Source organism: Gossypium arboreum, chromosome 10 (genome assembly GCF_025698485.1).
Source record: "Gossypium arboreum isolate Shixiya-1 chromosome 10, ASM2569848v2, whole genome shotgun sequence".
NCBI lineage: Eukaryota > Viridiplantae > Streptophyta > Magnoliopsida > Malvales > Malvaceae > Gossypium > Gossypium arboreum.
The window spans coordinates 91358950-91431038 of NC_069079.1; the positions used below are offsets into that span (position 1 = coordinate 91358950).

The 72089-nt window shown below is 37.7% G+C and overlaps 1 protein-coding gene across 5 annotated transcripts; it reads left to right on the forward strand.

Moving 5' to 3' along the window:
• The first annotated feature begins 42028 nt into the window (after positions 1-42028).
• On the forward strand, positions 42029-49439 carry LOC108488723 (protein LIGHT-DEPENDENT SHORT HYPOCOTYLS 4-like). 5 transcript variants are annotated; one of them, XR_008271920.1, is made up of 3 exons: positions 42029-43020; positions 43392-43442; positions 49136-49439. XR_008271920.1 is itself a non-coding variant. In XM_053019825.1 (2 exons), exon 1 carries the CDS (start codon positions 42399-42401, stop codon positions 43002-43004), a length of 606 nt encoding a protein of 201 aa, XP_052875785.1. In that variant the 5' UTR covers positions 42029-42398; the 3' UTR covers positions 43005-43020; positions 49136-49439. The 5 variants fall into 5 exon arrangements, 3 of the variants coding, with proteins under 3 accessions (XP_052875785.1, XP_052875784.1, XP_017648501.1); XM_053019825.1 differs by lacking the exon at positions 43392-43442; XM_053019824.1 differs by lacking the exon at positions 49136-49439 and having other exon boundaries at positions 43392-43861.
• The last annotated feature ends 22650 nt before the right edge of the window (positions 49440-72089 follow it).

The following is a 72089-nucleotide window of genomic DNA, read 5'->3' on the forward strand; positions in this document are numbered from 1 at the left end:
GAAACTGTAGCTAGACGTCGATTCTACGAAAACCCATTTCTGAATTACTGTCTGAATCATAAAACATCTGTAATAAACATTGGAATGATATTAATGCATAAAATTCATAATCAGATAATACGATATGAGTACGCGAGCAGCTCGAGGTAGAGGCCGTGGACGAGGCCGAGGAAGAGCCCGAGCGGGATCTTCATCTTCGGGACATATGCCAGCGGCAGAAGCACCGGTACCATCAGCAACGGAGGTAGAATCACATGATCATGGTGCCGGGGATGACGCCCTATCGCAGGCTATGCTTCAAGTTCTGGAAAGGGTTTCCGGGGCAAGTTCGGGCAACGGAATTCGAGGATCGATTTCTGAACGACTCCGAGCTAACGGAGCGGAGATCTTTAGGGGTGTATCTGGTGTAGCTCTGAATGTGGCAGAATATTGGTTGGAGGCTACGGAACGAATTATGGATGACTTGGACTATTCTGTGGAGCAGAAGCTGAAGAGGGTCATATCGTTGCTGCGAGATGAGGCTTATCAGTGGTGGCTCACTGTGAGGGATGGAACCCCAGCTGATAGGGTCACTTGGGAGCTGTTTAAGACGGCCTTTAAGGTGAGGTATGTTGGGGCGAGTTATGTGGACGCCCGTAGGAAAGAATTCCTGAATCTGGTCCAAGGAGGCAAAACTGTTGCTGAGTACGAGGCTGAATTTCTGAGGCTGAGTAGGTATGCTGTGGGAATAGTTGCTACGGAGTATGAGCGTAGCGTTCGCTTTGAGGATGGACTCAGAGATGACCTTACGGTGCTGATTGCTCCGCAGAGGGAGCATGACTTCGCGGTTCTGGTGGAAAAAACTAAGATCACTGAGGAGGTAAAGCGTACTGAAAGGCAGAATCGTGAGAAAGATCGAAACCATTTCCGGAGGGATTCTGGACCTTCGGGTGGAGCAAACAAGAATGCCAAAAGGGCGAGAGTGGAGGAGCCAGTTCGAGCCATTCCGATGAATGTGGTTAGACCGCCAATCTGTGGGGACTGTGGTAAGGTACACCTGGGTGAGTGTAGGAAAGCGTTCGGTGCTTGTTTCGGCGCGGATCTATGGAGCCTGAGTTAAGGATTGTCCACGAGAGTGATCAAGCTCGAGTTCTTTGTCTGAGGGTTGTTCAACCCATGAGAGGTGGACCACAATCATCGAGAGGACGTGGACAAGGTAGGGGCGAAAATGGGAATGGAAATGGTCGAGGTCGAGGAGCGCCTGGCAGGGGAGCCGGAAATACTGAGGCTCGACAGCCAGCGTTGGTGTATGCAGCTCGTTGTCGAGAGGAGGGCGACGCACCTGATGTCATAACTGGTACGTTCTTAGTTTCTAATATGCCGTATACTGCCTTGGTGGATATTGGATGTGACAGCCCAAAATTGACCCTAGTCGGGAGGTGGTTTTGGGACCACAAAACCGAGGCATAAAAATAATTTATAATTTATTTTGATGCCTATAATATGTGTTAATTCATGTGTGACATTTTGATGTTTCGATTTAGAGTTATAAATGTGAATTTCATTAGAAAGGACCTAGTAGTAAACTTTGAAAGTATGATGGGGAAAGGTGTGATGACTAGTTGAACATGCATGCAAAAATAAGGGATTTGCATGTCAATTTCCCCCAACATGAAGTGGCCGGCCATGGCAAGAGTGGATGGGCAAAACATGTCATGAAACATGTTTTGTTGGTGCATTAGGGTGAAATAATAAAATAAAGAGCATGGGCAAAGAAAGAAAAAAAATGGTCTCATCCATGCTTCCCCCTTGGCCGTGAGTTGAGAGAAAGGAAAAGAAAAAATTTGGTTCATCCATTCTCATTTTCTTTGGGCTGAAAATTCTAAGAAGGAAGGAAATTTTGCTCCATTTTTAGTTTAGAAGAGATCTAGAAGGAGATTTGGCTATACTTGCATCAAGATTAAGGTATGTTGAGGTTGTGTCATGAGATTCATGCTTGTTTTGGTTGCTAACTTGATGTGCATGTTAGCCATGGTTCAAATCCTTGCTATGCCATGAAAAATGGTATTTGGCCAAGGTTGATATTGTGTTAAAGCCATTGCATGCTAAATGTGAAGCTTGTTGATGATGCATGTAATGATGGATTGACTACTCTTGAAATTTCTTTTTAGTATTCTTGAGTAGGACATTGAATTCTTTGTTTAACCATGACCGAAGTTGAAAGAGTATGGTTGTGATGTATTCGACCATGGTGCATTCATGAGCATGATTTATGCTTGTTACTTGATTGGTAAAATTTGTGTTTGGATGGGTATGAACCCCTTGAGATTGACCTTGCACCTATATGTGTATACATGTTTGCACATGATGTATTGGCATGACATATATACTATTTCAAGGTATATATTTGCTTGTGATGATGTTTGGTTATGAAGTACATGAGAGATGTGTATTGAGCTACAATATGTAATGCGTTAGTTAGTAAAATGCATGCTGTTTTGTGTGGTATTAAGTGCATAATTGGCCTCAACATGGACATGCATATTCGGCCACATGAGGGGAAATTGGTGTGCATGCATTCGGTTAGAGGCAAGCATATTGATGCCTATTCTTGGCTTAGAAAATTCGGCTAAGAGGATTATTAACTAATGTGTTGAGTTCGACTCGTGATTTCGTACATATGCGACTTTGATGCCTAATGAGCATATATATTGGCTAGGTATCTTGAATTCCTCTTTCAATGCTCAAATGATAAAACCAATTTATTTGTTAAATTAAGCTCAAGAGCAAAGGGGAGCTAAATCCGATAAGGGGAAGGAAAAAGTCGTCGAATAGCCGTCGAAATCGTTCGACCACGTCCGAGGTAAGTTTTCGAGTATCGAAACTTAGATTTTGATTCGATTGAATGAAGTAATAAGCAATCGAAATGGTGCCTTTGTATGTGGCCATTGAGCCGAAATGATATTTTTGCTAAGTGAATTGTGCATAAAAGTTGTGTTATGAAATTGAAACAAAGATGTGTATGAATGTTCGAGTGATATCGGGCTAAGCCCAAGGCAATTGTGCGAGTTATGATATCGGGCTAAGCCCAAGGCAATTAGGCGAGTTATGATATCGGGCTAAGCCCAAGGCAATTGTGCAAATTGTGATATCCGGTTAAGTCCGAAGGCCTTTGTGCGGGTTACCATAAGCGGGCTATGTCCCGAAGGCGTTTGAACGAGTAGCTATATCCGGATAAACTCAGAAGGTATGTGATTCGAGAACTTTGAACTTGCTGGAGAATTTTCAGTTAATGCACTTGTGAAATTCCCAACAACAAGGTATGTTTTGTGTGCTTCAGCACACTATGAGTAAGTGCGTATGAATATTCGCTAATGATAAATGAGCTATCGGCATTAACTAGGCCGTTATTTGTGTATGAATATAAGAGTTGGGATTGTGAAGTAAGCATGTCTTTGAGAAATTGTGCATATGAATTATTGTTTAGCTACTTGAATGCTATGCTTTGGTTGTGTGTATATTATGGCTCAAACTTACAAAGCATAAATTGCTTACTCCGTTTTTTTTTCTCTGTTTATAGATTTTGCTCGTTAGCGATCGGATTCGGGATCATAGAAGTTGAAGACAACCACACTATCAAAGCCCTTTTTGGTACTCCTTTAGTTGAGTTTTGGATATGGCATGTATAGGACCACCCTCGGTTGTTTTTAAGTACTTTGTGATGTATATGTGTGCGGCCATGCGAAAATGGTTCGTAAAAGTGGAGTATGGAATTTGACCATATGTGGTTTGTAATTATATTTGGTTTCATGATGTGATTATGGTTTGGAATGAGAGTGTTGGTCACATGATCAGCCATTGGAATGGCTAAATATGATCATATGTGGACCTAAGTATGACTAGACTATAGTTGGTCCATGGGAACTACAATATAGGTAAAGCCTACCTTAAAAACAGAGGCTGCCAGCTGCAGTGATGTAGATGTGAAAAATCACCAAAATTTGTAGGAATGGTATTAAATAGTGAATAAATTATGTGATCGAACCTTGACGAGTCTATTTTCATATGAAAGTAACGAAACGATCATATGAACAGTATACTGAGAGATATTAAAGTTCTCGTGAGACAGGTCTAGAACGATTTCTGGGTCCCCTATCGCGACTTTGAAAATTTACCATAAATTACCCAGAATGAATTAGACGTCATGCCTTATATTTCCAGATTCCTTTTTCAGTCTAGTTTCATTAGAAACAAACGGCATCAGTATTGAACCCTGTACAGAGAGATATTCAAGTTGTAACGCGCGAAGGTCAGTGTAGTCGACCCCTGTAACATGGGTGAATTTAACTAATAAACTGTACCAATTGGCTCGACCAAAAATTCTAGAAAAAAATCCAGGGATGGATATATGAGTCTAAATTCAGGGAAAATTTACAGAATCAGTTTCCGAGTTCTGTAACTCGAGATATGCTTTTTAAGGCAACAGTGACGCAGTTTTCCAGCTTGCCTGGGAATGTCAAGTTGGTCGGTGCTATAAGTGGTTTTGGCTTGTTAACCTCGTGTCCGACACCGCAACGGTCTCGGGTTTGGGGTGTTACAATTTTATTGGTATCATAGCTACGGTTTAGTCGATCCTAGGACTACCGTGATATGTTTGGGGTCTAGCTATACATGCCATTAAGTGATAATTGATAGTGTGGTGATTTCTGACATTTTGAAATTTGTGTTTGTTTATAGCCATGGATCCCGATCCCAACCGAGCAATAGCTGATGATGTGGAGAGTGTGGCGCCTGCTCCCGCGCAAGGGACAGCGCCGGCGGACTCTCAACCTATTGCTAGCAATCCGAATGATGAGGCTAAGCAAGCCTTCTATAGCGTGATGAATGATTGGTTCAACCAATACATTTGAACTAACACTACATTCCACAACCTTCATTCCCGACTAATGCAACCCCGCACCTACAATACCTCCGAATCGACCAAATAAGGTCAAGTAAGCCCCAATCGATGAATTCGAAAACATGGGGCTCTGAATTTAAAGCTACGGATAGCGACGATGCCGAGCAAGCTGAATTTTGGTTGGACAACACTATCCGGTGCTCGATGAGCTATCATGTACACCGATGAATGCTTAAAGTGTACTATCTCCTTGCTACGCGATTCCGCCTACTATTGGTGGAGTACTCGACTTCTGTTGTGCCTAGGGAGCACGTAACTTGGGAGTTCTTTCTAACCGAGTTCAAAGAAGTATATCACGAGATTTATGGATCAAAACGGAAGGAATTTCTTGAACTTAAACAAGGTTCCATGTCGGTTACCGACTATGAACGAAAATTTGTGAGGCTTAGCGAGACGCTGCTGAATGCATTTCTTCGTAAGTCGTGATGTGTAAACGCTCAAGATGGGTGAATGATGATATAAAGTTGTATGTTGGCATTTTGGAAATCGAGAGTTTGTGGCTCTTGTCGGCGAGGGTGCAAAGCCGAGGAGCTCAAGATGGAGAAAAGAAAAGTGAAGTGGGAGCAAGGGAGTTTCAGAAGAGGTCTTTGGGAAGCCCTTCCCACAGTCATCAAAGAAATTTAGAGATGGCTTAGGCGGTCTAGAGACACCGGGCTTTTCTAGACGAGACCGCGATCGACCCCCTATGGGCACGCTGAGTCACTTGATCGCCAGTGTTGGCAATGATCGTCGAGATGTAACGGAGTGCCAATATTGTGGCAAATGGCATTCGGGAGTTGTAGACTCGTGACCGCCTCTGTTACAAGTGCGGATCATCGATCATTTCATTAAGGATTGCCCGAGTTTATCCGAACAAAACGTAAATCAAAGTGGGAACCCGGTGCTACCACAACTCAAGGTAGGCCACCTAGAAATATGGGCAATGCTAGTGGTTTGTGAATACCGGATGTTTTCCACAAGAATTGCCGGATTACCACTGTTCGGGAAATAGAGTTTGGCATCGAATTGGTACTGGTACCACCCCAATTTCGATAGCTCCGTGATCGTATGGCACCAACGGAATTAAAGGAGTTGAAAGCTCGGTTGCAAGAATTGGTGGATAAAGGTTTTGCTCACCCGAATTTTTCACCTTGGGGTGCACCAAAGTGTTGTTTGTGAAAAGAAGGATGGAACCATGAGTTTGTGTAACCGACTATCGCCGCCTTAATAAAGCGACGATAAAGAACAAATATCCGTTATCACAGATCGACGATTTGTTCGATCAAGCGAAGGGAGCTTTAGTGTTCTCGAAAATAGATTTGAGATCGGGCTATTATCGATTCATGAATTCGAGATTGACGTACCCAAGATTGCCTTGAGCGAGATATGGTCACTACGAGTTCCTAGTGATGCCGTTTGGGCTTACTAATGCCCTGCGGTATTTATGGATTTAATGAATTGGATCTTGAGACCATATTTGGATCGGTTTGTAGTCGTGTTCATTGATGACATCTTGGTCTATTCAAGAAATGAGACCGAACATCTTTGAACACCGAGGTTAGTTTGCAAATTTTACGGAATAAGCAATTATATGCTAAGTTCAGCAAGTGTGAGTTCTGGTTAAGAGAGGTTAGCTTCTTGGGGCATGTGATATCTGCATCGGGTATTCGAGTCGACCCGAATAAAATTTCAGCCATACTTAACTGGAAGCCTCCGAGAAATATTACCGAGGTTCGGAGCTTTTGGGGGCTTGCCGGTTATTACCGACGATTTGTAAGAGGTTTCTCGACGATAGCCACGCCAATGACGAAGCTACTCCAAAAGGATGTTAAGTTCAAATGGACGGAGAAATGTCAAAAAAAAAAAGTTTCGATCAACTGAAAACTTATTTGACTGAAGCCCCAATTCTAGTGCAACCTGAATTGGGCAAAGAGTTTGTTATTTATAGTGACGCATCCCTACTCGGGTTAGGTTGCGTATTGATGCAAGAAGGTCGAGTTGTGGCCTATGCGTCGAGGCAATTAAACCCACACGAGAAAAATTATCCGACCCATGATCTCGAATTGGCTGCCATCGTATTCGCCTTAAAGATATGGCGACATTACTTATTTGGTGAGAAGTGCCATGTGTATCCGGATCACAAAAGTCTCAAATATTTGATGACTCAAAGAGACTTAAATCTGCGACAAAGACGTTGGCTCGAGTGTTAAAGGATTATGAGCTGGTCATTGACTATCACCGGGAAAGGCGAATGTGGTTGCGGATGCCTTAAGTCGTAAATCATTATTCGCTTTTTTAGTGATGAATGTACACTTGTATGCATTCTACTCGACAATGTGTTAGTAGCTGAATTGAAAGCCAAACCATTATTGATACGTCAAATTCGTGAAGCTCGAGAAAGTCGACGATGAGTTGGTTGCAAACGGGTGAGTGTGTTCGAACAAGGACTCGAATTTCAAATCAATGATGACGATTGTTTGAGGTTCAAAAGTCGTCTGTGTGTTCCAAAGAATTCGGAACTTGTTTCGATAATTCTGAATGAAGCCCATTGTAGCCGAATGGCAATCCACCCGGGGAGTACGAAGATGTACAACGATTTGAAACATCGGTTTTGGTGACATGGTATGAAACGAGACATCTCCGACTTTGTTTTGAGATGTTTAATATGTCAACAAGTGAAAGCGGAACATCAAGTGCCTTCAGATTACTTCACCACCACGATACCCGAGTGGAAATGGGATCGAGTCACAATAGACTTTGTATCCGGACCGCCATTGTCGCAAGTAAGAAGGATGCGATTTGGGTCGTGGTAGATAGATTGACTAAGTTGGCTCACTTTATCCCTCAGACGCACGGATTTTTCAATGGACAAACTAGCCGAATTGTACGTTTCGATTGTGAGATTACACGGGTGCCTATTTCCATCGATCGGATAGAGATCCGAGATTTACCTCGCGATTTTGGAAGAAGTTGCAAGAAGCTTTGGGTACCAAGCTACATTTCAGCACCGCCTTTCACCCCAAACCGATGGTCAATCCGGCGGATAATTCAGATACTTGAGGATATGTTAAGATGTTGCATCCTCGAGTTCAAGTGGTTCATGGGAACGATATTTGCCTTTGATTGAATTCGCACAACAATAGTTTTCAATCAAGTATTAAGATGGCACCCTACGAGGCTTTGTACGATCGTAAATGCCGTACACCATTGTTTTGACCGAGCTCGGTGAAAGCAAAATTTTCGGGTGGATTTAATTAGAGATCTTGAATGAAAGTGAAAGTAATCCGTGAAAGTCGAAGATAGCCTCCGATCGTCGAAGTCGACGCTGGTCTCAAACGAAAAGACATCGAGTATCGTGGGAGATAAAGTGTTTCTCAAGGTTTCGCCTTGGAAAAAGATACTCGATTCTACCGTAAGGGCAAGTTGAGCCCGAGGTTCATTGGGCCATATGAGATATCCGAAGCGAGTCGGTCCAGTGGCATATCATTTGATTTTGCCCCCTCAACTCGAAAAGATTCACGATGTCTTTCATGTTTCGATGCTTCAACGCTATAGATCTGATTCATCGCACGTGATTAGTCCATCAGAGGTTGAAATTCAAACCAATATGAGTTATGAGGAAGAACCGATTCGTATCCTATCACGTGAAGTGAAAGAGTTGCGAAACAAGCGGGTTCCGCTAGTGAAAGTGTTATGGCTCAAACACGGGATAGAAGAAGCTACTTGGGAAACCGAGAACTCTATGAAAGAGCGATACCCAACCCTATTTACGGTAAGATTTTCGGGACGAAAATTTCTTAAGTGGGGGAGAGTTGTGACAGCCCAAAATTGACCCTAGTCGGGAGGTGGTTTCGGGACCACAAAACCGAGGCATAAAAATAATTTATAATTTATTTTGATGCCTATAATATGTGTTAATTCATGTGTGACATTTTGATGTTTCGATTTAGAGTTATAAATGTGAATTTCATTAGAAAGGACCTAGTAGTAAACTTTGAAAGTATGATGGGGAAAGGTGTGATGACTAGTTGAACATGCATGCAAAAATAAGGATTTGCATGTCAATTCCCCCAACATGAAGTGGCCGGCCATGGCAAGAGTGGATGGGCAAAACATGTCATGAAACATGTTTTGTTGGTGCATTAGGGTGAAATAATAAAATAAAGAGCATGGGCAAAGAAAGAAAAAAATGGTCTCATCCATGCTTCCCCCCTTGGCCGTGAGTTGAGAGAAAGGAAAAGAAAAAATTTGGTTCATCCATTCTCATTTTCTTTGGGCTGAAAATTCTAAGAAGGAAGGAAATTTTGCTCCATTTTTAGTTTAGAAGAGATCTAGAAGGAGATTTGGCTATACTTGCATCAAGATTAAGGTATGTTGAGGTTGTGTCATGAGATTCATGCTTGTTTTGGTTGCTAACTTGATGTGCATGTTAGCCATGGTTCAAATCCTTGCTATGCCATGAAAAATGGTATTTGGCCAAGGTTGATATTATGTTAAAGCCCTTGCATGCTAAATGTGAAGCTTGTTGATGATGCATGTAATGATGGATTGACTACTCTTGAAATTTCTTTTTAGTATTCTTGAGTAGGACATTGAATTCTTTGTTTAACCATGACCGAAGTTGAAAGAGTATGGTTGTGATGTATTCGACCATGGTGCATTCATGAGCATGATTTATGCTTGTTACTTGATTGGTAAAATTTGTGTTTGGATGGGTATGAACCCCTTGAGATTGACCTTGCACCTATATGTGTATACATGTTTGTACATGATGTATTGGCATGACATATATACTATTTCAAGGTATATATTTGCTTGTGATGATGTTTCGGTTATGAAGTACATGAGAGATGTGTATTGAGCTACAATATGTAATCGTTAGTTAGTAAAATGCATGCTGTTTTGTGTGGTATTAAGTGCATAATTGGCCTCAACATGGACATGCATATTCGGCCACATGAGGGAAATTGGTGTGCATGCATTCGGTTAGAGGCAAGCATATTGATGCCTATTCTTGGCTTAGAAAATTCGCTAAGAGGATTATTAACTAATGTGTTGAGTTCGACTCGTGATTTCGTACATATGCGACTTTGATGCCTAATGAGCATATATATTGGCTAGGTATCTTGAATTCCTCTTTCAATGCTCAAATGATAAAACCAATTTATTTGTTAAATTAAGCTCAAGAGCAAAGGGAGCTAAATCGATAAGGGAAGGAAAAAGTCGTCGAATAGCCGTCGAAATCGTTCGACCACGCCCGAGGTAAGTTTTCGAGTATCGAAACTTAGATTTTGATTCGATTGAATGAAGTAATAAGCAATCGAAATGGTGCCTTTGTATGTGGCCATTGAGCCGAAATGATATTTTTGCTAAGTGAATTGTGCATAAAAGTTGTGTTATGAAATTGAAACAAAGATGTGTATGAATGTTCGAGTGATATCCGGGCTAAGCCTGAAGGCAATTGTGCGAGTTATGATATCGGGCTAAGCCCAAGGCAATTGGGCGAGTTATGATATCCGGCTAAGCCCAAGGCAATTGTGCAAATTGTGATATCCGGGTTAAGTCCCAAGGCCTTTGTGCGGGTTACCATAACCGGGCTATGTCCCAAGGCGTTTGAACGAGTAGCTATATCCGGATAAACTCCGAAGGTATGTGATTCGAGAACTTTGAACTTGCTGGAGAATTTTCAGTTAATGCACTTGTGAAATTCCCAACAACAAGGTATGTTTTGTGTGTGCTTCGCACACTATGAGTAAGTGCGTATGAATATTCGCTTAATGATAAATGAGCTATCGGCATTAACTAGGCCGTTATTTGTGTATGAATATAAGAGTTGGGATTGTGAAGTAAGCATGTCTTTGAGAAATTGTGCATATGAATTATTGTTTAGCTACTTGAATGCTATGCTTTGGTTGTGTGTATATTATGGTTCGAAACTTACAAAGCATAAATTGCTTACTCCGTTTCTTTTTTTCTCTGTTTATAGATTTTGCTCGTTAGTGATCGGATTCGGGATCATAGAAGTTGAAGTCAACCACACTATAAAAGCCCTTTTTGGTACTCCTTTAGTTGAGTTTTGGATATGGCATGTATAGGACCACCCTCGGTTGTTTTTAAGTACTTTGTGATGTATATGTGTGCGGCCATGCGAAAATGGTTCGTAAAAGTGGAGTATGGAATTTGACCATATGTGGTTTGTAATTATATTTGGTTTCATGATGTGATTATGGTTTGGAATGAGAGTGTTGGTCACATGATCAGCCATTGGAATGGCTAAATATGATCATATGTGGACCTAAGTGTGACTAGACTATAGTTGGTCCATGGGAACTACAATATAGGTAAAGCCTACCTTAAAAACAGAGGCTGCCAGCTGCAGTAACGTGGATGTGAAAAATCACCAAAATTTGTAAGAATGGTTTTAAATAGTGAATAAATTATGTGATCGAACCTTGACGAGTCTATTTTCATATGAAAGTAACGAAACGATCATATGAACAGTATACTGAGAGATATTAAAGTTCTCGTGAGACAGGGCCAGAACGGTTTCTGGGTCCCCTGTCGCGACTTTTAAAATTTACCATAAATTATCCAGAATGAATTAGAAGTCATTCCTTATATGTCCAGATTCCTTTTTCAGTCTAGTTTCATTAGAAACAAACGGCATCAGTATTGAAACCCTGTACAGAGAGATATTCAAGTTGTAACGCGCGAAGGTCAGTGTAGTCGACCCCTGTAACATGGGTGACTTTAACTAATAAACGGTACCAATTGGCCCGACCAAAAATTCTAGAAAAAAATCCAGGGATGGATATATGAGTCTAAATTCAGGGAAAATTTACGGAATCAGTTTCCGAGTTCTGTAACTCGAGATATGCTTTTTAAGGCAACAGTGACGCAGTTTTCCAGCTTGCCTGGGAATGTCAAGTTGGTCGGTGCTATAAGTGGTTTTGGCTTGTTAACCCCTCGTGTCCGACACTGGCAACAGTCTCGGGTTCGGGGTGTTACATTGGATCTACTCATTCTTATGTTGCGTGTGCCATATCTGGGTCTTTGGGAGTGCATTCTGAGAAGATAGTGAGTGGGGTATCTGTGCTAAGTCCCTTGGGTCAATCGGTTAGGGTAGACAAGCTGTATAAGGATGTACCCTTAGAAACTCAAGGTAGGATCTTTCCTGGCGATCTAATGGAGTTGCCGTTTGGAGAGTTTGATCTCATTCTGGGAATGGACTGGCTTGTTAAGCATAAGGCGACTCTGGATTGTGCTGATAAGCGAATGGTGCTAAGGACCACGGAAGGGGATGAGGTTATGGTGATAGGTGAGCGAAGGGACTATTTGTCTAATGTAATATCGGCATGGAGGGCAGAAAAGTGGATTCGAAAAGGGTGTGAGGCCTATTTGGCATTTGTAAGTCAAACAGATGTAGAGGGGCTGACAGTGGATAAGGTTAGAACTATAAAAGAGTTCCAAGATGTCTTTCCGGAGGAGCTTCTGGGATTGCCTCCAAATCGGGAAGTCGAATTTGGAATCGACCTGTTGCCTGGGACAGCACCAGTGTCCATTGCACCATATAGGATGGCACCTTATGAAGCACTGTATGGGCGAAGGTGTCGAACACCTAGTTGTTGGACTGAACTGGGGGAGCGACAAGTTCTTGGACCTGAGTTGGTGGAAGATACTGAGGATAAGGTCAAGTTAATTAGAGATCGGTTAAAGGAAGCATCTGATAGGCAAAAGTCGTATGCAGATCTGAAGCGTAAGGAGATTGAGTACTTAGTGGGCGATATGGTCTTCTTAAAGGTTTCACCTTGGAAGAAGATACTAAGGTTTGGCAAGAAGGGCAAGTTGAGTCTGCGGTTCATTGGGCCTTATCGGGTTTTGAAGCGAGTAGGCCCAGTGGCTTATCAGTTGGAATTGCCTCTAGAGCTAGACAGGATTCACGATGTTTTTCACGTCTCCATGTTAAGGCGTTATCGTTCTGACCCTACTCATGTCGTGCCGGTTGCAGAAATTGAGGTGCGAACTAATTTGACCTTTGAGGAGGAGCCTGTACAAATATTGGATCGAGACGTTAAGGTTCTGAGGAGGAAATCGGTACCATTAGTGAAAGTGCTTTGGCGTAACCATGGCAGAGAAGAAGCTACTTGGGAGCCAGAGGAGGAAATGCAACAACAATAACCTCATCTGTTCGGATCAGGTAAATTTCGAGGACAAAATTTCTTTAAGGAGGGTAGAGTTGTAACGCCCCAATTTTCGGGAATTCGTAAAAGTTGTAAAATTTAAAATTACGTGTTCATTTGTTATGTGTAGGATTAATCATGTTGGTGGGCCTCTAGAAGGCCCAAGCTTAGGATAAAACCGGTAGTTTTAATTAAATTTAATTCTATAAGAGAAAGGGTTCGATAAATTGGGCTTTTAAGAATTATTTGTGAAAAATGGATCACAAGGAAGCAAGTGGTAAGTGGCATGTGACGCCACTGGGAAGGAAGTAGTGGCGTGTGGAAGCTTGGGAGGACCTGTGTTCAAGTCACAATGACAAGAAATTAAGTGACTAATTTTATGTACAGAAAGGGAAGTAGTGGAACCGAAATAAAAGTCATCGGGAAGAGTTTAAGAGGGTAAGGGATCGAATAAGGATAGAGATAAGGGAGGAAATCTAGGAGCTGATTAGGGTGAGCTGTGTTGGCCGAATTTTGGACTCTTGAGGAGCAAGAGGTGGCCGGCCAAGGGTTTCTTTAGGGGGGTAAATTCGGCTAGGTTAAAGTGCCAGTATAAATTCGGCATTTGGAAGTGTTGTGCCGTTTTTTTCTTTTCTGACCATTCTTCCTTCTTTTCCTTTCTTTTCTTTTCTTTTTCTCTCCATCTATCTTCCTTCTTCTTTCCTCCATTGCCGAACCTTCCTACCATCTTGTTCATCTCCATTTTTCCCTTCAACCGTTTCAAAACCTTCATAGCCTTTGGCCATAAAAAGCCGAAATCCCGAAAGCTTGATTCTTTTTGTGCTGATTTCTTATAACCAAAACCACATCTCTTCTCTTCATCATTTGTGGCCGATTCACCAGCCCTCTAAAACCTCAAGTTTTGATGACAAGACCATAGCAAAACCCTCTCGTTTTACCTTTCTAAACACAAGTTGCAAAAAGCCGAAAACCCCACGTTAAAAGGGACTTGGCCGAATACTGAAGTCACTGAAAGATTGACTTTTGTTATCATCTGAGGGCTTAGATCTACATCAGGATCGAGTGGGAAACTCATTGGAATCATTCACTAAGGAATCGGTGGTCAGTCTTCTCCAAAACTTAGTCTTCTTACATATTTTAGGAAAAGCCGAAATCCCTAAAAGTTAGGGAGGTTGTCGATTTGGACTTGTAATCCTGAGGGGTCGTAATAACTATTTTGTTTTGGTAATAACGTGATTTAGAGGTGGTTGATCAAGGGCTTGGATAGGTGGAACGATCGGATCTTTGGAGTTAACCATAGTTCGGCAGTAAGGTAAGAGCAATAAGGGTTTTAGGCATGTTTGGCCGAATGTGGTAAGGGACTATATATTCAATTTTATTTCGATATTTGGAGTAATATTGAGTGATTCGATTGTAGGCAGTTCGTGTGTAGATCTCGTCGAGGAAATCCCAAAAACAGGTGTGTAACTGACACCCTCTCATAGGCTAGATCGGCAAAAGCCGAAAAGTCGAAATGCCAAAAAGCCGGTATTTTGGGCACTTACGAGTGTGCGAATGCTCGTAAGACGTATGGGTAATTATTACTGGTAATCAAAAGTGATAAAACTGCAGTACACTTTATTTCGTGCGTTTTGATATATTTTGGGCTTAATGGGCCAAAACTGGGTTAATGGGCCAACGGGCCCAATTCGGTAAGAACACTCGTTAAATGTTTCTGGCTAAACATAATGGCTACGATATGCATGAAAACCTTAGAAATAGTTAGATGTACTAGAGTACCCTTATGTATGCAAAATTACCATTATACCCCTATGTATACAAAATTACCATTATACCCCTATGTATGCAAAATGACCTCTATACCCCTAGGGTTAATTTTGTCTGAAAAGCATGATGAATTAAATCTGTATGATGTATGCCATGAATGTATATCTGTTGCATGGGGACATGGGTTATATTATGGAGGAAGCGTCCTGGTGGCTATGCCACAAATTATCTGTTCTGGTGGCCCTGCCACAAATTATCTATATCTGGTGACTCTGTCACATTTTCTGTATCTGGTAGCCATGCTGCATATTTCTGTGGTGTGTAGCGGTTGGGTGGGTCGAGTAGTCTCCCCACATGGCGAAAGGATGGTATGGGGGTGTATGTGGTTGGATATGGTTGGGTTTCTGCATAAGCATGATATATCATTACGATCTGCATTCGGGCCTATGGGCTTTATTTTGATATATGTTCGGGTGAGGCCAACTTATTCTCTCTCGTGGTTTGAACCGATTTAGGCTATGGTTGGGTTGAATTACACATCGAGTTTCCCAAAACTCACCCTTATTTTCATCCTCGCAGTAATCCTCAACCATAGTGGGCTTGAAGTGTTAGGGATTGGATCGCCACATGTTTCTCCGAACCTGGTTTCTTTCTGGTGAACTGGACGTCCTTTTAATTTCATTTATGGTTTTGGGTTTTAAGTGTAATAAGGCCTTTTAATTATTTTTATGGTTTTGTTTTACTTTTATTATTTTATTTTACTATGATGAAAAAAACTATGATGACTAAGGAAAATGGGTTAGCTTTAGGACGCGTTTTCAAAAACATTAAGGGATTTCAAAATAACACGATTACAAGTAAGACTTCCGCTAAGCAAACGTTTTCAAACTTAATCATTTTCTTAAGATAGACATAACCAGACGGTTTTCTCAAAATTATACGAGTCATTAAGGTGTGGCAATGGTGGTGTGCATGTCTAGGATTGGATCCGAAGGGAGCTTGGTACTTAAGCAGTCCGACGGACTCACCTCCTCTTCTTCCTAGTTTCCTACCTGGTGCACAGCTTCTATTCACCTTAACCTGCTTTAAAAAAAAGTATCTTTTACAACCCCAACTAAGTTTTCCAAACTAAGTAAAACGGAACGTTTTGAACGCATCGATGTGGCGCACCGGATCTGGTCATAACGTCTAGGCCGGGTTTGGGGTGTTACATCTATACTAATTAATTAAAATATATATTTATTTATACGAACGAAAATCCTCTGCACTCATTTGTGTCTCCACGTTTTTTAATTGTAACTTATTTTTTTTTATAAAACAGTGAGTTTTCCTTTATTCGTAAATCAATCTTCTTATTAAAAAGTTGCAACTCTTTTTTTTTGTTTTTAAATAAGTGTTGTTTTAGTTCCAACTTGTTTTATAGAGTGTTTCTTTATTCTTTTAAGGTTGATGGTTTATGTTTTATGATTTAGGGTTTGGAGACTATAATTAAGGGTTTAAGGTTTAGATTAATTAGTGTTTTTAATTTATATATTAAATAATCTCTTATATATATTTATAAAAGAGATATATTAATTTTAAAATATTGAATTAATTATCATTATAGTTTAGGTATATGGTTTAGGGTTTAAAGTGTATGAGTTACTATTTTAAGGTTTATGGATTATGGGTTTAGGGATTATGGTTTATGGTTATGTAAGAGATAATTTCTTCATTTTCCCTAATCCAAATCCTTAAAATAATCACCCATTTTTCCCCAATTCAAAATCCAAAATCCCCGATAAATGTTTCTTTTTCTAACAATGGTTTAGTGTGCAATTGTATACATGAACTTTAATTTGATCTAGTTCTTGTAAATTATTAACACAATTATTGATATAACATCATTTTATATTTATATATTGCATACATAAATATTTATATTTATCCAATATAAAAATATATTGATGTATTTATTTTTTAAAATGTGTATGATTAAATCAAAATTAAAGTTTCAACTATACATTTAAACCATAATTAGAATTTCACGTTTACAATTACACATTAAACCGAAATTCATATATAATTCGAGATGTATCTCTATCAAAATTTAGGTGTATACATATAATTAAATGCCATTTATATAAAAATCTAAACAACTAATGCGGACCATACTTAAAAGAATAATGCTTGTATTATCGTGTCATTTTGTATTTTTTAATTCATCGATTTCATTTTATTTCATTAAAGTTTCCTTTTGTATTTTATATGATAATTTAAAAATTATAAAATCTTCAAAAAATTTAAAAATTAAAAATTAAAAATAAAAAAAACTTAAAATTTAATATTTAATATTTTAGTCCATATTTCAGTTAAAAGTTCAATATTCAAAATTATAAAAATTCCAAAAATGATAATCTCAACACAAAAATTTTGAAAGAAAATAGAAAAAATATGTTAAAATGAAAAAAATTAAAATTAAGCAATAGTGGCATTTTTATATAAAACGTCGCAAAAGGTGAGCAATTTGCAAAAAATCTTACACAAAACGGCACATTTTTGTTACCCCAAAATGCCTTAGACTTTTTTCCCAAAATCAGTCCCCTCCTTCCCCCCGAAATCCCGAAATCTCTTCTTTTTTCCCTCCTTTCTTTTTCCCAAAATCAGTTCCCTCCCCCTTCCCCAAAGAAATCCTAAAATTTCACTGAAATTAGTAGAAGCAATGATCAAAGAAGCAATGGAGTTTATGTTACCTTCTCTACTTCACTTCTCTAATAGAAAAAGAAAAAACCCTAGCGGCTCCACTCTTCCCTCACTTTCTAAACTAACCGAAGAAAACAATCACGGAAATGGAGTTTTCTCAAGCTGACTTTGATCTCCTTTTAGTTGCCGAACACACTCGTAAAACCTCTGAAGTCAACTACGCCTAGGACCCTCTTGATGCTGAGGTTCCTTCTTTATTTCTTTTCCTTTCAATTTTTTTATAATTCGTTTCTTTGTTTGCAGTTACTTGCCTCTATTAATCGATTTTAATAGCAATGAGGTTTTAATTCTTTTATTCTTATTTTCTTCTTTGGTTTGAGGTTTTTTTTTTAAAGAAATCATTCTAGGTTTCCTATTATCGGTTAAAAATGGGCTATTATCTATGTTTTAGTATTATATCTCTATTTAAGAAAAGACAGGATATAAGTTTTTAAGTTCTAATGCATATCGGCTGTTTTAAAACAGATCTACCAGCAGCAGTCCCCGTGGTGACTGAAAATTTTTAAGTAATGGTTCGTAGTTCAGAATCGAGAAGATGTTCAAAACTTTTGTTTTTTCTTAAAGGTTCCTCTAGGTTTAAATTTTGAAGGTAAAACACAAGGAAAAGTGAAAGTAAACATGCAAGAAAGAAAGAGAAAGTTTTCAGGCTTATTCTGTTAACCAGTAAGGAAAGATAGCAGCTTTAGGATGGTAATCTTATCTAAGTGTTTAATTGTTAATTGTTAATTCCAGTAAGTAAACATAATACTGATATGTTTTGTAAACAATGATAAGTTGATTCTTTGTCGAGAAGTTCAATATATTTAGTATGGGAGAAAACTCTATTTGATCATTGTATGGATTGAAGCTGGTGATTTAATGGTAAAGTTATTTTACAGATTGGTCCTTTGAGATGTTGGCCTAGAGGCTTGTGTCTTTCACGATCCATTGGTGATATGGATGTTGGGGAGTTCATTGTTCCTGTTCCATACGTAAAGCAAGTAAAGGTTTGTCTTACTCTTTCATAATCTACTTGCATAATGTAATTTATATCTTTTAGTTTGCCTGTCCTGATATCTTGATTTAACTTGTGCACTTAATAGCATTGGATATCGATATTTATTTGAAAGGGCCAACTAAAATTATATATTTTTCTATTTTTGTTTCTGGTATTTCTTCAAAATTGTATATATAAAAGATATATGCAAACAATATATCAATTATCAAAAAAAAATCTCATGAAATGCATTAGTTTTAGCGATTCATAAATTTCAAATATGTTATCAATTTATTCTTCATTATAAAATCTCAATAAGCAAAAGTATCTAGTTTTAAGTTTTGTAAAAAGAAAAGTTTTTCATAAGCGGTTAAGATAAGCTGATTTATCTAGCACTAAACAGAGACATCAAAAAGAACATCTAAATATTGAGAAAAAAAAATAGAACTTTTAAGATATTCATATGAAGGCAAGAATATATGTATATATATTTGGAAAAAAGCTTCTTAACAAAAAAGTTGGCTTTTATTTATTAGTTTTTGTGGTTTTTAGTTTACATGATAACATGAGTTCTCCATCACTTGATTTGAGGTGTCACCCCTATATAATTAAGAATGCAGTGAACAGACTCAACATAAAACAATCAATTAGCAAAAATAATACTAAAAAGAAGTAATTAACTGTACAATGAAAGCTAGTGGTTCAATAATCCATCCACATGGAGTTTTTTTTCTTTTTTGGGGAATGATCAATTCACTGGTGTCTTATATATCTACAGGCTTTCTCTTGGGATTTATTTGCAAAACAACAAGGTGAAGAGAGAAGAGGCTAAAAGCTTGGTAAGAGAGAAAGGGAGATTTTAAGATTTGCAAATGTCTTCAACAAAGGGTATCTTCACTTTATGTAGTTTGTAGTGATGCATTTGGGATTGCGGTATTATGTTTTTCTTTTACCATCTCTCAAACTCCTTTTTCAACTCTCATATCGAACGTAACTCTAAATCAGTTGATTTCAATGAGTTCTTTTCTTTTTTTAGGTAACATCTTTACTTTTGTGCTGTTCTTGTAATCTAGATTCCATACTTTTGACGCTTCATCTTGAAGAAACTTGTTGGGCATCTGATAATAATTAGGGAACAGATAAAATGTTGCAGATGGTTGGGCCTCCTATATATCTCGCTTGTTGTATTTTTCGTGTTATTGTTTTTATGTTATAAGTCTGATTCCTTTTATTTTATTTGAGATACTTGGTTGTGCTATGTACTTTGTGTAATTTGTTGAGAAATTCTTATCTTTTTGCGTAAATAAACCATCAGTTATATTCATTGATGAAATTGATGCTTTAGCAACTAGGTATGATAATCTTGTTGCTACTCTTATCCCTTCTTTTTTTAACGCAAGAATTTGTTAAAACCACACCATTTGTTGACATCTGAAGGCAAATGAGGTATAAGCTTTGCAGATATAGTTTGCAACTAAGCATTAATATTTTCCATCTGATTTAAATCAAGTGATTGGAAATGGAAATATAGTTGCCCTAGTTATCTTTTATGGTATTTTATAAGACATTGAGAATGGGCCACACTCGGTACTTTTTACAGGAAAATTATCATTGCAATTATGAGTAAGAAGATAACTATAGATGAATTTAGTGGAGAGGAGAAAAACATAGTTGTCTTTAAGATCATATGTGAATGATTTTCTCTCTTTCTTTCTATCTGATCAGACGCCAGGATTTTCAAGGAAACAACAGACCACCAGATAATGCGACCACTCAGAGCGGAAACTACTTTGAATCAGCTACTAATAGAGGTTGAGCTTTGTATTTGTAGGATCCCAGCACTGAAATTTACCTAAAATCTTTGGAAATGTCTGCTAAGGTAGGTCTCTCTCCATACTTGGTATGATTTATGCTTTAAATAATGCTTATATTTCATTCTTTGTGCCTTAACTCTTAACTCATAACTTATAACTCACAATAGAATTCTTATTTTTTTGTGTTTATCCTTTACCAGCAAAGGCAATAGAAGATATGGTGTTATTGAATGTGATCCACTAGTTCGCAAAGGACTTGAGAAAACTGTAAGTAGTCTTTAATAGATGGCACTTAACAAGCATTCCATTCATAAATATTATATTATTATTTTTATATAAGATTGTTGTTTTAATTATATAATTGAATAAATGTATAAGTTTGAGCTTAAAACTATTGTTAGTTTTGTGTTATAATTTGTTCCAAAGTTAATTTTTTACCCAGAACATGCTCTGTATCTATTATTTTGTTCCTTGAAACAACTCCTTAATCTTTTATACTAATTGTTCCTTGAAATAATTCATCTCGTTATGTGCACAAGTATTTAAATGTTCATGATAGCAGCTGGTATTTTTTTTATTTTTGCAAGAGAAATTATAGCTCTAATTAATTTATATGGAGGACAAAATGAAATGAAAAATGTAGAAAGAAAGGAACTCTAGCTGTCTCAAGTCCCTACTAAATTAAAGTGCTGCAAATTGAAGTGTTTAAATGCTATAAATTGAAGTGCTTAAATGTTGTAAATTGAAGTGTTTTAAGTAATGCAAATTGAAGTGTTTAGTTGCTGGAAAAGAGATCTCTTTTCCTGCAATTTTGTAGTTAACGGATTTAGGTTTCATGTTACATTATTTTGTATGTTGTAGGTACATATTATGCACAGCCTTTTCAACGACTTCTGCATTAACAGACTGGAGTAGTGTACAAAAATCTTTTAGACACTTTCAGACTAGTCAAATCTATAATATTTTTTCCCTCTGTTTGTAGGTTTATTGGCATCTTGTCTTGATGAGAGTGTAGTTGATGAAGCTTTAAACTTTGCATTGTCCTCCGAGGTATTAGAATTCCTAGTTCAAAACTTAGCAATTTGTCTTTTATAAAAGACCTTTGCATTTTTAATGTTGTTTAGGTTAGCAAACAAGATGTTGTATTTGGACTTCTTGTATTTTATTTATATTTAATCTAATTTTTATTATTTATTTTAGTTTTGATTCTATATTTTATTTTTATTTTAATATTTAATAACTTGAGTTCTAACTTTTGGATTTTAATTGTGTTATTAATTTATTATTTTAAATTCTAAATTTGAATTTATCAATTTTATATTTAGTTTTAAAGTTCAATATTTCATAGAAAATTTAATTTGATAATGAATTTTAATAGAAAATTTTTATATTTATATCATGGATATTATTCTTCTCAATATTTTGATAATGAATTTTAATTTTTCATGACCTTTATAAAATTTTATAATAATTTTTTTTTAAATTTCATGACCTTTAGTGGCGTTTTTGGGAAAAGCACCACTAAAGGTCTTGACCTTTAACGGCGTTTGTGGTAAAAGCGCCGCTAAAGATCATGACCTTTAGCAGTGTTTTTTTAAATAAACGCCGCAAACTTTAACGGCGCTATCTATAGCGGCGTTTTTTGTGGTGCTTGGCGCCGCTAATAGTTTTAGCGGTGCTTAAAAGTGCCGCTAAATACCAGAAAAAATGCCGCTAAAAGTCTATTTTCCTGTAGTGTTCGGAACTGATCAGTCGGTTCTAACTGCTAGTAAATGAGTTGATTTCATAAATTGATCAACTATCACCCTTATGACATTTCTTTTACTTGGAGACAACCTTAATCTTGTTACAAAATCCATCATTATGTGCTCACATTTCCATTCAAGAATCGAGATATACTAAAGAAGTTTGGTGGGAACCTGATGTTCTGGCTTAACTCGTTGACAAGTTAAACATTTGGCAATGAACTTGACTATCTCTCTTTTCATTTCGAGCCACCACAGTTCTTGTAAGTCATGATACATCTTTGTTCTGCCTGGATGCATGGAAAAAGGACTATCATTGTGACAGCCGTAAAGTGACCCTAGTCGGAAAGCGGTTTCGGGACAGCTAAACCGAGTCACCAAATTATTTGAATGTGATATTTATTGTCTAAAATATGTGAATATGAATGTGCAAAAATTTTTAAGCTTCAATTTAGTTAATTGCATGTGAATGGAGTACATAGGACTTGTGTGACACTTTTGAAATGTGATAGGCTAATTTATAAGGATCTAATAGTGCATGTAATCAAAAGGGAGGACTTGCATGTCAATTTCCCCCCCCCTAATATGTAGTGGCCGGCCATGAGCATGGGTGGACAAAATGTTATGGCTAAAAACATGTCATAAACATGTTGGGGTAGTGCATTATGTAAGGAGTAATAAAATAAAAAGCATGGGCAATAAAATATTAGTGTTAGTAGGATGAGAAACAAAAAAAAAAAAGAAAGGATGTGTGTGATTGTTTCCCCCATTGCCGTGAGTTGAGGGAAAGAAGAAAAAAAAAAGTGTCCATCATTTTTCACTTCTTTTGGCTGAAAGTTCTAAGGAAGAAGGAAAACAAGTTGTGTTCTTTGGTTCTTCTTGGCCGAATTGAGAGGAGGAAGAAAGGAGTGAAGCAATCGGCCATCTTAGGTCGATATTAAGGTAAGGAAGTTGATTCTAGTTCTTGAAATCCTAGTTGATTTTGAGTGAGATATCAAATTATTGTTGGTAAACCATGTTGAAATTGTGATTTTGGAATAAGTAAGGTTTTCGGCTATGGAGATTAATAAGGGTGATGGTTGTGTTTCATGCTAAATCTAGATGAACAATGGTGGTTTGCTTACATCTTGATGATTATGAGTTCCTTTCTTGGGTCTACCTTAGATCCATGAAGTATATTTTTATTTGGTGTTGTTGGAAGTATCGGCCATGGTATATCCATAAGTATGATTTATGCTTATTGCATGATAGGTAAGATTTGTGTTTTGGATATATGTTTATATTTGGTTATAACCAACTTGTGATTCGGCTCTTGCACATATATATATATATATATATATATATATATATGTTTGCACATGATGTATTGGTATGACTTATATACTATCTCAAGGTATATATATTTACATATGATGATGTTTCGGTTATGGAGTAAATGATAGATGCGTATTGAGTTACAATATGTAATGCATTAGTTAGTAGAATGTATGCCATTTATGTGTGGTATTAAGTATATAATTGGCCTCAACATAGACATGCATATTTGGCCACATGAGATGGATTGGTGTGCATGTATTCGGTTAGAGGCAAGCATATTGATGCCTTGTCTTGGCTTAGATAATCGGCTAAAAGAGAGTGTGGACTATTGTGTTGAGTTAGATTCATGATTTCGTACATATGTGACTTTAATGTCTAATGAATATATATGGGCTAAGTACCTTGAGTTCCTCTTTTTGATACTCAAATGATTAAATCGATTTATTTGTTAAATTAAGCTCAAGAGCAAAGGGGAACTAAATCCGATAAAGGGAAGGAAAAAGTGGTCGAATAGCCATCGAAATCGTTCGACAACATCCGAGGTAAGTTTTCGAGTAATGGAACTTAGGTTATGATTCGATTAGATTATGTCTTAAGTAAATCAAAATCATGCTCTTTGTATGTGGCTATTGAGCCGAAATTTGTAAATGTGATAAGTGTCTTGTGTTTGAGCTTTGGTAATGAAAATGAAATACGGATGTGTCATGATTTATTGATATATGTGCTTGGTTATTCGAATGATATCCGGGCTAAGTCCCGAAGGCTTTTGTGCTAAGTGACTATATCCGGACTAAGATCCGAAGGCATTTGTGCGAGTTACTAATTCCGGGCTAAGCCCGAAGGCATTGGTGCGAGTTACTAAATCCGGGTTAAGTCCCGAAGGCATTTGTGCGAGATACTATAACCGGGCTATGTCCCGAAGGCATTTGAGCGAGTAGCTATATCCGGTTAAATTCTGAAGGTACGTGATTCGGGAATGAGCGATCTTGCTGTATAAATTTCAGTTAATACGCTTGTAAAATCCCAACGATGAGGTACGTTTCGTATATGCATTTGAGTAGGGATTCCGTTAAAGTATCATTCGCTCAGTCGATAAATGAGCTACCGACTTTTGGCTAAGTTGATCCTTTGTGTAGGAATATAAGGATTGGTAATGTGAAGTAAGTATGATATGGAGAATTTGTGCATATGAAATTATCTGTTAGCCATATGAATGCTATACTTTAGTTGTGTCTAATTTCATGGCTCGAAACTTACTAAGCATTAAATGCTTACTCCGTTTCTTTGAATTTCATTTTATAGATTTTGGCTCATCACTATCGACTCGGAATTTTGAAGTCGAAGTCGCCCACACTATCAAAGCTCCTTTTGGTATACTTTTGGTTGAACTTTGAAATGGCATGTATAGGACCACCCTTTTGTTGTTGGTCATGAACCCTTGATTTTGTGTAAATTTGGATAGCCATGCGAAAATGGCTTAAATATACTTTGATCATAGCATTATAATCGTTTTGTATGTTGTCCGTCGAGAGGTATGGAAATGTTGGTAACGGTTAGCCATGGGAATGGTTATTCATGATCACTTTTGGTATATGTATGACAAACTCTAGTTGATCCATGGAGGATCATGAAATAGGTAAAGTTTACCTTAAAAATAGATGCTGGCAGCAGCAGTGATGTAGATGTGAAAAATCACTAAAAATAGTAGGAATGGAATTAAATAGTGAATAAAAATTTTAATCGAACCTTGATGAATCTACTTTCATAGGAAAGTAACGAAATGATCATATGAACAGTATATTATGAGATATTTAAGTTTTCGCGAAACAGGGCCAGAACGGTTTCTGGATTCCCTGTTCCAACTTTGGAAATTCGTTATAAATTAACCAGAGATAATTAGAAGTCATACCATATATGTATAGATTCCTTTTTCAGTCTAGTTTCATTACAAACAAACGTCATAAGTATTGAAGCCCTGTACAAGGAGTTATCCAAGTCGCATTGCAGGAAGGTTAGAGTAGTCGAACCCTGTAACAGGGGAGACTTTAACTAATAAACTATACTAATTGGCCCAACCAAAAATTCTAGAAAAAAATATGTAGATGGACATATGAGTCTATTTTCAGGGAAAAATTACGAAACTGATTTTCGAGTTTTGGAACTCAAGATATGATTTTTAAGGTGACAGTGACGCAGTTAGCCAACTGCCTGGAAATTTTTAAAATGGACTGTGAAAATGAGTGGGTTAAGCCCGTTAACCCCTCGTGTCCAACTCCGGCAACGGTCTCGGGTACGGGGTGTTACAATCATGGGCTTCGTGAAGTATTAACTCTTTTAAGTTAGCCATTTCTGGAACATAGATTTGATTACAAAACCTCAAACAACCCCAATCATCAATACTAAAATTCTCTACCGTGCCACACTAGACCATTTCTTTTTTCCTAGACAATTTGGTATTGACAAGTTGCACCACTCTTATTTGTTCAAACAACACCGGTTTGATTTTCAACTCGGTGAAAAAACTACCATCACTACTAATATTGAGTTGAGTGAATATCGTCTGCAACTCAACTGCTGCTTTTCTGTTCAATGCGTCAACTACTACATTAGCTTTCTCGGAATGATAACAATGACACAATCGTAGTCTTTCAAAAGTTTAACCCAGCGACGCTGTTTCAATTTCAATTCATTTTAGGTTATGAGGTATTTAAGACTTTTGTGATTGGTATAAATATGATACTTCTCACCATAGAAATGGTGCCTTTAGATCTTTAGAGCAAACACCATAGTAGTTAGCTCTAAATCGTGCATCAGATAGTTACGTTCATGTGTTTTCAGTTGACAGGACACATATGTAATCGCCTTACCATCCTACATCAAAATGCAACCTAAACCATTCAACAAGGTGTCACTATAGGCTAGAAAGTCTTTTTCCGTTTCAGGCAAGGTTAAGATTGGTGCTTCAATCAACATTTGTTTCAATTTCTCGAAACTTTCCTGGCACTGATCGCTCCAAATAAACTGGACATTCTTTTACAGTAATTTTTTCATCCGCATAACTATCTTTGAAAATCCATTTACAAATATTCGATAGTAATCGACCAAACCAAGGAAACAAATGACCTTTGACTCATTTCTCGATGCTTTCCACTGTAAAATAGCCTCGATCTTTTTTAGACCAACACGAATCCCATCTACGAAAATGATGTGTCTTATTTTAAGGAGGTCTAATTTGATTACCATGATAAAGTTAAGTGATGACAACTGATGCAATGACCCAAAGGTTTTACAACAAATGGCTACTAAATTTTATAAAACTTTATTTTGAAAGGAAAAGAACTAGGACACAACCTCCTTAGAGAAAGGTTTATTTTATAAAATGAATGAGGCTGAGTTCAATTCTTTGCAGGCTAACATCACCTCTAAGGGATTTAAGAAGGTTGTTTTTTACATGGATCCTTTGAAGGCTCCTAGAGTTGATAGAATCCTCGCAATATTTTATAAAAAGAAATGGGATATAGTTGGACAAAGTGTTTGTGATTTTGTGAAGAATATTTGGAGTGGGGGCAATTTTGAAGATTGGCTCAATCGTACTTGTTTTTATCCCAAAAGTGGAGAATCCTGATAGCTTATCTCAATTCTGTCCTATCAGTCTCTGTACAGTATTGTAAAAAATCGTGACAAAAACCATTATTAATAGATTAAAACTGTTAATGCAAAAATAGGTACTGCTGAACCAAACAAGCTTTGTTCTTGGTAGAAGTATAAAAGATAACATTGTTGTTGCTTAAGAGATCATACACTCAATGCGTAAGAAAGTTGGTAAGAAGAGGTGGATGGCTGTGAAGATCAACTCAGAGAAACGTATGATAGGCTAAACTGGAGGTTTATTGATGAAATATTAGTTGATATCGCTATTCTAGGTAATCTTCATCGTATCATTATGCATTGTCTTAACTCTTCAACATTGCAATTGTTATCAAAATGGGAACCTCTCTGAGATGTCTACACCATCTAGAGGTATTAAGCAAGGAATCCCGATTTCACCCTACATCTTTGTTTCGTGTATGGAACGTTTGACCTAAATTATTAATGTTGAAGTTCTAAATAGGAAGTGGAAGCCTATAAAACTGTTGAGGGATGGCCCTAGTATTTCCTATCTATTTTTTTACAGATGATTATGTGTTGTTTAGTGAGGCATTGTGACATCCCTAAATTGACCCTAGTCGGAAAGTGGTTTCGGGACCACTAAACCGAGTCATAATAATAATTAACCATCATAATTGATGCTCATTATATGTATATATGCATGTGTGAAAATTTCATGTTTGGATTTTGTTAATTGTAAGTGAATTTTTATCAAATAGGACTTATGTGAGAAAAATTAGAAATGTGCTAGGCAAATGTAAGGTGGCCTATTAATACATGTAGGAAAGTGTTGTCCTTGCATGTCAAATTAGCCAAAATGAAGCATGATGGCGGCCATGCTATGGGTGGAAACATGTCTCCAACATGTTAGACTAGTGATGCATGTAGGAAACAATAAAATAAGAAAGTTAGCATTAAAGAAATGGAAAAAGAAAATGATGATAACAAAAAAAAAAAGAGTGTGGATGCTTTCCCCCTTGCCGTACATGAGAGAAACAAAAGCAAAGAAAGAAAGAAAAAAAAAAGGGTGTTCATTCTCTCATTTTCTCCTTGCTTGGCCGAATATACTAAGAAGAAAGGGGGGAAAAAGCTTGAGAAAATCAGCCATGGGAGCTTACTAGACTAAGGTGTTTTGATACAAGAAGGTATGTTTTATGCCACTCTTGAAAATGCATGCATGATTTGGAGGATTGGTTCAAAATTTTCCTTGAATCTCAAATCGAAACTAAGTTGTTAGGTGAGTTAAAATTCGCCATGCATGTTGTTTTCCTTGCTGAGTGTTTTGATGTTGTTGTGATGAAAGCATGGAAATGAGTAAGTTCGAATGTTTAACAAAAGGAAATTTTGTGCCATTGAGTTCTTGTTGTTATGTGTGTGTGCATGAGTATTCGCCATGCTATAGAATTTATGTTGCAACATGATTAATGCTTAATGAGATGTATAATAGTACTTGTGAATGAGCTTGAGAGTATTTAAACAATTAGACATGAAAAGGGTGGTAATGAGGCTGAAAAATTGTTGGATGGTTAATTGGGTAAGGAATGAAGCATTCGCCATATGGGGTACAAATGGGCATAGGTGTTAAATACCTTGTATTGGAAACTTTGATAAATAAGTAGCAATAAATTAAGATGAGATTGAGTAAATTTTCAGCTTAGTTGTGTTAAGTATTCGGCAATAACCATAATAATGCATGTGAATGCCGTATGTTTGTGTTTGATGGAGAGGTAAATTGTTTGATTTAGCTCAAGAGCAAAGGGAACTAGATTGGACAAAGGAAAGGAGAAAGCAAACGAGTAGCCGATTTGGAACCGTTCTACCCCAAACAAGGTAAGTCATTAAGCACGATTTGATATTGCTTAAATGATTGTAAAATTTATACAATTGTGTTTAATGGGATGATATATATATATATGAATGAAAATGTATGTGTATGGAGTGATGACATTTGTTGAATGTAAAAGAAATAGTGAAATGTGTAGAAAGTTTGCTTTCGGCACTAAGTGTCTTGGGCAATACGTGTGTACGGTGATTTGAGATCGGCACTAAGTGTGCGTGCTGGAAATATATGGCACTAAGTGTGCGTGCTGGAAATATATGGCACTAAGTGTGCAAGCTGGAAAAATACTGACCTTGGGTGTGCGAGCTCGGAGGGTATGGCATCGTGTGCGGGCTTAAATTACGTGGCACTAAGTGTGCGAATCGAGTAGTAAGCACTGTGTGTGCGCATTTTAAATATATGGAGGGTGTGTCTCCATTGAATTGAGTATGGACAGCGGATCGGGTAAGTACCTCGAGCTCATGACGAATAGAGAATACGCTCATGCTTGGGGTTGAAATTGGTAAGCCTTAAATCTATGTGATGATTGAAATTGTATGGTTGTGCTGGAAAATGAGTTAATGTGTAAAAATGCTTGATTATCTTGTTGTGTAGAATATGAAATGTGGATGTATGAATTGGTACGAGATTGGACCGAAAGGTCCGAGGTATTATGGTATAGATTCGATATGGACGAGTACCTAGCCTCATTTGTTGTACATGTAGTAGTAACTTTATCGGTGGATTGATGAATGCTTATGACTTCTGAGTTGTAAACTCACTCGGTGTTTTTCTTGTCACCCATTTTAGGTCTCTCGGACTCGTATTGTTTGCGTGATCGGGACCGTCGTTGAAGTCATCACACCGCTGAAATCTTGTGGTATTGTTTTTGTTGTTGAAGAACATTTGGCATGTATAGGCTATTATATTTTGTCGAATTGTGGGTTATAAACTTTAAGCCATGTGAAAATGGCCTATGTGGTCGCCGAGTGGGATGCTAGAACCTATAGCCACGAGTCTTAGAAACTCAAATTTTGATAAGGTGGCCATAATTTGTGTCATGTATGATGGATGATTAAGGCCAAGGAAAAATTCATGAAATTGGCATAGTCTACTGCAGTAACTGTTGCGGACAGCAGCAGTGAGATGAGATTGAAAAATCACTAAAAATAGTAGAAGTAGAATTAAATAGTTAGTAAATTATGGAACTGAACCTTGATGAATCTATTTTTATATGGACGAAACGAAACGACCATATGAGCAGTATACTGAGAAATATTAAGGTTCTCGTGAGACAGGGCCAGAACGGTTTCTGGGTCCCCTGTCGCGACTTTGAAAATTTACCATAAATTATCCAGAAAGAATTAGGAGTCATGCCTTATATATACAGATTCCATTTTGAGTCTAGTTTCATTAGAAACAAACGGTACCAGTATTAAAGCCCTGTACAGAGAGATATTCAAGTTGTAACGCGCGAAGGTCAGAGCAGTCGGTCCCTGTAACATGGGTGACTTTAACTAATAAACTGTACCAATTGGCCCAACCAAAAATTCTAAAAATAAATCCATGGATGGGTATATGAGTCTAAATTCAGGGAAAATTTACGAAACCAGTTTCCGAGTTTTGAAAATCGAGATATGATTTTTAAGGCGACGGTGACGCAGTTTTCCAGCCTGACTGGTAATGTCAAATTGGTTGGTATCTTGAGAGGGTTTGGCGTTAATCCCTCGTGTCCGCTAACCGTGTCGGTCACGAGTTAGGGTGTTACAATTTAATTGGTATCAGAGCTATGGTTTAGTCGGTTCTAGGACTACCATAGCGCTGTGTGAGTCTAGCTATACATGCCAAATTGTTAGCGCTTAATAATGTGATGACTTCGACGGTTGGAATTTTTGTTTTGATTAGCAATGGAACCCGGTAGAGAGACCCTTGGCGGATGACGTTGAAAGTGTAGCGGCTGCTCCTGCGCAAGGACACCGCCCGCTGAGCCTCGGTCATCCGCGAATAATAAAAATGAAGGGCGAAACAAGCCTTCTTCACCATGATGAATGAGTGGGTCGCGCAATATGCCGAACCAACCCTACTGTCCAACCATTCCCGAATTTAAATACTCCACCCCAAGAGCCCGCAATGCCTCCAGCATCGATCCCGTGAGGCTGAGTAAACCACCGTGGACTTGATTAGGAAGCGTAAATGAGGAGTTCAAGGCCATAGTTACCGATGATGCCGAAAAGGCCGAAGTTCGCTCGATAACACCATTAGAGTGTTAGATGAACTGTCATGCACACCGATGAATGTCTTAAGTGTGCTATATCCTTGTTAAGTAGACTCACTTACTATTGGTGGAGGACTTTAATTTCCATAGTCCCAAATGAACGAGTTACTTGGGATTTCTTCCAATCCAATTTCAAAGAAATACATTAGTCAACGGTTCATCGATCGAAGCGTAAGGAATTCTTGGAACTCAAGCAAGGCCGGATGATCAGATCTCGAATACGAACATGAGTTCGTAAGACTTAGTCGGTATGCTCTGGAGTGTGTGGCTGATGAGGTTGCGATGTGAAAAGATTTGAAGAAGGATTGAATGAAGAGTTAAAGTTACTAGTGGGAATTTTAGAGATAAAGGAGTTCGTGACACTAGTCGAACGAGCCCGCAAGGTGGAAGAACTTGGGAAGGAGAAGAAGAAGGCTGAATTTGAAGCAAGAGATTACCGTAAAAGATCGACGAGTAAAGCTCCGTTCTCTACTGTAAAGAGGTTCGTGGAGGACACCAAGAAGTTGAGGACGATCAGGAATTTCCATTAGAGCCCGACCATTGACGGACTCCGAGCTACTTCAAGAGCTAGTGTGGGCAATAATCGTCAAGAGAGACTGAATGCCCCCAATGTGGAAGACGACACCTAGGTGAATGTTGGGGTAAGTCTCATTAATAGGGCTGTTATGGATGCGGTTCAAGGACCACTTCATTAGAGATTGCACGGAGCTAGATGAGAGGAATAAGACGCAAGGTGCAAGACCTAGTGGAACGACGGTGGAGGTAGGCCCCGAGAATCTCCGGAGGTTGGGGTGGTAATCGAGAGGAGCCTCTAATACGGCTGTCCGATCCGAGACCCGTGCTCTCGCTAGAGCATATGCCATCCGCGCACGAGAGGAGGCATCCTCCCCGACGTTATCACCGGTACTTTTACTCTCTTTGATACTATTGTGATTACATTGATTGACCCCGGCTCTACTCACTCATATGTATGTGAAACCTTAGCATCCAAGAAGACTCTACCGTTGAGTCTCATCGAGTTCGTAATTCAGTGTCAAACCCTTTAGGTCAATACGTGCTCGTTGATAAAGTGTGCAAGAGATGCCCCTAATAATTCGAGAATCTGCTTTTCCTACCGATCCGATGCTTCTACCATTTAATGAATTCGATGTTATTCTTGGTATGGATTGGTGATCGTACATGATGCGGTGGTGGATCGCAAAGGAAAACCATTGATTTGAGGAGTGCAAATAATGAGGTAGTCCGAGTCGAGTTCATCGATTTAAAAGGAGCGACAGCGATAATATCTTCTATGACCGCCGGAGGTATGTGAAAAGGGTGTGAAACATACCTTGCGTATGTGTTTGGAAGTAAAGAGACGGAAAGGAAACTCGAATCGGTACCAGTGGTTTGTGAGTATTCAGATGTTTTTCCGAGGAGTTACCGGATTGCCACCGGTTCGAGAAGTGGAATTCGCATCGGTTGTACCGGTACTACGCCGATTTCAATAGCCCCGTATCGTATGGCATTAACGGAATTAAAGGAATTGAAGGTTCAATTGCAAGAATTGACGGATAGAGGTTTCGCTCGACCGAAGTTTTTCTCCATGAGGCGCTTTGTATTGTTTGTGAAGAAGAAGGACGGAACCATGAGGTTGTGCATCGACTATCGTCAACTCAATAAAGTGACGATAAAGAATAAATATCCATTGCCACGAATTGACGATTTGTTTGATCAATTAAAGGGAGCCTCGGTGTTTTCAAAGATAGATTTGAGGTCGGGTACTATCGGTTGAGGGTCCGAGAATCGGACATACCCAAAACCGCTTTTAGAACGAGGTACGGTCACTACTGAATTCTTGGTGATGCCGTTTGGGCTCACTAATGCCCTGCGGTGTTTATGGATTTAATGAATAGAATTTTCAGGCCATACTTGGATCGGTTCGTAATTGTATTTATCGATGACATTTTGGTCTATTCGAGAGATGAAATCGAACATCTTGAACACCGAGGCTAGTGTTGCAAATCTTACGAGATAAGTAGTTATACGCAAAGTTCAAGAAATGTGAATTTTGGTTGAAAGAGGTTAGCTTTTTGGGGCACGTGGTGTCCGTGATCGGTGTCGTGGTGGACCCAACAAAATTTTGGCCATAGTCGATTGGAAACCACCAAGGAATGTTACCGGTTAGGAGCTTTTGGGGCTTGCGGTTATTACCGACGATTCGTAAAAGGTTTCTCGACGATAGCCACGCCAATGACGGTTACTCCAAAAGGATGTTAAGTTCGAATGGACGGAGAAATGTCGAAAAGTTTCGATCAACCGAAAGCTTATTTGATGAAGCCCCAATTCTAGTGCAACCGAATCGGGCAAAGAGTTTGTCATTTATAGTGACGCATCCCTACTTGGGTTGGGTTGCGTATTGATGCAAGAAGGGCGAGTTGTGGCCTATGTGTCGAGACAATTAAAGCCACATGAGAAAAATTATCCAACCCATGATCTCGAATTGGTCGTCATCGTGTTCGCCTTTAAAGATATGGCGACATTACTTATTTGGTGAGAAGTGCCATGTGTATTCGGATCACAAAAGTCTCAAATATTTGATGACTCGAGAGACTTAAATCTGCGACAAAGACGATGGCTCGAGTTGTTAAAAGATTATGAACTCGTCATTGATTATCACCCGGGAAAGGCTAATGTGGTTGCGGATGCCTTAAGTCGGAAATCACTGTTTGCTTTACGAGCGATGAATGTACACTTGTCTATTCTACCCGACAATGTGTTAGTAGCCGAATTAAAGGCCAAACCATTATTGGCTCATCAAATTTAGGAAGCTCAGAAAGTTGATGAGGAGTTGCTTGCAAAACGGGCTGAGTGTGTTCTGAACAAGGAATCAGAGTTTCAAATTGATGATGACGATTGTTTGAGGTTCAGAAGTCGTCTGTGTGTTCCAAAGAATTCGGAACTTATTTCGATAATTCTAAATGAAGCCCATTGTAGTCGAATGTCAATCCACCCGGGTAGTACTAAAATGTACAATGACCTGAAACGCCAATTTTGGTGGCCCGGTATGAAACGAGACATTTCTAAATTTGTTTCAAGGTGTCTGATATGTCAACAAGTGAAAGTGGAACATCAAGTGCCATCGGGATTACTTCAGCCGATCATGATACCCGAATGGAAATGGGATCAAGTAACAATGGACTTTGTGTCCAGGTTACCATTGACTCGTAATAAGAAAGACTCGGTTTGGGTCATTGTTGATAGATCGACCAAGTCCGCTCATTTTATCCTCGTCCGCACGGATTTTACTCGATAAGTTGGCGTAATTATACGTCTCCCAAATTGTTCGATTGCATGGGGTACCTATTTCTATCGTGTCGGATAGAGACCCAAGATTTACGTCGCGGTTTTGGAAGAAATTGCAAGAGGCTTTGGGTACCAAACGCATTTTAGCATCGCCACCCCAAACCGATGGTCAATCCGAACGGATAATTCAAATACTCGAGGATATGTTGAGATGTTGCATCCTTGAGTTTAGTGGTTCATGGAACAGATTCGCCTTTGATTGAATTCGCACAACAATAGCTTTCAATCAAGTATTAAGATGGCGCTTTACGAGGCTTTATACGATCGTAAATGCCGTACCCCATTATTCGGACTGAACTTAGTGAAGGTAAATTCTTGAGGTTGATTTGGTTAAGGATGCCGAGCAAAAGTTCGAGTAATTCGTGAAAGTTTGAAAGTCGCCGGATCGCCAAAAGTCGTATGCGGATTTGAAAAGAAAAGATATTGAATATCGGGTTGGAGACAAGGTCTTTCTCAAAGTTTCACCTTGGAAGAAGGTACTTAGATTTGGTCGTAAGGGCAAATTGAGTCCGAGGTTCATCGGGCCGTATGAAGTATCCGAACGAATTGGGCCGATCGATATCGATTAATTTTGCCCCCGAGCTCGAAAGGATTCACAACGCTTCTCATGTCTCGATGCTTGACGATATAGGTCGATCCATCGCACGTAATTGCTCCATCCGAGATTGAGATTCACCTAATTTGAGCTATAAAGAGGAACCGGTTCACATTATGAGGCGTGAAGTAAAAGAGTTGCTAATAGGAAAATCCCGTTAGTGAAGGTGTTGTGGCATAAACACGGAATGGAAGAAGCCACTTGGGAACTTGAGGACTCTATGAAAGAGCGATACCCGAGCCTATTTACTCAGTAAGATTTTCGGGGACGAAAATTTCTTAAGTGGGGAGAGTTGTGACATCCCTAAATTGACCCTAGTCGGAAAGTGGTTTCGGGACCACTAAACCGAGTCATAATAATAATTAACCATCATAATTGATGCTCATTATATGTATATATGCATGTGTGAAAAATTCATGTTTGGATTTTGTTAATTGTAAGTGAATTTTTATCAAATAGGACTTATGTGAGAAAATTTAAAAAAGTGCTAGGCAAATGTAAGGTGGCCTATTAATACATGTGGGAAAGTGTTGTCCTTGCATGTCAAATTAGCCAAAATGAAGCATGATGGCCGGCCATGCTATGGTGGAAACATGTCTCCAACATGTTAGACTAGTGATGCATGTAGGAAACAATAAAATAAGAAAGTTAGCATTAAAGAAATGGAAAAAGAAAATGATGATAACAAAAAAAAAGAAAAGAGTGTGGATGCTTTCCCCCTTGCAGTACATGAGAGAAACAAAAGCAAAGAAAGAAAGAAAAAAAAGGGTGTTCATTCTCTCATTTTCTCCTTGCTTGGCCGAATATACTAAGAAGAAAGGGGGGGAAAAGCTTGAGAAAATCAGCCATGGGAGCTTACTAGACTAAGGTGTTTTGATACAAGAAGGTATGTTTTATGCCACTCTTGAAAATGCATGCATGATTTGGAGGATTGGTTCAAAATTTTCCTTGAATCTCAAATCGAAACTAAGTTGTTAGGTGAGTTAAAATTCGCCATGCATGTTGTTTTCCTTGGTGAGTGTTTTGATGTTGTTGTGATGAAAGCATGGAAATGAGTAAGTTCAAATGTTTAACAAAAGGAAATTTTGTGCCATTGAGTTCTTGTTGTTATGTGTGTGTGCATGAGTATTCTACCATGCTATAGAATTTATGTTGCAACATGATTAATGCTTAATGAGATGTATAATAGTACTTATGAATGAGCTTGAGAGTATTTAAACAATTAGACATGAAAAGGGTGGTAATGAGGCTGAAAAATTGTTGGATGGTTAATTGGGTAAGGAATGAAGCATTCGCCATATGGGGTACAAATGGGCATAGGTGTTAAATACCTTGTATTGGAAACTTTGATAAATAAGTAGCAATAAATTAAGATGAGATTGAGTAAATTTTTAGCTTAGTTGTGTTAAGTATTCGCAATAACCATAATAATGCATGTGAATGCCGTATGTTTGTGTTTGATGGAGAGGTAAATTGTTTGATTTAGCTCAAGAGCAAAGGGAACTAGATTGGACAAAGGAAAGGAGAAAGCAAACGAGTAGCCGATTTGGAACCGTTCTACCCCAAACAAGGTAAGTCATTACACGATTTGATATTGCTTAAATGATTGTAAAATTTATACAATTGTGTTTAATGGGATGATATATATATATATGAATGAAAATGTATGTGTATGGAGTGATGACATTTGTTGAATGTAAAATAAATAGTGAAATGTGTAGAAAGTTTGCTTTCGGCACTAAGTGTCTTGGGCAATACGTGTGTACGGTGACGAGATCGGCACTAAGTGTGCGTGCTGGAAATATATGGCACTAAGTGTGCGTGCTGGAAATATATGGCACTAAGTGTGCAAGCTGGAAAAATACAGACTTTGGGTGTGCGAGCTCGGAGGGTATGGCAATCGTGTGCGGGCTTAAATTACGTGGCACTAAGTGTGCGAAATCGAGTAGTAAGCACTGTGTGTGCGTATTTTAAATATATGGAGGTGTGTCTCCATTGAATTGAGTATGGACAGCGGATCGGGTAAGTACCTTGAGCTCATGACGAATAGAGAATACGCTCATGCTTGGGGTTGAAATTGGTAAGCCTTAAATCTATGTGATGATTGAAATTGTATGGTTGTGCTGGAAAATGAGTTAATGTGTAAAATGCTTGATTATCTTGTTGTGTAGAATATGAAATGTGGATGTATGAATTGGTACGAGATTGGACCGAAAGGTCCGAGGTATTATGGTATAGATTCGATATGGACGAGTACCTAGCCTCATTTGTTGTACATGTAGTAGTAACTTTATCTGGATTGATGAATGCTTATGACTTACTGAGTTGTAAACTCACTCGGTGTTTTTCTTGTCACCCATTTTAGGTCTCTCGGACTCGTATTGTTTATGCGTGATCGGGACCGTCGTTGAAGTCATCACACCGGCTGAAATCTTGTGGTATTGTTTTTGTTGTTGAAGAACATTTGGCATGTATAGGCTATTATATTTTGTCGAATTGTGGGTTATAAACTTTAAGCCATGTGAAAATGGCCTATGTGGTCGCCGAGTGGGATGCTAGAACCTATAGCCACGAGTCTTAGAAACTCAAATTTTGATAAGGTGGCCATAATTTGTGTCATGTATGATGGATGATTAAGGCCAAGGAAAAATTCATGAAATTGGCATAGTCACTGCAGTAACTGTTGCGGACAGCAGCAGTGAGATGAGATTGAAAAATCACTAAAAATAGTAGAAGTAGAATTAAATAGTGAGTAAATTATGGAACTGAACCTTGATGAATCTATTTTTATATGGACGAAACGAAACGACCATATGAGCAGTATACTGAGAAATATTAAGGTTCTCGTGAGACAGGGCCAGAACGGTTTCTGGGTCCCCTGTTGCGACTTTGAAAATTTATCATAAATTATCCAGAAAGAATTAGGAGTCATGCCTTATATGTACAGATTCCATTTTGAGTCTAGTTTCATTAGAAACAAACGGTACCAGTATTAAAGCCCTGTACAGAGAGATATTCAAGTTGTAACGCGCGAAGGTCAGAGCAGTCGGTCCCTGTAACATGGGTGACTTTAACTAATAAACTGTACCAATTGGCCCAACCAAAAATTCTAAAAATAAATCCATGGATGGGTATATGATTCTAAATTCAGGGAAAATTTACGAAACCAGTTTCCGAGTTTTGAAACTCGAGATATGATTTTTAAGGCGACGGTGATGCAGTTTTCCAGCCTGACTGGTAATGTCAAATTGGTTGGTATCTTGAGAGGGTTTGGCCGTTAACCCCTCGTGTCCGACACCGGCGTCGGTCACGAGTTAGGGGTGTTACAGGCATCAATTGACCATATGGAGATTATGAAAACGGTTCTAGGGAAATTTTATGTCACTTTTGGACATCGAGTTAATGCACAGAAAACTCAAATCTTTTTTTTCAAAGAATGTCACCCCATAAGTTGAAAGCAAATATTAGTTGTGGACTAGGTTTTTCTTGTGAGGATAATATAGAAAAGTACCTTGGGGTTCCGCTATTGCATCAAAGAGTTATAAATGACTCCTTTCAATATATTGTTCACAATATGAAAAAAAAATGAACAGGATGGAAATCTAAATTACTATCTCTTACTGAGAGAATTACTTTAGCTAAAGCAGTTCTGGTGACTATTCCTATTTATGCAATGCAGTCGACGGTGATCCAGAAAGGAGTGTGCCATGAAATGGAGTGGTTATCTGTAATTTTATCTGAGGGACTACAAAGGAGAAGAGAGGGGAACATCTGGTCAAATGGGACATTTTGTGTAAAAATTTAAAGCTAGTGGACTTGGTTTTAAGAAGTTTGACAGTTTTAATAACACTTTTCTAATGAAGATTGGGTTTAATCTTATCAAAAAACCTTATCAGCTTTGGGTTCAAAATCTTAGAGCTAAGTATAAACGGAAGGGTAAATTAATTTTTACTTTACATATGGGTAATGCTTCTTGACTGTGGAAAGGTATTTGCAGCATTTGGAGTAGGGTAAGAGATGGTGTCATATGGAATATTGGGAATGGATTGAATGTCGATTTTCTGGAGAGATAACTGGGTCAAGGGTTAGGATCCTCTAATTGACAGTTGTACTACACCTAAATGCATACCTAAGGAACATGTGCCTATAAAGGAGATGGTTAAGCCGAGTGGGGATTGGAATTGACCTGTCTTGAGGTCAGTGTTACCAAATCTAGTTATTTTGTGCATTTCTACTTGTAAGCCTTCATCAATGTAAGATGTGGATGATTTTGTGGGGTGGGCTTATGAGAATAAGGGTGAGTTTACAATTTGTTTTGCTTAGCATCTTCTTATGGGTTAGGTATGGTTAGGAGCGGAAAAATATGGCATCATATTGGCATATTCTAGCCCCTCAAAAGGTTTGGATGTTCGTGTGGCTAGCTTATCTCAATAGAGTATTAACTAATGTAAATCGTGTGAAGCGTCACTTTACGATAAATGCAAGCTACAATATGTGTAGAGCCATGTTGAAAAGTATTGACCATGTACTTAAGTTTTGTACCCTAGCTTTGGCAACATGGTTTTCAGTGATCAAGACGAGTAAGAGACAAGAATTTTTCAACCTTTGGTTGGAAAATTGGATTGAGAAGAACCTATTGGCTCTTGATTGTTTTCCTAGTAAGCCTAGTGAGTGGCTAGGTCTTTTTGGCATTATTTGTTAGCAACTTTAGGACAGAAGAAGGAATAATTATATTTTCAGCACTAAATTTATTGAAAGGGGGAGCATATTGGAGAAAATCCAATGGATGAGAAGAATTTTATTGCATACAGTTAAGAGAATGGAGGTTCCTTTGAGTCAATGCGATCTCTCAAAATTTGACAAGATAGACTCTGCCAAATGATGGTTGGCTCAAAGTGAGTACTGATGGTGCAGTTTGTCAATTGTTTGGGATTGTTGTAGCAGGAGGTTTAATACGGGATCATCAGGGGGGTTTGAGTCGTCGGTTTCTCTAAAAATATTAGTTGTTGTTTTGTGATTTTGGTGGAACTCTAGGGTGCTCTTGAGAGGTCCAACTAGCATGGGGTTTAGGCTTAGAGAGGGTGATACTCGAGATGGATAGCACTGAAGCTATCGAAGTGATCTAAACAAATGAAAATGAACAACTTTTTTCAGCTGTGGGGTTTGCCATCAAGGACCTTCTCAAACGTTCATGGATGGTCTACGTTAGAGATGCATTTAGAGAAGGGAATAATATTGTGGATGAATGTTGTGGATGAATTGACAAAAATGTCGTTCTTAAGACATTTTAAGAGTTATATTTACGTGCAGCCACCGAAAGAAATACTTCAATTACTGCACGATGATTAAGTTAGAGGGAATTTACCTTATCTGATTTATCTGTCTTATTACTTCTTTTGTACCAAAGGAATAAAATATGTTTTATACAAATTTAAAAACACTCTCATAACACCTTCTATTATACAATACATCGGGACGGACGATGATGGATGTTTAATCCTTAATTTGAAATTCACAAATTAAACAAATATATACAATTTAGCACTAGCTATTGCAATCCTTAATTGGAAAATTGTAAATTACCCGAACTTATTCGCTATGAGTTTGATGGATCTATTAAATTATTTCGTAAGGCAGCGAAAAAGCTGGAGTTGAAGACCATTTCTTTGCTTCCCACATCTACTGTTTGCATTTTGCAACGCACTGTTGCTTGATGGACTGATGCTTTCTGGTTGATGCAATTGTTATGTTATTGCTCAATTGGAGTCAGTGAAGGGCATTGTAGTCATTTAAAAAAGGTGTTGTCAATCAATGGAAAACAAAGAAAAAAAAAAGGTGAAGAAACAAAATCATGTTATTCCCTCATATTTTTATCCCATTAGCTTTATCCTGTCTCCATCTATCATCTTTCTCTCTCCATCTTTTTAAATCTTATTATATTTCATATACATGTATTATATATGTTGTATAGCTATAAATTATGAAGTATTAACTTTATTAATTATATATATGAATCTGTTAAATGGTACGTTTAGAATTGTTTAAAAATAGTTAATACTAAATCACATGATACCTACATTATAACGATCGAAATTCATCATAAAAGATTTAATTTTGTCACTTATACATTTTAATAATTTTAAAAATTATAGTCTAGTTACTTGATTGAGAAACAACTATAAACTACCTATATATCCTTATAATAAAATTTAATTCTTTTTAGAAAAATAATTTTTTATGTTTTCAGTTAAAATGGTCTTCAATTGAGGTTGATAAAATTGAAGTTAAATTCTCATATTATATAATATAATACTTTTGTTACTATATCGAAAAATTATTGATAAATTTATTTTAAACACTCTACCAATATACAAATATGGTAAAAGTTAACTTAATCCTATAGTAACTCAGATGAAAAAATTAAAAATAAAATTTTTAAACGATAACTAGCTTACATTACAATCTAAAAAATCAAGTTGGAAGCATAGGAATTGTGTTCAATAGTTGATGTTAATTTTATATAATATTTTTCATCCTTAACGTGAACGTCAGATACTAATAAAATAATTTTATGTTTATTAAATATTATCATTTAAATATTTAAAATATCCTTATTCTTTTGAGTAAATGTTGAAAACCTCTTTATATTTCTACAAAAAACCCTAGGCAAAAGTTATTTCCAGTTACCAATTTACCATTGCCAGTGTCAGTCAGTGATGGAACTGAGAGTTTACTTCACTTCCCTTACTATTCTCTTTGGGGGGGTGGGGGAAGAAAATACTTACAGTTACAGTTAAAACATGACAAAACACTGCCCTAGCTATCAATTTTTTTTTTTTTTGCAGCAAAACAATGTTGGGAAAAGGAAAAGCCCACCACACTCGACATCATAAGCCTTTCAAGTTTTCTAGGATTGATCAAACAAACAAAAGATTCAAACAGAGACCTCAAAGAAAAGAAAAGGAAAGGGACTATTAGACCCCAGTTTGCTGCTTAATTGCCCCTAAAATGCCTAACCTACACTTTTCTTTTTTACTCTTTTTCCCATAATAGTATTTAATTAGCCTCATCAGTCTTCTTCTTCAAACTCTCCTATATTTATATATTCCCTTTCTCTTAATTTCTCACTTTCATGGCATTCTTGACTCCCTGCTGAAATATCCTCACCTTTTTTTTTTCCTGTTTTCTGTAGTTTCTTACAGATCTTTGTGTTTGAATTCACTCTTTCTCTTTAGAAACCCTTTTATTATCTTTTTTATGGATCCTTTTCAGGATTTTCAAGCATCGAATTCAAGCCCTTCCACAGCTACTTTAACCCCAAATTTCCCTGCAAGCCTTTCCATGTCCGCCGTGGCCACCAACACAAACCCTTCACCGGCGGCTGCCATGGTCGCCTTCTCCCCTTCCTCCACTTCTCCTTCCACTCTCAGCCGCTACGAGAACCAAAAACGCCGTGACTGGAACACTTTCGGGCAATACCTCCGCAACCACCGCCCTCCTCTCTCCCTCTCCCGCTGCAGCGGCGCCCACGTCCTGGAATTCCTTCGGTACCTTGACCAGTTCGGGAAAACCAAAGTCCACACCCCACTTTGCCCTTTCTTTGGTCACCCTAACCCTCCAGCTCCATGCCCTTGCCCTCTCCGCCAAGCTTGGGGAAGCCTTGACGCCCTCATCGGACGCCTCCGAGCCGCCTTCGAGGAACACGGAGGCAAGCCTGAAGCAAACCCTTTTGGTGCTAGAGCTGTTAGGCTTTACCTACGTGAGGTTCGTGATTCACAGTCAAAAGCCAGAGGCATAAGCTACGAGAAGAAGAAAAGAAAGCGACCCCCTCAAGTACCTCAACCTCCTCCTTCCACCTCTTAACGGAAATAAAAAACCAGTAAGTAAAAAATAAGCACGAAAATATGAAAAAAGACGTGATCATTAACCAGCTGCATGGGAAAAAAATGGGTTTTGTCTCAATATTATTCTATGTTAATTACTTTAATGAAACTCGTATTATCTTTTTTTTTTTTTTAAAAAATCATTTCCTTTTTGTTATTTTGTCAGGTATTGCTCGCTTCATTAATGGATAGTAGTTGTTTTTGCTAATAGTAGAGCAGCAGTGTTTCTACTATTTGTAGTAATTAAATCTATGTGACTTAACATCTCAATTTTGTCATTGATATGTACCTTTGACAAGCCATTTATGACAACCTATAGATTTGCAGATCAAGTTCTGTGTCTTTTATTGTAGCTTTCTTTCCTCAGAAATCGTCCATGGAGGGGGTATTGGCAAATCAATCTGCAGGCACTAAAAAGGTTGTATAAAGAATCATGTGTCAGTTGTTTTAAAAGAAACCATTTCTGTTTTAGTATCATTTATGTTCTTTCCTTGATTCCTTCCCTTGCCATGTTACTACTAAAATCCCATTAGTCCCACTTGAAAGTTTGATGCATGCTGGAAGTAGGTTAAGGTAATTTTCGGAGATATGAGGCTGTAATAATGGGGATTGGGAGGGTCTTTGTCTTGAATAGTCTAAAGCTACTTGCCTGATTTAGATATTGGGCAAATCCATCTCCCATTTCTCCAAATCTGTCATATCTGTTCCCCCAAGGGGAAGATATTTATTTTATTAATTTATCAAGTGGGAGTCCATCGTCACATGAACCCTAATCAACAGTGAAAAATCTTGTTAGTTGAGTTCTTCATTGAATCCGAACTTGATTAATCGTAATAACCCTAGCTAATCTTCTCTTGGACTAGATGCAACTTGCTTGCTTCCATCAGCCCTATATATACATATTTTTCTGGCTTTGTTTGTTTCTTTGTTTATTTCTTCTTCTTTTTTCTCTGTAATTCCTTCATTGGAATTTGGTTTCCATGAAAAATTCAGAAAGACATTCTCTGAAGGGGAAAGCAAAAAAAATCCATGCCTGAAACATGTTTTTTTTTGTTTTTGTTCTTTACAAGCCGGTGATATTAATGAATACCCATTTTTCTCTATATCTAGGTTTTGTTGACAAGGTTTCATAAACAAAAGAATAAATTAGGAAAGAATAACATTTACATTATTAAATTGGGTTTACTATACATATCAATAATATTAAGTTGAACCTTTACAAGAGACTGTTCTTTTACTAGACCTACCCATCATTAAATGATATATTTAAGATCCTGCTGGGACCAAATCTGATTGCATTTTGAATTTTCTGATGCTTATATATATATATATATATATATATTAGAATTAACCCAACATTATAAGCAAAATAATTGAAATCCTTTGGTGCAGAAATAGTTGCTTGTTCAATGGTTATTTATGTTACTATTTTTTTTTTCTTTTGGTGATGTTTATATACTATTTTGTCGAGCTGGATGTGCAGAAAGCTGAATTTGTTTCTCTAACATCTAAAATATATATTGTTAGTTGGTGAATATACTTGAGAGAGATGTATGTATTATAGGATATGAGTAAATTACACCTTCTACTATTAACTAACTCAAAATAATTAAATAAAACTAAATTAGAATAGAATTAACATTTATAATATAAAAATGCCATTTAAAGTTTTACAGAGTTAATATTTTTAAAAATTTTATTGTCTGTAAATAAAAGTTTGTCTTTGAACTTGAATTGCAATTGAAAAAATGATTTTAAGACTTTTTTTATAAAGTACATATTAATTCTCTTACAAGTTAGACTTATTTAATTTTTTTAATAGTATAGCGACTAAATTAATCCATTTAATAATAAATGGATTAATTTGATTCAGTTTCTATTAATATAGCGACTTCTAGGTCATTTAACCCATTTTTAATTTGTGATGATTGATGAAAGTGTGTTTACTTATTTTGTTTATTTATGGCTAAATTGTCTAGTTAGTCACTTAATTCTTAGGGTACTTTCATTTTGGTCACTCAAAACGAAATGTTTACAATTTTGTCACTTAACTTTTAAGGCGCTTTCATTTTACTCACCCAATTGTTAAATTTCTAATAACTTAACTGTACACGTCACATTATGTTCTCACTTTTGTTTTGGTCATCGAGAAAAATATATATTTTAAAACTATTGATTGGTAAAAAATTAAGGAATAAAATGAAAAATGTAGAAACTAATATAATGTATTAAAAGTGGTCAAATTGTATTTGTTTATCGCATTGTTAAAATTTCTATTTTTTCAATATTGTAATTTTAATTTCAAAACATAAAAATCAATTAAATAAAATTTTTAAATTTTTTTATCCCTTGATCATGTTAATTGATTTGTTATTGTAATATTCAAATTAATTAAATTAATTTCGTAAATTTTAAAATTTTATTTTATGTTTCCATATTATTTTTAATGAAATCAATTCGATAACTTGTATTTAATAATTGTTTGTGAAACTTAAATTTTTATTATTATATAATCTAGAATCTTTCGTACTAAGGTACGGTAATTAATTAAATTAATTGATTGTTCTTCGCTTATGTAAAAAGTGAAATTTTTTGGTTATGTTGGGCATGGAATATAAAATTAATTAATTGTAAGGATTTCTTTTTATTTTTAGCTTAGTATGAATATCATATAATGAAAAGAAATTTGGGTTTCATGTACAATTATTAAAATAATTTATTTGAGTTTATTTTATTTGAAAATATAAATAAAATTTTAAGGTTTAAAAGGAGATTAAATTAATTAATTTCGATATTTTAGTAACAAATCGGTTGAAGGGATAAAATTTTTCAATAATTTATTTAATTGATTTTGATATTTTGAAATGTAAAATTTTAATATTGAAGAAAAAATTAGAACTTTCAATATGGGTTAAACAAGTACAATTTGACAATTAGCATTATTTTAATTTTACCATTTTTCACTTTAATCCTTAATATTTTCTACACCGACCAATATTAAAAAAAAATTTTTAGATAATTAAAATGAAAGCAGTCTAGAAATTAGGTGATTAGAATAAAAGTGTGAAGATAATGTAACGTATACAAATTAACTGTCATTATAAATTTAAAGAATTAAAAATTAAAATAAAATGTTCTAAAAATTAAGTGACGGAAATTACAATTAAAAACCCTGTGACCGTTTACCCTTTATTTATTTGTTTATTTTGACAAGGTGAAGCAATCGTTTATCCTAATGTAGGTATATATAAGAAACGGACTAGCCACAATAAGAAAGGTATATTCATTCTTGTTATATGTTTGTTTAGCACAATTAATAGAAGTATACAGAAATTATTTTTAATATTTTAATTATCTATAGAAGCCATATATATTATATAGATATATAAATATAAAATTACAATTTAAGAAATAATCTCATTGTCATTTGGCATTTTAATAAGTTGACGTGTATTTTTAATAAATTTTCAAATTAATTTAATTGTTTTCATACAATACTTTTGTAATATAATTTTTAATTTTTTTATTCGATATTTTTCGATATTTTAATCATTGTTATAAAATAAAGAGAGATGGAGGAATAAAGAACAAAGAAAATATGAAAGCAATAGAGAATGTAATTTGTTAATCAAAAGGGATGGTTACAATGCTACATCAGAGTCTCTATTTATAGGCATAAGAAGTATAAAAGAAGTAGAGATCTAATTCTAATAACTATTAGATACTAAAGTATACCAAAACTTTATCTTGATCATGATAGACATAAACTTAATAAGATATTCATAACACTTCTCCTTGGATGTCCATTGGTAGATAGTGTGCTTTGTTAAAACCTTATTAGGAAAAACCCTGTGAGATAAAAACCTAATGAAGGAAAAAGAGTACACAATTTATAATACCCATAATATGCTGCCTCATTAAAAACCTGTGACAGCCCAAAATAGACCCTAGCCGGAATGTGGTTTCGGGACCACTAAACCGAGTCATAAAAATAATTAATTGTTATATTCTATGCTTACTATGTGTGTGCATGCATATGTGGAAATTTCATTCTCTAATTTTACCCATTTGTATGAGAAAGTATTAAATAGGGATCAAAGTGAAACATGGTGAAATATGATAGGCTAATTTTAAATGGCTTGTTAGTACATGTTAACAAAAAGGTGGAGTTGCATGTCAAATAATCCCCTTCCTAAGGAGGAGTGGCCGGCCATGACAAATTATGGGCAAGGGGAAACATGTTCCCAACATGTTTTACTAATGGATGATGTTAGAAATGATAAAATAAGAGTATGGAAAAAAAATTAGTGTTAGTAGGATGAGAAACAAAAAAAGTGTTCATCCTTCTCCATAGGCTTGGCCGAATGTCCTAAAGAAAGAAAAGAAAAATTTGTTCATCCTTTCTCATCTTCTTGGCCGAAAATACTAAGGGAAAAGAGGGAGGATTTTTGCTTCATGCTTGGGTTGGAAGAGATCTAGAAGGAGATTTGGCTAAGTTTGCATCAAGATTAAGGTATGTATGAGGTTGTGTTGGGAGTTTCATGCATGGTTTGGTTGCTAACTTGATGTGCATGTTAGCCATGGTTCAAATCCTTGTTATGCCATGGAAATGGTATTTGGCCAAAGTTGTTATGGTGATAAAGCCATTGCATGCTAAGTGTGAAGCTTGATGATGATGCATGCAATGATGGATTGTCTACTCTTGAGTAAGATTTTGAGTTTTCTTTTTGTGTTTAACCATGATTGAAGTTGAATGGAGCATGATTGTCATATTCGGCCATGATGCATTCATGAGCATGGTTCATGCTTCTTGCATGTTAGTTAAAATTTGTATTTTGGATGGCTATGGACACCTTGAAATTCGCCATGCTCATATTGTATATATATGTTTGCACATGATGTTTTGGCTATGAAGTAAGTGATGAATATATTGGTTTAAAGAAGAAGATGTGGAAGAATGCTTGTGAAATTTGCAAGCACAATTGCCTAGCACACATATAAGTGCTTGATGCTATATTATAAGTTTTGGGCCACAATGTGCAAAGCATTAACTAGTAAAATGCATGCTGTTTTTGTGAGGTATTAAGTGCAAAATTGACCTCAACATGTACATGAATATTCGCCTTGGGTAGCCTATTGAAGGCCTTAGCTTTTCCTTGATGCTCAAATAAATTGTAATGAATTGCTTGATGTAGTATAAAATGTGCATGACCATTGTGTATTCAAGCTAAAGAGTGGCCATATGACCATTTAAACTCCTTGTCATATTCGCCATAAGCAAGCACAATGAGGTTTTAATAAATTGAATTTGTTTGAATTAGCTCAAGAGCTAAGAGGGCCACAATTGGACAAGGGGAAGGAAAAGGTGATCGAATAGCCGAAAAAGCCGTTCGACAACATCCGAGGTAAGTCCTCAAGAAGTGACCTTACTTGAATTATGTGAGATGAAGTATGGTTGTGTATGATTATTGATTTATGTGTGTATGAGAAATTGAATGATACCCGGGCTAAGTCCCAAGGCGAATATGCTTGTGAATATATGTGTGTTTGAGCCTTAGTAACAAAAATGAAATATGTATGTCCAATGATTATTGATGTATGTGTACATGAGAAATTGAATGATATCCGGCTAAGCCCCAAGACAATTATGCTGGAAATTATATCCGGCTAAGACCAAGGCAATTGTGCTAGTGGCTATATCCGGCTAAGACCAAGGCATTCGTGCGAAGTTATTCTATCCGGCTAAGACCAAGGCATTTGTGCACGTGATTATATCCGGTTATATTCCGAAGAATCTTGGGCTGGAGGTGAGTGTTGGTTGCTGTAATGAATTCAATTAGTACACTCGAAAAGCCCAAAGGATAAGGTATGTTATATGTGCATTGGAAAGTCGACATGTTTGAGCAACATTCGCTCAATCGACTAATGAATTTCAGTTATTGAATTGATTGATACTTTGTGAAATTATATAATGATGAAGTGTGAAGTAAGAATGTGTATTAATGAAATGATGCATTTGGCTATGTGAATGTATTGCTGTAATTAGAGTTGATTATATTCCTTGAGACTTACTAAGCATAAAAATGCTTACCCCGTTGCTTTGGCTCTCAGTTTTCTAGATTTCGCTCGAAGCAATCGGATTTGGGATCGTTGAAGTCGAAGTCATCCACACTATCAAGCCCCCATTTTGGTATAAATTCTTGGTTGAACTTGAAATGGCATGTATAGGACCACCCCTTGTTGGTTAAATATGTTGTGATGTATATATGTACGGCCATGCGAAAATGGCTCGTAAAAGTGAAGTATCGACTTAGACTAATTGTGGTTTGTATGTATATATATTTGGTGTCATGATGTGGCTATGGCTTGGAAATGGGAATGTTGGTCACATGATCAGCCATTGGCATGGTTAAAATGATCATATATGAACCTATGTATGGCAAGACTAGTTGGTTCATGGAGACTACCAAATAGGTAAGACCTACCTTAAAAACAGATGCTGCCAGCTGCAGTGACGTGAATGTGAAAAATCACCAAAATTCGTAGGATTGGAATTAAATAGTGAATAAGCTATGTAAATAAACCTTGATGAGTCTATTTTCATATGGAAGAAACGAAATGGTCATAGGAGTTACATGTTAAGAGATATTAAAGCTATTGTGAGACAGGGCCAGAACGGTTTCTGGGTTCCCTATCGTAACTTTAAAAATTTACTATAAATTATCCAGAAAGAATTAGGAGACATACCTTATATTTACAGATTCCATTTTGAGTCTAGTTTCATTAGAAAGAAACGGCACCAGCATTAAAGCCCTGTACAGAGAGATATTCAAGTTATGCCGCACGAAGGTCAGAGCAGTCGATCCCTGTAACATGGGTGACTTTAACTAATAAACTGTACCAATTGGCCCGACCAAAAATCCTAGAAATAAATCCATGGATGGATATATGAGTCTAAATTCAGGGAAAATTTACGAAACCAGTTTCCGAGTTTTGAAACTCGAGATATAATTTTTAAGGCGACAGTGACGCAGTTTTTCCAGCCTGACTGGAAATGTCAAATGGATGGGCAAAACAAGTGAACTTGGCTTGCTAACCCTCGTGTCCGATAACCGCATGATGGTCTCGGGTTCGGGTGTTACAATTTTATTGGTATCGAGCCACGATTTAGTCGATTCTAGGACTACCGTGATGTGTTTGGGGTCTAGCTATACATGCCATTAAATGATGAATCGATAGTGTGGTGATTTCGACAATTTGACTTTGTGTTTGTTTATAGCAATGGATCCCTATCCCAACCGAAGCGATAGCTGATGATGTGGAGAGTGTGGCGCTGCTCCCGCAAGGGACAGCGCCGCGGACTCTCAACCTATGGCCAGCGATCCTAATGACGAGGCTAGGCAAGCCTTTTATAGTGTGATGAACGAATGGTTTAATCAATACATTCGAACCAACACTACTGTTCCACAACCTCCATTCCCGACAAATGCAACCCCAGACCTACAATACCTCCGGTGATCGACCAAACAAGGTCAAGTAAGCCCCGGTCGATAGGATTCGAAAACATGGGGCCACTGAATTTAAGGCTACGGATGATGATGATGCCGAAGCGAGCTGAATTTTGGTTAGATAACACTATCCGGTGCTTGATGAGCTATCCCACACCCGATGAGTGCTTAAAGTGTACCATCTCCTTGCTACTGAGTCCGCCTACTATTGGTAGAGTACTCGACTTCGTGGTGCCTAGAGAGCAAGTGACTTGGGAATTCTTTCAAACCGAGTTCAAAAAGTATATCATCGAGATTCATCGACCAAAAGCGGAGGGAATTCCTTGATCTTAAGCAAGGTTCGATGTCGCCATCGACTCTGAACGAAAATTTGTGAGGCTTAGCCAGATGCGCGAGAATGCATTTCGTCCGGGCTATTATGTGTAAACGCCGAGGATGGGCTGAATGATGATATAAGGATGTTTGTTGGCATCCTCGAGATACGAGAGTTCGTAGTACTTGTTGAGCGAGCTTGTAAAGTCAAGAGCTTAGAAAGGAGAAACAAAAAGCGATGTGGGAACCGGAGAATTCGAAGAGGTCCTCGGAAAGTCTCTTCAACAAGCATCGAAGAGATTTCGAGATGATGTGAGCCGGTCTAGAGGCGTTTGGGCTTTTCTAGACGAGGACGCGATCGACCCCTGTGACCACACGAGTCACCTCGATCATTGGTGGTGGAAATGATCGCCGAGAGAGGCGGAGTGTCCACATTGTGGCAAATGGCATTCGGGAGCTGTTGGTTTCGTGATCGCTCTCGCTATAAGTGTGGATCGGCCGACCACTTTATGAAGGATTGCCCGAGGATGCATGAACCGAATGTAAGTCGAGTGCAAACCCGGTGCTACCATCGCCGAGGTAGGCCACCTAGAAATATGGGCAATGTCATTGGCGGATGAGAGGATCTAGAGATGCTACCATTAGATCTCGAGGCTCGTGCTCTGCTAGGACTTATGCCATACGGCAGCACGCGAGGATGCCTCTCCGGATGTTATTACCGGTACTTTCACTCTTTTCAATACAAATGTGATTGCTTTGATTGACCCGGTTCTACTCATTCATATATATGTGAAACCTTAGCATCCATTAAGACTTTGCCCATTGAGTCTACTGAGTTTGTAATTCGGGTGTCAAACCCCTTGGGTCATTACGTGCTTGTCAACAAAGTGTGCAAGAAAAGTCCCCTAGTGTTCCGAGGTTCTTGTTTTCCGGCAGACTTGATGCTTTTGCCGTTCGATGAGTTCGACGTTATTCTTGGTTTGGATTGGTTGACCATGCACGATGCGGTTGTAAATTGCAAGAGCAAGACTATCGATTTGAGGTGCGCGAATAATGAAATAATTCGGGTTGGGTCTACGGACTTAAAGGGGTTGCCAGCCGTAATATCAGCGATGTTGGCCCAGAAATATGTGAGAAAAGGGTGCGGCGTACCTTGCGACGTGCTTTCGATGACAAGGAATCGAAAAGAAACTCGAATCTGTGCCCGTGGTTTGTGAATACCGGATGTTTTCCCCAAGAATTGCGGGTTTACCACTGCTCGGAAATAGAATTTGGCATCGAATTGATACCGGTACCACTCCAATTTCGATAGCTCCGTGATCGTATGGCACCAACGGAATTAAAGGAGTTGAAAGCTCGGTTGCAAGAATTGGTGGATAGAGGTTTTGCTCGCCCGAGTTTTTCGCCTTAGGGTGTGCCAAGATTGTTCGTGAAGAAGAAGGATGGAACCATGCGGTTGCAGATCGACTATCGCCGCCTTAATAAAGCGACGATAAAGAACAAATATCCGTTGCCACGTATTGATGACTTGTTCGATCAACTCAAGGGAGCCTCGGTGTTCTCGAAAATAGATTTGAGATCGGGCTATTATCAATTGCGAATCCGAGATTCGGACGTACCCAAGACCGCCTTGAAGCGAGATATGGTCACTATGAGTTCCTAGTGATGCCGTTTGGGCTCACTAATGCCCTGCGGTATTTATGGATTTAATGAATCGGATCTTTAGACCATATTTGGATCGATTCGTAGTCGTGTTCATTGATGACATCTTGGTCTATTCAAGAAATGAGACCGAACATCTTGAACACCTGCGGTTAGTCTTTGCAAATTTTACGGGATAAGCAATTATATGCTAAGTTCAGCAAGTGTGAGTTCGGTTAAGAGAGGTTAGCTTCTTGGGTCATGTGGTATTCGATCGGTATTCGAGTCGACCGAATAAAATTTCAGCCATACTTAATTGGAAGCCTCAGAAATATTACCGAGGTTCGAGCTTTTGGGGCTGGCGGTTATTACCGATGATTTGTAAAAGGCTTCTCAACGATAGCCACGCCGATAACGGTTACTCCAAAAGGATGTTAAGTTCGAATGGACGGAGAAATGCCAAAAAGTTTCGATCAACTGAAAACTTATTTGATGAAGCCCCAATTCTAGTGCAACCCGAGTCCGCAAAGAGTTTGTCATCTATAGCGACGCCTCTCTACTTGGGTTAGGTTATGATTAATGCAAGAAGGTCGAGTTGTGGCCTGCGCGTCGAGGCAATTAAAGCCACATGAGAAAAATTATCCGACTCATGATCTCGAATTGGCCGCCATCGTATTCACCTTAAAGATTTGGCGACATTACTTATTTGGTGAAAGGTGCCATGTATACTCGGATCACAAAAGTCTCAAATATTTGATGACCCAAAGAGACTTAAATCTGCGACAAAGACGTTGGCTCGAGCTGTTAAAGGATTATGAGTGATCATTGACTATCACCGGGAAAGGCGAATGTGGTTGCGGATGCCTTGAGTCGTAAATCGTTATTCACTTTACGAGCGATGAATGTGCACTTGTCTGTCCGATCCGACAGTGTGTTAGTGGCTGAATTGAAAGCCAAACCATTATTGACACACCAAATTCGAGAAGCTCAGAAAGTCGATGACGAGTTGGTTGCAAAACGGGCTGCATGTGTTCGAACAAGGACTCAAGTTTCAAATCGACGATGACGATTGTTTGAGGTTCAAAAGTCGTCTGTGTGTCCCAAAGAATTGAACTCATTTCGATAATTCGAATGAAGCCCATTGTAGCCGAATGGCAATCCACCCGAGGAGTATGAAGATGTACAATGAATTGAAACGTCGGTTTTGGTGGCATGGTATGAAGCGAGACATCTCCGACTTTGTTTGAGATGTTTAATATGTCAACAAGTGAAAGCGGAACATCGGTGCCTTGTGGATTACTTCACCAATCACGATACCCGAGTGGAAATGGGATCGAGTCACAATGGACTTTGTATCCGGACCGCCATTGTCGCAAGTAAGAAGGATGCGGTTTGGGTCGTGGTAGATCGATTGACTAAGTCGGCCCACTTTGTCCCCGACGCACGGATTTTTCAATGGACAAATTAGCGGAATTGTACGTTTCTCAGTTGTGAGATTACACGGGTGCCTATTTCCATCGTGTCGGATAGAGATCCGAGATTTACCTCGCGATTTTGGAAAAAGTTGCAAGAAGCTTTGGGTACCAAGTTGCATTTCAGACCGCCTTTCACCCCCAAACCGATGGTCAATCCGAGCGGATAATTCAGATACTTGAGGATATGTTAAGATGTTGCGTCCTCGAGTTTAGTGGTTCATGGGAACGGTATTTGCCGTTGATTGAATTCGCTTACAACAAACTTTCAATCAAGTATTAAGATGGCACCCTACGAGGCCTTGTACGATTCGTAAATGCCGTACACCATTGTTTTGGACCGAGCTCGGTGAAAGCAAGATTTTCGGGTGGATTTGATTAGGGATGCTGAATGAAAGTGAAAGTAATCCGTGAAAGTCTGAAGATAGCCTCCGATCGTCGTAAGTCGACGCGGATCTGAAGCGTAAGGATATCGAGTATCGTAGGTGATAAAGTGTTTCTCAAGGTATCGCCTTGGAAAAAGATACTCGTGTTCTACCGTAAGGGCAAGTTGAGCCCGAGGTTCATTGGACCATATGAGATATCGAGCGAGTCGGTCCGGTGGCATATCGCTTGATTTTGCCCCCGAACTCAAAAGGTTCACGATGTCTTTCACGTTTCGATGCTTCGACGCTATAGATCCGATCCATCGCACGTGATTAGTCCATCGAAATTGAAATTCAAGCTAATATGAGTTATGAGGAAGAACCGATTCGTATCCTATCACGAGAAGTGAAAGAGTTGCGAAACAAGCGGGTTCCGCTAGTGAAAGTGTTATGGCTCAAGCTTTGGATAGAAGAAGCTACTTGGGAGACCGAGAACTCTATGAAAGAGCGATATCCAAACCTATTTACGGTAAGATTTTCGGGACGAAAATTTCTTAAGTGGGGAGAGTTGTGACAGCCCAAAATAGACCCTAGCGGAATGTGGCTTGGGACCACTAAACCGAGTCATAAAATAATTAATTGTTATATTCTATGCTTACTATGTGTGTGCATGCATATGTGGAAATTTCATTCTCTAATTTTACCCATTTGTATGAGAAAGTATTAAATAGGGATCAAAGTGAAACATGGTGAAATATGATAGGCTAATTTTAAATGGCTTGTTAGTACATGTTAACAAAAAGGTGGAGTTGCATGTCAAATAATCCCCTTCCTAAGGAGGAGTGGCCGGCCATGACAAATTATGGGCAAGGGGAAACATGTTCCCAACATGTTTTACTAATGGATGATGTTAGAAATGATAAAATAAGAGTATGGAAAAAAATTAGTGTTAGTAGGATGAGAAACAAAAAAAAAAGTGTTCATCCTTCTCCATAGGCTTGGCCGAATGTCCTAAAGAAAGAAAAGAAAAAATTTGTTCATCCTTTCTCATCTTCTTGGCCGAAAATACTAAGGGAAAAGAGGGAGGATTTTTGCTTCATGCTTGGGTTGGAAGAGATCTAGAAGGAGATTTGGCTAAGTTTGCATCAAGATTAAGGTATGTATGAGGTTGTGTTGGGAGTTTCATGCATGGTTTGGTTGCTAACTTGATGTGCATGTTAGCCATGGCTCAAATCCTTGTTATGCCATGGAAATGGTATTTGGCCAAAGTTGTTATGGTGATAAAGCCATTGCATGCTAAGTGTGAAGCTTGATGATGATGCATGCAATGATGGATTGTCTACTCTTGAGTAAGATTTTGAGTTTTCTTTTGTGTGTTTAACCATGATTGAAGTTGAATGGAGCATGATTGTCATATTCGCCATGATGCATTCATGAGCATGGTTCATGCTTCTTGCATGTTAGTTAAAATTTGTATTTTTGGATGGCTATGGACACCTTGAAATTCGCCATGCTCATATTGTATATATATGTTTGCACATGATGTTTTGGCTATGAAGTAAGTGATGAATATATTGGTTTAAAGAAGAAGATGTGGAAGAATGCTTGTGAAATTTGCAAGCACAATTGCCTAGCACACATATAAGTGCTTGATGCTATATTATAAGTTTTGGGCCACAATGTGCAAAGCATTAACTAGTAAAATGCATGCTGTTTTGTGAGGTATTAAGTGCAAAATTGACCTCAACATGTACATGAATATTCGCCTTGGGTAGCCTATTGAAGGCCTTAGCTTTTCCTTGATGCTCAAATAAATTGTAATGAATTGCTTGATGTAGTATAAAATGTGCATGACCATTGTGTATTCAAGCTAAAGAGTGGCCATATGACCATTTAAACTCCTTGTCATATTCGCCATAAGCAAGCACAATGAGGTTTTAATAAATTGAATTTGTTTGAATTAGCTCAAGAGCTAAGAGGGCCACAATTGGACAAGGGAAGGAAAAGGTGATCGAATAGCCGAAAAAGCCGTTCGACAACATCCGAGGTAAGTCCTCAAGAAGTGACCTTACTTGAATTATGTGAGATGAAGTATGGTTGTGTATGATTATTGATTTATGTGTGTATGAGAAATTGAATGATACCGGGCTAAGTCCCAAGGCGAATATGCTTGTGAATATATGTGTGTTTGAGCCTTAGTAACAAAAATGAAATATGTATGTCCAATGATTATTGATGTATGTGTACATGAGAAATTGAATGATATCCGGCTAAGCCCCAAGACAATTATGTTGAAATTATATCCGGCTAAGACCCAAGGCAATTGTGCTAGTGGCTATATCCGGCTAAGACCAAGGCATTCGTATGAAGTTATTCTATCCGGCTAAGACCAAGGCATTTGTGCACGTGATTATATCCGGTTATATTCAAGAATCTTGGGCTGGAGGTGAGTGTTGGTTGCTGTAATGAATTCAATTAGTACACTCGAAAAGCCCAAAGGATAAGGTATGTTATATGTGCATTGGAAAGTCGACATGTTTGAGCAACATTCGCTCAATCGACTAATGAATTTCAGTTATTGAATTGATTGATACTTTGTGAAATTATATAATGATGAAGTGTGAAGTAAGAATGTGTATTAATGAAATGATGCATTTGGCTATGTGAATGTATTGCTGTAATTAGAGTTGATTATATTCCTTGAGACTTACTAAGCATAAAATGCTTACCCGTTGCTTTGGCTCTCGTTTTCTAGATTTCGTCAAGCAATCGGATTTGGGATCGTTGAAGTCGAAGTCATCCACACTATCAAGCCCCCATTTTGGTATAAATTCTTGGTTGAACTTGAAATGGCATGTATAGGACCACCCTTGTTGGTTAAATATGTTGTGATGTATATATGTACGGCCATGCGAAAATGGCTCGTAAAAGTGAAGTATCGACTTAGACTAATTGTGGTTTGTATGTATATATATTTGGTGTCATGATGTGGCTATGGCTTGGAAATGGGAATGTTGGTCACATGATCAGCCATTGGCATGGTTAAAATGATCATATATGAACCTATGTATGGCAAGACTAGTTGGTTCATGGAGACTACCAAATAGGTAAGACCTACCTTAAAACAGATGCTGCCAGCTGCAGTGACGTGAATGTGAAAAATCACCAAAATTTGTAGGATTGGAATTAAATAGTGAATAAGCTATGTAAATAAACCTTGATGAGTCTATTTTCATATGGAAGAAACGAAATGGTCATAGGAGTTACATGTTAAGAGATATTAAAGCTATTGTGAGACAGGGCCAGAACGGTTTCTGGGTTCCCTGTCGCAACTTTAAAAATTTACTATAAATTATACAGAAAGAATTAGGAGACATACCTTATATGTACAGATTCCATTTTGAGTCTAGTTTCATTAGAAAGAAACGGCACCAGAATTAAAGCCCTGTACAGGGAGATATTCAAGTTATACCGCGCGAAGGTCAGAGCAGTCGATCCCTGTAACATGGGTGACTTTAACTAATAAACTGGACCAATTGGCCCAACCAAAAATCCTAGAAATAAATCCATGGATGGATATATGAGTCTAAATTCAGGGAAAATTTACGAAACCAGTTTCCGAGTTTTGAAACTCAAGATATGATTTTTAAGGCGACAGTGACGCAGTTTTTCCAGCCTGACTGGAAATGTCAAATGGATGGGCAAAACAAGTGAAGTTGGCTTGCTAACCCCTCGTGTCCGACACCGGCGATGGTCTCGGGTTCGGGGTGTTACAAAACCTTACCAGGAAAACCCAATGGGAAAAAACCTCGATTAAGGGAAAAAGAGTGCAATGCGTATTTACTCCCCCTCATGAATACATCACATATTTTCTCATATTCTACGTATTCAATTTTGAATACTAGTGTAACAACTCGTTTTTAGTCGAATTGGAACAGTAGTTTCAAGAACACGAATTCGAGGTCGAATTAATTATTTTATTATTATTTTAATGTCTACAGTATGATAGTATAATTGTGTAAAAATTTCCTTAAGAAATTTTATTGTTTAGATGCTTAATTTGATAAAAAGGACTAAATCACGTAATGTGTAAAACTTGTGTTCTATTAGCTAAAGGTGTCTAATAGCTATGGAATCTCAAATTAGAGGTCATTATGTGGTAATTAGCCAATTATGAGATAGTGGATGATAGTGGTTTGGTATTTGGTGTAATTAATAAGTATTTTAAAGGTTAAATATGTAATTAGGTTATTACTGATAAAAATAAATAAAACAAATTTATCATCATCTTCAATTATCATCTTCCACCGATATTCATAAGGGAGAGAATTCATTTTTGTACTTGATATCTGGCCAAGCTTCCATTACTCATATTGGTATGATTTTTTTCCCGTTTTTAATGATTTCTATGTTTTTCAGATCGTTGCAGCTTAGTCTAGCTAGCCCAAGGACTAATTTGCAAAACTTTTAAAAGTTTAGAGTTTTGTCATTGATGAATACATGTGTATTTTGATGTTTGATGATAGAAAATATATGCTTGTTGTTAGATAAACAACATTTGTAAAGTGATTTTTGGTAAAATTGTCAACTAGGGATTAATTGAGAAATGTGTAAATTTTGTCGTAGAAATGTGAAATAAATGAAAATTTTGGGCTGCAAGGGATTTAATTGATATTTGGCTATAATGGGTTGAAATTGAATTGCATGAATTTGTATTTTTATGAGATAAGGACTAAATTGTAAAAATGTTGAAATATTAGGGGCAAAAGTGTAAATTTTCCATAATATACATTTTGGGCTAAATTGAATAGAATGATAATTAAATAAGTTAATTTTGATTACATATAGATCAAGAAAAGCGAAATTCAAATTTAGATCGGGGGAAAAACAAAGTGTTGGACTAATCGACTCATTTTATCGTTTTTACATTTGAGGTAAGTTCGTATGTTAATAAGCATTTATATAATTGTGTTTTAAATGCTTTATTATTGAATTATTTGTGAATAAGACCTTGTGGATATATTCGACGAAGTTTCGGCATTGAGAAATCCCGGTTGAACCTTAGGAATAAATTAGGACTCGAATGACATGTCATTAGGGGTTATGTGATTTGGGTGCTGGTTCGTACATCCTACCGATGGCTGAGTTTTCGGCATGTGTTGCGGATTCTCTTCAGCTTGTGTGAGCAGCACCGTGTAGTTTCATCATGACCGTCAGCTTGTGTGAGCAAACCTATTGATAGCTCGAGAGTGAGCATTATATGTGATATGAGATTGAGATAGCTTCGGCTATGTATTGGCATTTAAGGTGCGAGATTCCTGAGTATTCGATAATATTCCAAATGGTTCAATAGGTAATATCGAAGATATGAAATGGTGAGAAATAGATACGTATCAGTACAGGTATGTACGGAAACTATACGAGTATTGAAATTATGAAAGTTATGAGATCTTGATTAATTATGTGATTCAATATATGTTAACCTTATAATTACATGATTTTGAAGTATACTATGTTATATTACTTGAATGGTGATTAAATGGTGAGTTTTATTTATTAACTATACGAGCTTACTAAGTTTTATAGCTTACTCTGTTTATTTTTTTGTGTTTTATAGTGAATTTTGAAGCTAGCTCAGATTTGGGAATCATTGGAGATCTCATCACACTATCAAGCTATCACTTTGGTACTTTTGAACTTATATTTTGGTTATATGGAATGTATAGGAATTATGGTCATTCTGATTTATGGTTTGGTAATGAATTTAGCCATTTGAATTGGCTTGTAAATGTTAAGAGTTTGGTTTTGTGTATAGTCATAAGAGTTTGGCTTAATTTGGTATATTTGTTGATGTATATATATGATCAAATGGCCTTGGTTATGCATTTGGTAATTGATATATAAATGCTTGTGGTGAATGGTTGTTTGTGAATTGGTAGCTTGTGATTTAGGTAAAGTGATGCATAAATGAAAGTGCATATATGAAGTTAGCTAGTTAAGTAAATTGAGAATGTGAGTTTGGTATAAAATTGAATAGCTTAGTGTGGTACTTGTGAGCCTTGTTGTTTTTGGTATGGAAATGGTATGAATTATGTTTGGTTGAGGTTAGTTGAATGCCTATTTATGCCATATTATATGCCATTTGGATTGTATAGGTGTATGCAAATTTGGGTGAGAAAGATAGCTTGGTAAATAGCCTATTTTTGTCCACACAGGCAAAGGTACGAGTGTGCCTCAGCCATGTGTGACACATGGTCTGGTGACACGACTTTGTGTCACCTGGTGTTTAATTAGAAACCAAGTCAGTATGCTCTACATGGCCCAGCACATGAGCATGTGACTTGGCCGTATGGCATAAGTTAGTATACCCTACAAGTTTTGCACGGCCTAGCACACGGCTTGGCACACGAGTGTGTGAGGCCATTTCGGAGGGCACACAAACTGGTCACATAGTTGTGTGGTTCGCCATGTGACCCAAGTCAGAGAGTTACACAGGGTCAGACACGGGCTGGGACACGGCCATGTGATTTCATTTCGAATGTCCACATGGCCTGTGATAGGGGCGTGTCTTCTCACATGGCCAGGCCATACGGGCATATGTCCCCTATATTATGAAAAAATTTCTATGTTTTTTGAAAAATTTCCTGAGTTATCGGTTTAGTCCTGAACCACTTCTAAAGCATGTTTTGGGCCTCGTAGGCTCGTATTAGGGACTTGATGAATGATTGTGAATGACTTGTAATTGAATTTGATAATTGTACGAGAAATGTATGTTCAATTGTATAATAAGTCCGGTAATGCTCCGTAACCCTATTCCGACGACAGATATGGGTGAGTGGTGTTACATTTATTGGTATCAAAGCTACAATTTAGTCGATTCTTGTAACAGCCCGATTTTGGGCCTAGTCGAAACAGCGGTTTCGAAACCACTATTTCGAGGCCGGAGAAAATTATTTTAGTATTACTTTATGTGTTATAATATAATTTTTTTATTGCATGTAAATTTTGGTAAGTTAATTTTAGCGATTTCTAGTCCAATTTCGAAAAAGGACTAAATTGCGTAAAATGTAAAAGTTGTGTGTTAATGCCTAGATGTGTCTAATATCTAGATAACTAAAATTTAAGGCCTTTAAAGGGCAATTATACCCTTTTTATTTGTGGTGGCTAGCCATAGGGGTCATAAAGGTTGAATAGTCAAAGTTGGTATGTGTATTAGGTGACTTTTGACCAAATAGGTAATAAAATAAAGATAGGATGATATCATCCCTTTTCATCTTCTTCTTGACTGATTTTTCTAGAAAAAGAAAGGGGTTTTGAAGCTTTGAAATATCAGCCACTTACATCCCTTACTAGTAAGTGATTTTTAATGTCTTTCTTGATGATTTTTATATTTTCGGAACCCCTAAAGCATAAGCTTTCAAATGCAGGGTCTAGTTTGCAAAATGATAAAGAGTCTAGGGTTTTACCATGAATGTATATGTGTTGTTTGCTAAGTTTTTATGGAAGAATATGAATTGTAGTTGTCTAATAAACAACTTTTGTGAAGGAAATTTGCATGAAAATACCTTAAAAAGGTTATTATGCAAAGTTGTAAAATGGGTTGTTAATGTGTGTAATAATGATTTTTATGAGTTGCCATAGTTATGAAAATGGTTTATCTAGGCTTAAGGAGTAAAGAAATTGAATAAAAATCTTGTTTCGAGCCTAGGGGCAATTTGGTAATTTTGACAAAATAGAGGGGCAAAATTGTAAATTTTTCCAAAGTGTGTCAATAGACTAATTTGATTAGTACATTGTTTTAATTAGCTAAATGTGATGTTTTAGATATTGAAAAATGTGATTTGGGCCTAGAACGGGGAAAATCAATTTATAGACGAATACGTCTTTTTCACCTTTTTGGTATTGAGGTAAGTTCATATGTAAACAGTACCATGCTATACATGTATTTAAATGTTATCATCACATGAATTGTACAAATATTAATGTGTATGTGATTAATATAAATATGACGAGACAAGGCCTTGATAAGCGAGGAAGAAATCCCGTTTGAACCTTAGGAATAAAATAGGATACGAGTGACATGTCACTAGGAATTATGAGTCTAGATGACTAGCTCAAGAGTCAGCATTTAAATGTCATGAGATATGGCGTAGCTTTAGCTACAATTGAGGCACTTATGTGCAAAGGTTTTTCCGAGTATACAATTAGTATTCCAAGTGTTCAATGGGTAATCCAAGGAAAGAGTTGATAATGGTCCCAATGAGGTAAGTCATTGGTGAGTATGCACTTGAGTTATGTTATGAGTTGTGCAGGTATGTAAACTAAGCCTATGAGAATGCCTTGGTATGTGAATGATCTATGATGCATAAATATGTGTTCTTACCATGATGGATGAAATGATGTTGTATTAATTTTGTGAACAATGATCATGAATGAGTAACTTAGCCTTGACAGATTTGAGTTACTGCAGTAGTGTAACTTTGAAAATACACTAAAAATAATGGAAAATGAGTTAGAAGCTAAATAAAATATAGGAATAAATATTATTGAGTCTAGTTTCTTATAAAAGAAACCATGTAAGAAAAATAATTTTCTATAATGAGATATTTGAAGTTGCATGGGACAGAGTCAGAATGACTTCAAGATCCCCTATTCTGATTTGAGAAAATCATTATAAATTTTACAAAAATGGTTATGAGTTATGATTTATATGATTATAATCCTTAATGAGTCTAGTTTCAAGATAAATATTCGAGTCTTGTGCTATGAGATAATTGAACTTTAGTACAGAAGGGTCTGAACTATCAGACAGTTAATCAGGGGTAACTTTGAGGAATAAACTGTACTAATTGACTAAACCAAAAATTCTAGAATTTTTTTGGTAGAACGATACATGAGTCTAGTTTCAAGTAAAATTAACAGAACTTAATTTGGAGTTTCGTAGCTCCATATATAAATAATTTAGTGACTGTTAGTCAGGAAGACAGGTTGTTGTGAACTTGAGAATATGTTGTAAACATTGATAAAACATGTTAATAAGTTGCGTATTGTTTTCATATGAACTTACTAAGCGTAAAGCTTACCCCCCATTTCTTTCCCATGTTCCCTAGGGTTTTTAGGTTAGCTCGGGTTGGAAGCCGTCAGAGATATTATCACACTGTCGAGTTAACGCTATCGGCGTAAGTAAATCCTAGTGTTTCGAGTCTATGGCATGTATAGGGTTTTAATGTTAAGTATGTGATATTATGATTCAGCCAAAGGTATTGACTTGTTATTAAGGTAGTATGTAGTCGGGTAAATTGGCCTATGTCGACTAATGATGTTATGGGCCTATATGATTATTCTTATGCATGTATGTTATTATCTCTTGTGATGTGGCTTACAACATGTATGCCTAGAGATTGAATTGAGATTCATTGATGAGTTAGCAACTGATGCAAGATTAAGTGATTAGTAAATAGTTAATAATGTCTCATAAATGGGTTGTGGATATGATTATGTATGCCTAGTGATAGGCATGAGGTTTGTGACGTAATGATAATTATGACAAGTATGTGGTAATGATGTGAGTAAATTCTATGATATTTATTGCACAGGAAATTAACATGAGCATAACATGTTTGTAGATGTTTAAGATCTCATTTATGCCATGTTGTATGTTATTGGATAAGTATGTGTGCATATGTTGTGAGGGTGACAAATGGCTTGGAAAATAGCCTTGTAATTGTCTACAATGGTAGACACACGGGCATGTGTCTAGACCGTTTGTGACACACGGTCTGCCCCCATGGGCGTGTGTCATGGCCGTGTTTTAAAGTCAGTGTTGCATATGGGCTAAGGGCACGGGCGTGTCCCAAGCCACATGGGCGTGTGTGACTACACGGTCTATACCCACACATGTGTGTAGAGCCTTAAAGCATGAAATTTTTCAAGTTTTTCTTAAGTTCTCGGTTTAGTCTCGAACCGCCTCTAACACATGTTTTGGGCCTCGTGAGCCCGTTTAAGGGACAAAATTTATGTGAAATGAAAATTTTTAAATTGATTGAAATTTCACAACCTGGTTTTATATAGTTGGTTGAGTTTAAGTAAGTAACACCTCGAACCCTGTCCCGGTGTCGGATACGGGAGAAGGGTGTTATAATTCTCGGACTAACGTAGCGTATGTAAGAGTCTAGCTATACATGCCATATATAACCTGTGATAGTGTGATATCTCCTGATAGTTTAAAACGTGTTTTCTTATAGTTAATGGATCCTAATCGAGCTATGGTTGATGATGTTAAGAGTAATTGTAACATCCCAATTTTGGGGTCAGTCAGAATAGTGGTATCGGGACCACTAATCCAAAGTCAGAGAAATTATTCTATTATTAATATAGAGTCATAGCATGTTTATATTAGTGCATGAAAAATTTAGTGAGCTAATTTTAACGTTTGTGAGCCCAATTGTGAAAAATAACTAAATCGCATAAAGTGCAAAAGTCCTAATTTGGTAGCCAAAGGTGTTATTTTATTAGCGAATCAAAATTGGGGGATTTTAAAGGGCCATTATACCCTTTTATAGGAGCATAGCCGGCCATAGAGTCAAAGAGGAGACAAAATTTTCAAATTTGGTGAGTTAAGTAGCTTATTTTTATTAAAATAGAAATAAATAAAGGAAGGATGATATCATCCCTTTTTCTTCTTCTTTCTCTACCAAAAATCAGCCATTAAAGGGGGTTTAAAAGCTTAATTCAGCAACTTGAAGCACTCACAAGTAAGTGATTTCCATGTCCTTTGTTGATGATTTTTCTACTTTTGAGACCCTTGAAGCATGAGCTTTCAAATGAGGGGTTTATTTTGCAAAATGGTTGAAAGTTTAGGGTTTTCCCATGAGAGCATCTAGGGTGTTTTTTGAAATTTTATGGAAGAAAAGAGTCTTAGGTGTGACATAAACAACTTTTGTGAAAGGTGTTAGCATGAAAACACTTAAAGGGACTATTTTGCATAAGTTGTAAAATAGATGGAAAATGTGTGAAATAGTGGGAATTTGGAGTTGCTATACGAGTCAAAGAGGTTCGGTTAGTCTAGAGAAATAAAGAAATTTGATAAAAATTGATTTTCGGGTGGAGTGGTAAAATGGTCATTTTGCAAAAGTCTAGGGGCAAAATGGTCATTTAGCCTAATTGTGAATTGTTAAGTGCTTAGATTGATAAAGTGACTTAATAAGTGCATTTTGTTATTATAGATCAAGAAATACCGAGTCCAAACCTAGATCGGGGGAAAGCTAAGCAAACCAACTAAATCGGCTAGTCGCCACATTTTGTAATCCGAGGTAAGTTGTATGTTATTAATACAACTACATTGTTAATTATATGTGCTTGAATTATTACAGAATAAATTTCTTGATTGTGAAATTGAGAATGTATAATGATAAATGAGATAGTAGAATTTTCGTTGGAACCTTAGGAAGTAAATCGGATATTCATGCCATGACATTTGAGTCATTTGTGTGTGAGCTAGTGTAAGACATGTCTGGGACATGCATCAACCACATTATGAGAGCCAACGTAAGACCATGTTTGAGACATGGCATCGGTATTGAGACGAGGGCTAGTGTAAGACATGTCTGGGCCATGCAACGGCCTCAAGACGTAAGCCTGTGTAAGACATCTCTGGGATGTACATCGGCTACGAGGTGATATTCAGTGTAAGACCATGTCTGGGACATGCATCGAATTGAGATATGAGCCAGTATAAGACTGTGTCTAGGACGTGGCATCGGCACCTTACCCTATGCTTGAGGCTTATGTAATATCTAGTAGTATTTTGAATGGTTCAACAGTAAAAGTTATATTTTTAAGCTAACGAGGAAAGTATAACCGTGTTGTGAGTGGTACAGGTACCAAATTGGTACGCATGAGATATGAGCTCAATATATAATATGTGACTTGTATTGATGATAATGAGTAAGTTATGCTTATGCCTACCTTGGTGTTATGAATATGTTGATTATTGATAAATTGTTGTTGTATACTTACTTATATGCAACTTACTAAGCTGTTATGCTTACTCCTTTGCCTTTTCATTTCCATACAGTGCCGCCTAACTAACTCAAGGATCACCGAAAGTCAGAAATATCGATCACACTAGCAAACAAAGCATTCGGTATAGTTGGATTTATATTTTTGAATATGGCATGTATAGGACTTAGACTTTATTATTTTGTGTCATTGAGGTTTGGCCATATGTATTGCCTTGGCTTGGAAACCCTTTAATTTGTATTAAGCCTTGAGTGATGGCTAACATTTATTTTGAATTTATAAAAGATGCATTATCATGGTTGAATGAATGTCTATTGTGGTTGATTTGGTTATAGGAATTATGCTTGTTTTGGTATTGGTTGGTATTTGTATAGAACTACATATGTAAGGGTGGCAATGGGGCTTGGTAAATAGCCTTGTATTGTCCATACGGATAGGTACATGGGCATGTGTCTAAGCCGTGTGTGACACACGGTCTACCCCATGGGCGTGTGGTCCTATTGTGTATCCTTTGCAAGTAAAAATTTTAAGTCAGTATGCATGATAATAAACACACGGGCAGAGGCATAACCATGTGTCTCAACCGTGTGAAGGGCATGGCCTAGCACACGGGCGTGTGCCTTGGTCGTGTGACATTTTGGGGTTGCTGACTTCAGAAATAGAATGTCTATGTTTTTGTACACGGGCTGGTATAGGGGCGTGTCGTGGCCGTATGAAGGACACGGGCCAGGCACATGAGCGTGTGCCAGGCCGTGTGAAAACCCCTGTAGGTGTACATTTAAAATAAATTCCAAATGAGTGGAGGACACGGGCGTGTCCCTATATTGCTTAGGCCGTGTGAATCACATGGGTCATCCACACGACCATGTTGAATTGGCTACACAGGCGTGTGCCCCTTTCACATGGGCGTATGCCCCTTTCATATGGGCATGTGCCCCTATGTCTAGTGACATTTTTCTATAGTCGGCAAAAGTACCCAATTTGGTTCCGAGTGATTTATGATGTGTGTTTTGGGCCTCAAAGGCCCATATTATGGATATGTTGATAAGTTTGAGAGAGTTTTAAATTTGTCCAACTCTTGGAGACTCAAAAATGGTTGTAAGCACGAGTTAAGTAAGGTAATGCCTCGTATTGCATCACGGCGTAGGATACGGGTATGGGGCGTTACATTTAATGGTATCAGAGCTCTAGTTTAGTCAGTTCTAGGACTAACCTGGCGAGAGTACGAGTCTAGCTATACACGCCATATTTGTGTACTGATAGTGTGACGATTTCTGATGATTATAAGTTATGTTTTTATATAGTAAATGGATCCTGATAGAGCCGTGGCGGATGACATGGAGAGTAATGCGTCGACTCCCTATGAAGGGGCTGCGCCAGTTGAGAGGGAGCCCGTAACTATGGGCCAATGCAGAGGGGCTAGGGAAGCCTATCTCCGAATGATGGATGCTTGGTACACAGAGTTCGTCCGTGTGAACCCAAACACTCCACCTCCCTCACCTCCTCCGATCCCTCAGTATGCCTTAGTAGGAGCAATGTGCGGATATGTTTAGAAGGGAGAAACCTCTAGTGGATAAGATTCAGAAACAAGGGGCTGAGAAATTTCGGGCTAGTATAGATGATAGAGTTTTGGTTGGAAAATACCATTAGGGTATTCGATGAACTATCGTGCACACTTGAAGAGTTTGTGAAGTGTGCAGTGTCACTCCTACGGGATTCGGCATATTAGTGGTGGAATACCCTCGTGTCTATAGTACCGAGAGAGAGAATCACTTGGGAATTATTCTAGGAAGAATTTCGGAAGAAGTATATCAACCAGAGGTTCATAGACCCAAAAAGGAAGGAAATTCCTAGAGTTGAAGCAAGGTAGTAGGACAGTGACAGAGTACGAACGAGAGTTTGTGAAACTCAGCAAATATGCACGAGAGTGCGTGTCCTCAAAAGCCGCTATGTTCAAAAGGTTTGGGAATGGTCTAAATGAATATATCCGAGTGTTTATTGGTATTTTAAAGATAAGAGAGTTTGTAGTGCTCGTTGAGAGAGCATACAAAGTAGAGGAGCTAGTAAAAGAAAGGAGGAAAGTGGCTATTGAGTCTCGGGATTCAAAGAAGAGACAGATGGGGAAATCACATCAGTCATCATCTAAAAGATCAAGAGAGTTTACCACCCGATCAAATGCTTCGGTGGGAATTTCTAATAGAAACAAGAACTGGTAGAACGCAACTTCTAGAGCTCAGTCTACTTCTGTCGCGAGTTTCGGTAGTGCTTGGCCAAATAAGCCAGAATGTTCACAATGTGGTATATGCCATTTTGACGAGTGCCGAGGTAAAGAAAGAGGGTGTTTTAAATGTGATTCATTGGACCATTTCATTCGAGACTGTCCCGATGTAGAAGAGGGAGAGAAAAAGCAAGAAGTAAAGGTAAGTAGTGCTCCATTGAGGAGTAGACTGCAAAGGAACCCTGGAAGTGGGCCTAGTGGCAAGGTGTGCCAAGAGAGGCTGCAGTGAGGTCCTAGGGTAGAGCACCTACGAGAACTTACTCTATTCGTGCCCGTGAAGAGGCAGAGTCTCCCGATGTGATCACGGGTTCCTTTTCTATTCATGATATATCTGTTATTGCTTTAATTGACTCGGGATCAACCCACTCCTATATTTGTATAGAATTGATACCTTGTATGAGCATGATAGTAGAGTCAACTGAATTTGTGATAAAAGTGTCCAACCTCTTAGGAAAACATGTGTTTGTAGACCAAGTGTGTAGAAATTGTCCTTTGGCAATTAGAGGTCATTGTTTTCTGGCTAACTTCATGTTATTTCCTTTTAATGAATTTGATATAATCCTTGGGATGGATTGGTTGACTTCTCATAGTGCTGTAGTAGACTGTAAGAGAAAAGTTATTGAGTTGAAATATGAAGACGAAAATGTTCTTCGGGTTGGGCCAGATGAGTTGGATGGTTTGCCTGTAATAGTAACATCTTTGACTGCTGAGAAATATTTGAGAAAAGGATGTAAGGCATATCTTTCCTTTGTGTTGAACACTCAGGTGTCTGAGTCGAAGATTGAATCGGTACCGATAGTTTGTGACTTTATAGATGTATTTCCAGAAGAATAGCCCGAATTACCTCCAGTGAGGGAAGTAGAGTTTGAAATCGAGTTGGTACCGGGCATGACACTTATTTCTATTGCCCCGTATAGGATGGCTCCTACAGAATTGAAAGAGTTGAAGGTACAGTTGCAAGAGTTAATGGATAAGGGCTTTGCGAGACCAAGTTATTCACTGTAGGGTGCCCCGGTACTTTTTGTGAAAAAGAAAGATGGGTCGATGAGGTTATGTATCGACTATAGATAGCTCAACAAGGTAACAATGAAGAACAAGTATCCTTTGCCAAGGATAGATGATTTATTCGACCAGTTAAAGTGAGCCACGGTGTTCTCCAAGATAGATTTGAGATTTGGTTATTATCAGTTGAGAGTTAAAGAGCAAGATGTACCAAAGATTGCTTTTCAGATGAGATATGGGCATTATGAGTTCCTCGTCATCCCTTTTGGCTTGACTAATGCCCCGGCGGTGTTTATGGATTTGATGAACCTCATTTTTTGACCGTATTTGGATAAGTTTGTAGTCGTTTTTATTGATGGCATATTGATTTACTCGCGTGATGAGGGTGAACACACGAAGCATTTGAGAATTGTGTTACAGACCTTGAGAGACAAGAAATTGTATGCCAAGTTCAGTAAGAGTAAATTTTGGCTTAAAGAAGTCGAATTTCTAGGACACATTGTGTTGGGTGATGGGATTAGAGTTGACCCAAGGAAGATCTCGGCTATTGTTGAGTGGAAACGGTCGAGGAATATGACTAAGGTTCGAAGCTTTTTGGGATTGACCGGATATTATCTACAATTTGTACACAGATTCTCTATGATAGCTACGCCGATGACTAGGCTACTGCAAAAAGATGTCAAGTTTGAATGGACAGAAAAGTGCCAACAAGGTTTCGAGAAGTTAAAGGCCTTGTTGACCGAAGCCCCAGTGTTAGTGCAACCAGAGTCGGGTAAAGAATTTTTAATATATAGTGACGCCTCCTTGAATGGTTTGGCGTGTGTGCTCATGCAAGAAGGAAAGGTTATAGCCTATGCCTCAAGACAACTAAAGCCACACGAGAGAAATTACCCGACCCATGACTTGGAACTAGCAGCTGTAGTGTTCATGTTGAAGATTTGGAGACACCATTTGTATGGTGAGAAATGTCGAGTATTTACCGATCATAAGAGTCTTAAGTACTTGAAGACTTAAAAGGCGTTGAACCTACGGCAACGACAATGGTTAGAGCTATTAAAGGATTATGAGTTCATTATCGACTACTACCCGGGAAAGGCGAATGTGGTTGCCGATGCATTGAGTAGAAAATCATTATCTGCGTTGAGAGCACTAATGCCAATTTGGCATTGTTAGATGATGGTTCGGTTCTGGTAGAGTTGAGAACTAGACTGATATTTCTGTAAGAAATCCATGAAGCCCAGAACAGTAACAAAGATTTACGAGTTAAGAGAACTCAATGTGAGTCGGGAATTGAATTAGATTTTTGGATTGGCACCGATGGATGTCTAATGTTTAAAGGGAGAGTTTGTGTACCCAAGGACAATGAGCTTATTCATAAGATTCTATAAGAAGCGCATAGTGGTTGTTTGTCCTTCCACCCGGGTAGTGTGAAAATGTACATGACTTGAGGAAAGTATACCGGTGGTCGGGGATAAAAAGAGACACTTCAGAGTTCGTTTCCAAATGTCTAGTGTGTCAGCAAGTGAAGGCTGAACACCAAGTACCTTTGGGTCTACTTCAGCCTATCACGATCCCCGGGTGGAAATGGGATCAGGTTACTATGGATTTTGTGACGGGTTTGCCATTAACCTCGAAGAAAAAGGATGTTGTTTGGGTTATTATGGATAGGCTAACAAATTTGGCGCATTTCATACCAGTGCGTACCGACTACTCCCTTGAGAGATTGGCTAACTTGTATATTTTTGAGATTGTGAGACTACACGGGACACCCTTGTCGATTATTTCAGATAGGGATCTGAGATTTACCTCGAGGTTTTGGAAAAAGTAACAAGAGGCTTTGGGGACTAAGTTGAGTTTTAGCACGGCATTTCACCTGCAAATCAACGGTTAGTCGGAAAGAGTGATTAAGATTTTAGAAGATATGTTGCGGTGTTGTGTTTTCGAATTTCAAGGTAGTTGGGAAAAGTACTTGCCATTGGTTGAATTTTCTTATAACAATAGTTATCAAGAAAGTTTGAAGATGACACCTTATGAAGCTTTGTATGGGCGAAAGTGTCGAACGCCCTTATATTGGACCGAGCTTAGAGAGAGTCAGATTCACGGGGTTGATTTAGTAAAAGAGACTGAAGAGAAAGTTAAAGTGATTTGTGACTGCTTGAAGGCCACCTCGGATAGATAGAAATCCTACGTGGATTTGAAACAAAAGGAAATTGAGTTTCAAGTCTGTGATAAGGTATTTTTAAAAGTATATCCATGGAGGAAAGTCCTCAGATTTGGTAGAAAAGGCAAGTTGAGTCCTCGTTTCATAGGACCTTATGTGGTTACCGAGAGAGTAGGGCCAGTTGCCGACTGATTGGATTTTCCACTGGAATTGGAAAATATTCATGATGTGTTTCATGTGTCCATGCTACATCGATATAGATTAGACCCTTCGCATGTGATTATGCCATCAGAGGTCGAGATTCA

Excerpts from the sequence above, each read along its gene's own strand:
- LOC108488723 (XM_053019825.1), top strand. The coding sequence starts at position 42,399 with ATGGATCCTTTTCAGGATTTTCAAGCATCGAATTCAAGCCCTTCCACA.